The sequence below is a fragment of the Bos javanicus genome, chromosome 10 (assembly GCF_032452875.1).
Source record: "Bos javanicus breed banteng chromosome 10, ARS-OSU_banteng_1.0, whole genome shotgun sequence".
In the NCBI taxonomy this organism is placed as follows: Eukaryota; Metazoa; Chordata; class Mammalia; order Artiodactyla; family Bovidae; genus Bos; species Bos javanicus.
The window spans coordinates 5,452,828-5,523,660 of NC_083877.1; the positions used below are offsets into that span (position 1 = coordinate 5,452,828).

General features: G+C 50.2%; 1 protein-coding gene across 22 annotated transcripts; it reads right to left on the reverse strand.

The window, feature by feature from the left end:
• Positions 1–5,614: 5,614 nt before the first annotated feature.
• On the reverse strand, positions 5,615–55,319 carry HRH2 (histamine receptor H2). 22 transcript variants are annotated; one of them, XM_061429966.1, is made up of 5 exons: positions 36,048–45,598; positions 34,994–35,203; positions 31,351–31,521; positions 28,743–31,011; positions 26,503–27,469 (listed from the first exon to the last, which is right to left on the reverse strand). In XM_061429966.1, the coding sequence occupies exons 4-5, from the start codon at positions 29,816–29,818 to the stop codon at positions 26,815–26,817; spliced, it is 1,731 nt and encodes a 576-aa protein (XP_061285950.1). In that variant the 5' UTR covers positions 29,819–31,011; positions 31,351–31,521; positions 34,994–35,203; positions 36,048–45,598; the 3' UTR covers positions 26,503–26,814. The 22 variants fall into 22 exon arrangements, 19 of the variants coding, with proteins under 19 accessions (XP_061285961.1, XP_061285960.1, XP_061285959.1 ...); XR_009738973.1 differs by lacking the exons at positions 26,503–27,469; positions 34,994–35,203; positions 36,048–45,598 and adding exons at positions 8,182–8,272; positions 22,006–26,156 and having other exon boundaries at positions 31,351–32,020; XR_009738974.1 differs by lacking the exons at positions 26,503–27,469; positions 34,994–35,203; positions 36,048–45,598 and adding exons at positions 18,142–18,307; positions 22,006–26,156 and having other exon boundaries at positions 31,351–32,020.
• Between the last annotated feature and the right edge of the window lie 15,514 nt (positions 55,320–70,833).

Sequence of the window (70,833 nt, forward strand, 5' to 3'; positions counted from 1 at the left end):
CTAAGATGAGCCCCCGTAGCAGAGCCTGTCCTCCATTAGCCAGCCTACAGATTTCTGAGCTACATAAATGTTACTGTCGTCTGCTGAGCGTGTTTGTGGACATTTGTTATGCAGCACTACTGTGGCTCTTGTGAAATGATACAGTCTTTCACCAGTGATGTGACTTGGGCAAGTTTGCTGTCCTCAACAGAGAGCCCAAGGAGGAACATGAGGCTTGGGAAACCTCGTGGGAAACCCAGGGTGAGCCAAGGGAGCCTCTGCTTGCCCTGACTGGAGGTAAGGCATCTCTAGGACTATTGTGACTTCCTGGGGGTGAAGGATACCCCACAGGGTATGGTAGAAAAGGCACAAGTGGATGATGGAGCTGTGAGGAGTCAAGCCCTGCCTCGTGCTTCTGGTGGAGCTTGAATGAGCCATGCCTCTCTGGAGGACTACTTAGCAACACATATCCACAGTTATACTTGCAGGTGTGCTAAACACATGTGCACAGACACACACGGACACACACACAGACAGACAGACAGACAGACAGACAGACAAATCCACTTGCGGGTGTACACGAGGAAGCATTGTTTCGGATTATCAGCACATTGTTATTTTTTAAATTGAAGTATAGTTAACTTACAATAATGTGTTAGTTTCAGGTATATACCAAAGTGATTCAGAAGAGCTTATTTACAAGACAGAAACAGACTCATAGACATAGGAAACAAATTTATGATTACCAAAGGGGAACGGGTCAGGGGAGGGATGAATTAGGAGTTTGAGATGAACAGATACAAGCTACCATATAAACGACAGGGAAACAACAGGGGTCTACTGTATAGCACAGGGAGCTATATTCAATATGCTATAATAACCTTTAATGGAAAAGCGTGTTATTATTTAAACAGAAACTAGAAATGATTCAGATGTCCATGGCTAGGGGGAACAGCTAAATGAACTGTGTGTACCAATACCATGAGACAAAATAAATAAGGAGGCCCCTTTATGTGCTAATGTAGTTGAATCTTGAAGACAGATTATTGAGTTCAGTCCCTGAGGTGCAATATAACTTTTATGTTGAAAACCAAACAAAATTGACCCAAACACCATACGGCAAACTTTGTAGCAGTGGTTGCCTTGGAAATTGCTCAGGGCTGGGGAGAGGTGGTCCAAGCAACTCTGGCTTTTCCTGGAATGTCACAATTTTGAAAAGAGGCTATATCTGGTTATCACTTAATCCTTACGTATAAATTTCATAATATGAATGGTTAAAAAAAAAAAAAAGGTCTGGACTCAGGAGACAAGGGGGTCTGGGTTGGAAACCCAGCTATTTCACTCGGATTTGTAACTTGGGGGGCACCCTGTCTCTCTTCAGGCCCCAGGTGGTGGGGATGCTACCCTCCGCCTGTGTCCAGTGGAAAGACCGGCTCTGTGGAGGGGCTGACCTAATGTCTGGGTGCATGATAAGGCTTCTAAAAGTTCAGTTGAATGTGAAGGATGGTTGATTTGGGAAATGTGCAGCTCAAAAGGCATGTCCTCTGGGGCCCTATTTCCTTGGGAATCCTGCCAGGCCCACCAGATAGTCTTGGCAAAGCCCCAGGGAGTAAGGGCCGAGGGCCAGCCAGGCCAGTGCAATGGCTCACTCAGTGGCATCTCGGGGCCTGAGAAACACTCTGTTCTCCACGACCCTGAGTGGAGAGGCTGGGGCCCTGGCGTCAACATCTGCAAAATGCTGTTCACAATAACAAAATTATGAGCCCTGGAGGGCTGCTGGCGCACAGAGAGCGCCTTTCCCCAGTTGTCCTGCTGGCTACTGGTGACTGTTAAGGGCTCTTAAATTATCACTGGCATTCTTAGAATTCTGGTGGGATTTGGGAACCGTGGTGGGAGAAGGGTGTCCTAAGCTGTCATTCCCTGCTTGCGGGGCCTGGAAAGAGCCCCCTCAAATGGACAATGAAGATGATAAACTCTCCCCCAAACTCCAGCTGGAGCCTGAACAGCCAAGTGTCATCCGCTAGTGGCCTAGCTGAGGTGGGGTGCCAAAAGGGTGCCCTGCATCTGCCCTTCCCTGATGGCTCAGCGGGGAAAGAACCTGCTTGCAATGCAGGAGACACAGGAGAGGCGGGTTCGATCCCTGGGTTGGAAAGATCCCCTGCAGAAGGAAATGGCAACCCACTCTGGTATTCCTGCCTGGAAAACTCCATGGACTGAGGAGCCTGGCGGGCGTAGTCCAAAAGATTGCAAAGAGTCGGCCACGGCTAAGCACACAGGCAAGGGCTCTGAGCGGTCTACCGCCTACTGCGTGTCTAACCCAAGTTTAAACGCAGTTGCGTGTGCACCAGGAATGTTTCCCCTTAGAAGTTCACAGCTGCCTTGGTCCACATCTTTCCACACTATAGACACACACATTTTCCTCTCTGGGTGACCCCAGCCCTGGCCTTCATGTCCCATTCCTTCTCTGATTCCTGGCAATGTTTAGGCATCAGCCCATCTCTCTGGAGGGCGGGAAGGGTCTGGTTCCTTCGGGTACCCGGCCTGGAGCCTGAAGTCTGCTCTAGGGTCTGGGGTAGATCTGATATGACTGTCGACCCCTCCTCTCCCCACCCCCAAAGTGGGGCTGCCCTTGCTCACTCTGCCTTCACCCCTTCCCAAGCCGGACTCTGAAAGATCTCTTTTGTAACACAGATCTCATCAGCTCCCTCTCGATGCAGGCCTTTCGAAGCCTTCCCACTACTCACAGGATGAGGCAATGTTCCTGGATGCAGCTCCATCTGGAACCGCTCTGCTCCATGACCCGCAGCTGTGTTCAAGCCTTCCAGCGCCTCCTTCCTCTCCTCCTGTCCCTCCCTCCTTGGCCTGCTTAGCAACAGTGGTTTTGCTTCTCCTCCACTTCCTATTGGTGGAATCTGAACCTGTTGGGGTGAGATTCTGGAAACTGTGGTCCCCAGGCTTCTGGCCCTGGCTGGACTTCTATAAAGTGCCCCGATATTCAGCACACAGAGTTTTCCTTCAGCAGACACCTCCTCACTCTTTTTATACCGCCTACATAGAACTGTTTGACATTATCTAGTGACTGCCTCGGTCTGCTACTTTCATCTTCCCCAAGGACCCCTTAACACACTTTGTCTTCTCTGCTCTGAAATATATGAAAATCCATTTCAGGCAGATCAGCTCCTGTAAGCTTTGATTGTGATGACTCAAACGATTTCTTCTCTGCTTCCTGTGGGAATTCATCAAGGTATGTCTTGGTGTGTCTTTCTGCGAGGCCCCCGAGGTTCAGGATTTCACAGCCTCCTCCTTCCACCCCAGGGAACACTACTCAGTGCTGACACCGCTTTTCCAATGGTGACCTGGACTCTGGTCAGCTCCCTCCCTCCCTTTTCCAAGCCCTTTCATGAGTGCCTTTGGGAATCATTCCTTGCATAGAATCCTTTACCTGGTTTTTCGCTTGCACTTCACTTACTCTCCACTGCAGAAGACTTCTTTGATTGACAGGTTTTCCATTTTAAAGATGTCTTTCTCTCCCACCTAACAAAGGCATCACCGAATCTGACAATTTAGAAATATTCCCTTCTGCAAACACTTATCGAGTGCCTACCACGTACCTGGCTCACCAGGTGAGTCAGATGAAGATCTGAACTTCTGACCAGCCTATCCTTCAGAAAGCCTTCTTCAGCGATCAATGCAAAGAAATAGAGGAAAACAACAGAATGGGAAAGACTAGGGATCTCTTCAAGAAAATCAGAGATACCAAAGGAACATTTCATGCAAAGATGGGCTCGATAAAGGACAGAAATGGTATGGACCTAACAGAAGCAGAAGATATTAAGAAGAGATGGCAAGAATACGCAGAAGAACTGTACAAAAAAGATCTTCATGACCCAGATAATCACGATGGTGTGATCACTCACCTAGAGCCAGACATACTGGAATGTGAAGTCAAGTGGACCTTAGAAAGCATCACTACGAACAAAACTAGTGCAGGTGATGGAATTCCAGTTGAGCTATTCCAAGTCCTGAAAGATGATGCTGTGAAAGTGCTGCACTCAATATGCCAGCAAATTTGGAAAACTCAGCAGTGGCCAGGACTGGAGAAGGTCAGTTTTCATTCCAATCCCAAAGAAAAGCAATGCCAAAGAATGCTCAAACTACCACACAATTGCACTCATCTCACACACTAGTAAAGTAATGCTCAAAATTCTCCAAGCCAGGCTTCAGCAATATGTGAACCGTGAACTTCCTGATGTTCAAGCTGGTTTTAGAAAAGGCAGAGCAGCCAGAGATCAAATTGCCAACATCCGCTGGATCATGGAAAAAGCAAGAGAGTTCCAGAAAAGCATCTATTTCTGCTTTATTGACTATGCCAAAGCCTTTGATTGTGTGGATCACAATAAACTGTGGAAAATTCTGAAAGAGATGGGAATACCAGACCACCTGATCTGCCTCTTAAGAAATCTGTATGCAGGTCAGGAAGCAACAGTTAGAACTAGACATGGAACAACAGACTGGTTCCAAATAGGAAAAGGAGTATGTCAAGGCTGTATATTGTCACCCTGTTTATTTAACTTATATGCAGAGTACATCATGAGAAATGCTGGACTGGAAGAAACACAAGCTGGAATCAAGATTGCCGGGAGAAATATCAATAACCTCAGATATGCAGATGACACCACCCTTATGGCAGAAAGTGAAGAGGAACTCAAAAGCCTCTTGATGAAAGTGAAAGAGGAGAGTGAAAAAGTTGGCTTAAAGCTCAACATTCAGAAAATGAAGATTGTGGCGTCTGGTCCCATCACTTCATGGGAAATAGATGGGGAAACAGTGGAAACAGTGTCAGACTTTATTTTTCTGGGCTCCAAAATCACTGCAGATGGTGACTGCAGCCATGAAATTAAAAGATGCTTACTCCTTGGAAGGAAAGTTATGACCAACCTAGACAGTATATTCAAAAGCAGAGACATTACTTTGCCAACAAAGTTTCGTCTAGTCAAGGCTATGGTTTTTCCAGTGGTCATGTATGGATGTGAGAGTTGGACTGTGAAGAAGGCTGAGCGCCGAAGAATTGATGCTTTTGAACTGTGGTGTTGGAGAAGACTCTTGAGAGTCCCTGGGACTGCAAGGAGATCCAACCAGTCCATTCTGAAGGAGATCAGCCCTGGGATTTCTTTGGAAGGAATGATGCTAAAGCAGAAACTCCAATACTTTGGCCACCTCATGCGAAGAGTTGACTCATTGGAAAAGACTCTGATGCTGGGAGGGATTGGGGGCAAGAGGAGAAGGGGATGACAGAGGATGAGATGGCTGGATGGCATCACTGACTCGATGGATGTGAGTCTGAGTGAACTCCGGGAGCTGGTAATGGACAGGGAGGCCTGGATTCATGGGGTCGCAAAGAGTCGGACATGACTGAGCGACTGATCTGATCTGATCTGTCCTTCATTTCCAACACGATGTTTCAAGATAAGACCTCCTTTCCTGAGGACTCTTTTACCTTTCAAGGCAATTTCTCAGTTGGCTTCTACCCCAACATTTTATCATAATTCTTTTTCTAAATCAAGACACACTGTATGATGAAGTTTGGGGAGTATTTCCTCACCAGGAAGTTAAAAAATAAAACCACAAGGCAGCATCTGTTTTGATAGCTTTATTGGAACATCATGATAACACAAAATGTGGATTTGGGGGCGCAGTGCAGATGCTTCTCCTCTGGGCAGCACACGCCCCACTTCTGCAGCCAGCAGGGGATGCGGGGGTCTCCAGGAGGGTAGGGCAGCTCAGAGAAAGGTCTGCAGTGGCAGGTGGCACATAGGCACCCTGACATCAGCCCTGACCAGCTGAGTCTGTAATCAGCCAGACCCGTTTTATGCTCCATCTACCTGGGCCATAACATAGAAACCTACCTGTCTCAGATTCCTGGGAAAACTTCCAAAAGAGGGATTCTGAGATTTCCAAGGGAATCCAGCCAACAGATTGAGCATCTCTGGGGAACACTGGGGCAAATCATGCCTTCAGGTGTATTGGCAGATAAATTGCTTAAAGCTCCCACTAGGTGGGCCAAACAGTCTCCAAGGAGCTAGACACACAATGGTCAACAGACAGGCAGGAGTCACTGACAGACAAGGGTCAGGGGACCACACAGGCATGACAGACATGCCCATGGCTTCCGAGGACAGTTCCAGGGGTGTGGGTGGGAGGCAGACCCAATAGGGACAGTCAAGGAAGACTCCGGAAGACTCCCTGAAAAGTGACGTTTCAGCTGAGATCCCGTGGCTGAAAGGACAAGAGCAGCTTTTCAAGTGATGGAAACAGCTCTGTGCGAGGCGCAGCTGGAAGGAGCAGCGAGATAAATAAACCCAAAGGAGAAGGCCGGTGGGGCTGGGGTGAAGAGGTAGAAGCCAGGGTCGGGGAAGGAGGAGGCTGGAGGGCACATCAGGGCCCACCGCGCGGGGCCTGCGGGCTGGCTTTCTCCGCGCCGATGCGTTTTGCTCAGCCCTCTCTGGCTGGAGGACAGGGAGTGGTTGGGGAGGGGTGGGCCAGTGGGGAATGCGGGAAGCTTTCCCATTTTCCTGATGGAGGGGATGGCAGCGGGACCAAGTGAGGGCCGGGCAGGTGAGAGAATCAGGTGGAAACACGTGGGAGCTAAGTCCATCGAGAGCTGGAGCGTGAGGAGCCAAGAGGAGGGTGGGGCCAAGACGGACCTTTGAAATCAATGGTAGGGTTTCTGTCTAAGGAGGGGGACCCTGGGGCAGGAGCAGATGCAGGGCAAAGGTCAAGGTGCAGAGGCGGACATGCTCCAGGTGAGGCTGAGAAACAGCGAGAGCTTCCAGCAGGAACCTGGAGGAATTTTCGAGCTAAGCTTCCTGGTAGCTTCGGCAGTGCTGATGAGGCCACAGAGAGTGAGGAATGGCAGTGAGGGGCAAAGGCTCAGGACTGAGCCTTGGGCAATGGCCACGTGTGAAGACTGGGGAGGGGGACTGAAAAGGCATGAGTGGGTGGGGAGGGGTACTCCAGGAGGGGGTCTTGCAACCAGGGGAAGAGGGGGCTCGGGGAGGGGCAGTGGTCATGCGGGGAGCCCATGGACACCCTCATCTCCTCCACCTCCTTGGGTCTCTTCAACAACCCTGAAAGTAGGAAAGGGGAGCGGTGCCCCCCGGGGCAGAGTGAGTAAGGGGCTGGTCCAAGGAGGAGGCCGCCGCAGGTCCCCCCGCCTCCAGCAGAGGGCGCGCCGGGGCCAACTTCCTGACTCGAGCCTGTTGGGTCCCCCTCCCCCAACCTGACCCTCCTCGTTGCCCCTCACGTTTTCCCCAGCAAATCTGCTCCACGCCACTCCTTCTTGATGGAAAGCACCAGAGAGAGACAGAACTGCAGCATGAAGGGCGCCCCCCCAGGCTCCGGATCTGAGCCTGGCTTGCTGGAGGGTCGGCTGAGTCAAGGAAGTACCGAGGCCTCTCTGCAGAGGCAGGGTAGGGTCCCGTCGAAGAGCATGGGCTGGAGGCCTGGATTTCTATCCATCCTCCTGTTCGTCTGTTTGTTCCCTCCTTCCACAGCAATTCTCAAGTGTCCTGTGCGAGACGCACCTTCTAGCTGAGCGGCCCCACACTTCTCTGAGCCTGTCTCTACCCCAGATCCCTGCCGCGCGTACGAAGTGAGCCGACTCCGGGGAAGCACCGGGCACACAGAAGGTGTTCACTGAAGACCGACGCCATTCCCTTCCCTTCCCTTCCCTCCCTGCATCCTGCAGAGCGCTGGGATGGCAACACCCTCTGCGGTGCCCAGATGGTACCCGTGTTTCTGCACACACACAGGTCCTCAGAAGTCGCGCCATCTCTGCTGGTGACTCGGGGCCAGCACCAACGTGAGCTTTGTACCTGTGGCATTCGGCAGACCTGGACCCAGGGAAGTCCCAGTGTAGGGCGGGCCAGCTCCATTCCAGCCCAGAGGACCCCAGCACCCACCTGCCGGGTGCTCTGGGAGTCCCCAGACTGGAGCTGGGGTATGTCCTCTGTGGTTTGTGGGGCTTTGGGGTCCTTAGTGGCTCCGGGAGTCAAATCTTGGTGCTGGGGAGCAGTTATCGTCAGCATCCTGGGGCCGGGGCTACACCGTCTAGGAGGGCAGCGTCCTCACCGATTCCTGGGCGGGTGCTGTTGGCGGCTCCTCTGACAGTGGCGCCCCTGGCTGCTCCCCCCAGGGGCCTCCCTCGTGTCCCTGGAGGAACCTAAGCGCCCAAAGGCTCTTGCAGCAGCTGAGAAGGTTGCTGGAGCACGCCGTGCTGCACCGTGCTGGATTCCTAGAGGGATACAAGCACACGGTGGGCTGAGGTGAGTGCCACAGCAAGGCCAGTGGGCCAGACCCCGCCTCCGGCCTCTGCTTCTTCTCAGCTGGGCCCTGGGGAGGGGAGGGTGAGATGGGACAGAATTTGGGGGGGGGGAGCAGTGGGACCTCCCACGGCAACAGGGCTTCCAACACGGAGGAACATTCAGGAGACTGGCTTTCAACTCCCAAGTTGGCTTCTAAGATGCTGTGTACCCTTGGTCAAGTTACCTAAGCCCTGTAAGCAGAAGTAAAGATAACCACCTTTCCAATCCTTGCAAGGATGAAGTGTTATAAAATATGTCTATGAGTATCCCATACATTGCCTGGCTCATAGTTTGAACCCAGTGAATGTTTGCTATTTCTGTGTCTGAATAAAATGATTCCTGAACACCTACATCCTGTTTTGCATGAGTGGGGGGAGGCTGGGAGAAGACACAAAGAGTTGTTCAGCCTTGCATTAAAACCGGGTGTGAATACATCTGCCTCCCCATTAGAACGTGTGCTCCTTGAAGGACAGGCGCTTGCCTTTCAAACCCCTACTAAGCAGCCAGCACATAGTAGGCCCTCAGTTAATATCTGCTGAGTCAAGCTGATTGAAGGTCACTGAAGGAAAGTTAGCCAAACACTTGGGAGGAAAGGTTTTAACAAAGTGTTTGATGTACATTTTCAGAAAGGATGTCCCCCACCTCCAGGTATACAAAAGTCTTCTGCCTGTTGCGTGCTGCAGTGTGGACAGCTGACCTGCTTTTTCCTTCCACCACATTCAGTGAGTAAGAATTCCTTTATCGTTTTTATCTCGAGCCGTCTGAGGTCAAGAGAGAATGGCTCCACACGGCGGGCCTGTTTTTCAGCACCCAGCATGCAGGTCTACCTTTATAACCCGGAGCGAGGGCAGGCTCAGAGCTTTTATCAGGAAGTGAAATCTGGACAGACTTGGGGGGGCATTGTCTTGTGTCATTGTTTCTGTGTGCACAAGTACTTCCGTTTCCCACAAGTGATACTGCGTTTCCATCTGTGGTGATAATATAAAGTCCTATCAATCTATTTTGGTGAAAACAGCCAGGGGTGTGGAGATCTTAGGTGCACATAATACAGTTGGGAGAGGACCGTGGGCTGCACAGGGAAGGGGATCTGCCAGCAGCTGTGGTTCCGGCGGTGTCCTTGCAAGTCCTGGCCCACCCTGGCTCACCCATGGCCCCTGGAGACTCTGCCTGGGTCTCTGCAGCTCCAGGGCAGGCAAAATCTGGCTTCAGCTCTGTCTAAGGCAGCGGCTGCCACCTAGCTTCGTGCTTCCCTGCCTAGGCTGCTGGAGCAGTGGCTTTCCGCGTCCAGTGTCAAGCTGGGAGCTAGCCTTCGCTTGGTCCTGAGATCAGGTCCTCTCTGGATGTCTTACAGAAGCTTGTGCCTGGCCTCTGCTCTAGCCATGATCTGTTAAGGGATTCTGGCCACCAGAGGAATCATACTCACTGCCTTCCCCAGAGAGAGAAAGAAGAGCATCATTGCTCTTCTTACAGTCCTTCAGAGTGACGCTGTAGATACGGCTGTGACTCTGTAAGACGTTGTGGACAGGGACTCAGCCGACACCCGAGCCTCCCTCAGTGCCTGGTGTGTCCTGGCTTAGCCAGTGCTGGAGGCCTCACGTGACCCAGCCTCTCGCCACAGGTCTGGCCAGCCCCACTCTCACCTGGACGTCAAGGTCACATCCCTGGCATTTCAGAGGCTCCAGTTCTTCTCCATGCCAGCAGGGTACATATTTGACCAAGCAGGCAGGGATCTAACCTTGGATTAACATACCAGATGGAGCCTGAAGTGTGATAAAATGACTTTCACTGAGATTAGTGAAATTATGGAAGACAGGATAGCTCTAGGCTATGCAATTACCTCCCTTCTCCTAAAAGGCTTACAAATCCCTTAAAATAATGTGATTGTGAAGTATCACATGTTCATAGTAAAAGATTCAGAACATAGAGGCTAACAAAAAGAAGAAGACAAACATCTCAAATAACTCGTCTACTCAGCTAGATCTTTTTGCTACATGGTGATTCTGTCCTTAAATATTTTTAAATAAAATACATCAAAGAGATTATATAAAAAACACAGATGTGTGGCTTAAAATATTAAAATGCATGCCAGCGTAACCACCTCTCAGGTTAAGTAACAGAATTTACCAGCCTCTGACTTGTTTCAGCAAATATGTCTGTATTGGTAAATAATACTCTGTGTTGTTCTGCCAGTGTTTTACTTTTATACAAATGGAATCATGTTTTAGGGTATTTTTTTTATGTACTACCTTTTTTTTAAGTTGTTGTTTAACATTATATTTTTGAGATTGAGCTGTGTTGACACGTGGACCTGTAGTTCATTTTCACTGTCATAAGGTATTCCAGCATGGGAAGATACTCCAATTTATTTATCTGTTCACCTTTTGATGGACATCTGAGTTGTTTCTCATTTTTATGATCTTCCCTCACAGACTTGTTTTTCAGTTTACACTCTGCTGGTCTCATTAAATGAACAGGAGAGTTTCCTCTTTTCTCCCCTCTGAAGAGTCTGAGCAGCACCGGAATGGTCTGTTCCTCGAGTGTTTGGTGGAACTCCTTAGCAAAACCAAGAACTACTCATGTTTCATTCACTTTATTTTTAAAGGTTATAGGATCATTCATGTTCTCTATTTCTTTCCAAGTCAGTTCTGGCAAATTCTGTTTTGCTAGGAATTTGTTCACTGCATCTGAGTTTTCCCTTGTTTGGGGCATAAAATTAATCAGGGGTTCTTATTATCTTTCTTAGGCTTCCCTGGTGGCTCAGACAGTAAAGCATCTGCCTACAATGCGGGAGACCTGGGTTCGATCCCTGGGTTGGGAAGATCCTCTGGAGAAGGCAATGGCAACCCACTCCAGTACTCTTGCCTGGAAAATCCCATGGACGGAGGAGCCTGGTAGGCTACAGTCTATGGGGTCGCAAAGAGTCGGACATGACTGAGCGACTTCACTTCATTATCTTTCTTAATCTTTGCAAAATCTATAATGGTATCTCCCTTTCATTCTTAATATTGTTCATGTTAATGATTAATCTCTCTTTATAGTTCTGTCAATTTTGCCTTTTGAAGCAAATTTATTTGATATATACATGTCTAGAATTCTTATCCTTCTAGTGAACTGAATCTTTTTTCAAAAGGTGGTGACCATCTTTATGTTTAGTAACCCTTTTTGCTTACAGTTCACTTTGATATTAATACAGCTACCCAGATTTCTTTTGGTTACTATTTGCCTAGTATATCTTATATTTCCTTCCTTATATGTTCTACATTCTTGTTTCCTTAGGTCTATGTCTTGTAAAAATATTTGTTTGGATTTAAAAAATCATATCTGACAACCTTCACTTTTTAAAAATTGGCACAACTTACTCCACCTATATTACCTATGATGACTGATGGATTTTGACTAATTTATTCAATGAGATTTTGTGTTTTATATTTGTCCCATCTTTTCTAAAATTTCCTGTCCTTTTATTTATTTTTTGCCTGTTTTAAACAGCCTTTTTTTCTCCTTCTGTTTACTCCTCACCGTATAGAATTTCTATCCTCTTATAAAAGATTGTTGCCATGCATATTTAACTTCACAGTGTCTGGTGGTATGGAGCCCTTCCGCCTTTACTTAGCTTGCCATCCATGCCAGAGAAGTTGGATTCCCATCCTATGTAGACGTTCTTACATTACACATGTCTAGAGACCCTAGTAGGGTTAATATTCCTTCATGGCCCATTTTTGCCCTGACACTTGAAACTAGAAGACATTAATGGGGTTGGAGAAGGAAATGGCAACCCACTCCAGTGTTCTTGCCTGGAGAATCCCAGGGGCAGGAGAACCTGGTGGGCTGACGTCTATGGGGTCACACAGAGTCGGACACAACTGAAATGACTTAGCAGCAGCAGCAGCAGGAGAGCCCATAACAGAGTATCTGCCATTCAGTACCAGCTTATGGAAACATCTCATTTTTACTTTCCCCTCATCAATTCCCCTTCTTTTGGTAATGGTACCTGGATTCTTTATTGGGATCCAAACTTCCTGTACTCTATCCATGTGGGTGAGGTGAGATTTACCTCTTACGCATTGCCCTGGCTCCAGATCTGGGTATAGTGGTAGAGATATGACCCAAACCAGCCAATACAACTTAAGCCTAAAACTTTCCATTGGAACAGGAGGAAAGGGGCATATTTTGCATGGAGGGTGGGTACTAAGGTGGCAAGATGTAAAGTTGGAGCTTCTGGTGGCACCCCAGGGAGACTTTAACTGAAAATGAAGCAGGCTAGGATGAAACTAGTTGCAAGCTGGAGAAAGACAAATTTATGATGACATTTGAGTGACTGAGTCCAGCTTTAAGCTATTCTTGATCTCGTCAGTTCTAAGCCAGTTCCCAAGCTCCACCAATCCCAGCCTCTTATAACTGGATTTCTGCTAAAGGCATTTAAGTGTCCTAATAGCATTCCTAAGGAAAGTCCTTTGAATCTCCATCTTTTCTCATGAAGGCACTATAATATGTTCAGCCACTAGGGGTCAGGACTCAGTTTCAGTGAGAAGCCTTGCTCTGGCGTGCTCTGAGCCTTGGTTTCCTCATCTGAAATATGTTAATAGTAGCAAGCTCACAGGACTACTGTGAGGACTCCAGACAATGAGTGTCATTGCCCTTTCCCATTACCCTCTGCCTCTTAGAATACAAATTATCACACAGAACCACCATACCCATATGAGAATCCGCTATTTCTTATAAATACTTGCCCCTTTATACATGTCATTGTTTGAAATTCCTTTATCTTCCTTGCTGCGCACTTTGGAGTGATTCAAGTTTCCGTTCAGGCATAGCCTCCTCTGGGGAGTTGTCTCTGAGGTCTCCCAAGGTTACTGATTCCTTCCTGCCTCCTGGAGCCCCTTTGCTGAGACACTAACCTTGGGCTAACGATCAGTTTACCTACCTCCCAGACCACAGACAGGTGTAGGATCTGTCATCGTCGACCCCAGTGTCCAAGTTTATAGCAGGATTCAGTCGTGTGTGTGAACTAATGAACGAAAGGCCCATCACTCTCAGTTTAGACGGTGATGCTCCTGTCTTTCGACTTTCCGATTTCACAAATGGGCCGCAGCACTGCTCTGGCTGCGTGGCAGCCTGTAGCCCTCTGGGTGGTATCTTCTGCTGGTCTTGTTTCTACCTTCCCACCGCTACCAGCCCAGAAGAGCACTCTAAGGCAGGGCCTCAGGACCGAGAGGCAGCATTTCAGCCAATCCCTGCTGAACACCAGCCCTGTGCTGGGCTGACTGGGACCAAATGTGAGATCTGGAAGCTGGAGTCCTGCATTCTGGTTGAGGCTGCCTCACTCCCCTGCTGTCAGTCTCGGACAATTCCACCTCCTGCTGAAACTCATCTCATCTGTGAAATGGGCGTGGTCCCAGGGGAAGGCTGTGGAAGCCAGGAGAAGGGATGGGAGAAGGGAAAGGCTGAGGAGTTCTAGAAGATTCTTCTCCTCTCCCTCTTCTCTTTCCTGCGATGGGTATAGCCGTTAGCTGCTTTGCCCTGAGGGTCAGCAAGGACTGGTGACTGAGGGACTGTGTGCTGAAGGCTGGGCTGGCCCCAGAACCCAGACCCTTGCTTATCCCACACCCAAGCACCTGGGAGAGCCGGCACACCCAGGCGGGCTACCTACATCCTGGGAGTCGGCTCCCTGGGAAGTCCTATCTCGTTCTTGAGAAGAGGGAAGTAGAGGAGCTTACAAAGGGGAAGTGATCCCCTAGTACCCTGGGAATCAGCTACAAACCATGTGTCTGACTCCTTGCCCTGTGCTTTTACAAAAATCAGAGGTGACCCTCTTCTCCAAGGAGACCTAATTTCTGGTTGTCCTAAAATAAGCTTTGAGGCGGAAATTCCCAGATGCCAAGTTACCAGAGCCCACTCGCACGAGTGTTATCTTCATTGAACTGTTTACTATCACCAACCAGTATTACCCAATATTTGGCTGAAACGAACAAACTTCCGCCCTTCGCCCATGAAAGAACTGATTTTTTTTCAATGCATTCTCATAATTTTCTGCAAGTAAACACAGAGTCTGCTTTGAAGAGTGGAGGGCCAGGACAGGCTAGTGGGCACTCAAGACTAAGTCCACAGATGGAGCTTTCTGTCTGTCCTTCAAACATCAAGAGCAAGCTTGGCAAAGGCTTCCTGCAGGAGCTTGGCAAAAACAGTGTTCATTTTCATTATGGATAAGACACCCACAGAACTCCCTGGGACTAAGTTGAGATAATAAGCAACAGTCACAAACTATTATCCCTTTTTAGTTTTTTTCCTGTGACAACGGAAAGGATAGTGAGGGTCAGGGTACTTTAGTCTCCTGAAAGTGATCTTGAGTAGAGACCTCCCAGAACATACACCCCTAAATGCTGGTGGGCCACAGCCTGGGACCAGAATAGGAGCTCAAGGGAAGGGCTGGTAGTGACTCTAGCAACCCCGGCGGCCTGGTACATGGCCAGCATCCGTGAGTTGTACTGGTGAATGATTAGTAAGTAAGTGATTGACAAGCGAGCCTTTACTGAGTGTGCCTGTGCTAGGTCCTGATCGGGGTGCTTGGCATCCTTTTTCTAGTTAGTGCCACTCCAAGGTAAGTGCAGGTGTCCTGTTTCACAGACTAGGAAACTGGGGCTCCAGGCGAGTAAGTGATGCCCCCAGATTACTCAGGAGCAAAGCTCAAATGTGAACCAACAGGTGTGGACTCCCAACTCTGATCCCTTCCAGACCAAGTCAATATGATGGAGAGCTAATATGAGAGATGCGGAGATGGTCAGGGCAAGGTCACTGGTCTCGAGGTGCTCAAGGATGTGAGTGGGTATGTGTGTGTGAACATACACATGTGTGCACCCAAGAGCATGTATGCCAGTGCCTGAGTGTGCATGGCAGTGTATGCATCAGAGTGTGAGTAAGTGTGCGTGGGCAGGCGGTCTGGAACAGCAGCCATTTCTGGCCCTGGGGATCCGGGGAGGTGTTGTGGAGCAGGTGTCATTGGAATCGGGTCTGGGGCAATGAGTGGAAATTGAACAGGTGTGTTGGAAAGGTGGGTAGTTTTTCAAGGCCCAGGGAGGCAGCACAAGCCGTGCGTCGTACTCTGAGAACTTGGAATGGTCTAGGTCAGCTGAAGTTGCAGTGGAGGGGAGTGAAGGTTTTCAGGGGCCAGAACAGCTTGGCCTTGCTGGAGCTGACAGGCACCTGAGCACTGCTGAAGGCTTTCTGCCTGGAGAGTGTTTTGAACTGACCAAGGTATGGTCTCAGCTGTAGTGTGGCCTGGCTGGTCTCCAGGAGTTGCTGACTGCATGGGTTAGTGTGACTGTACCTGCCTGTGGGTGTAGGAGCCCCAGGGGGTGGTGGGGGAGTGCGCACCTCTGGTATGGAGCATGCACCTGCACTGGGGGAGCCGTGGCTCCGGGGCTGGGCTCCGCTGGTTTCTGTGGGGTCCTCTTTAAGGCCCTCAGCCAACAGTCACACTGAGTGCTTACTGTCAGTCTGGCGTGCCACGGGGGCCCCACAACCCACATCTTTACAGAGGAGGGGACTGGCTTTTTGTAGGGTTAAGCAATCAACCTAACCAAGGTCACACAGCCAGTGGGTGGAGGAACAGGGCTCTGTGCCACAGTGGCGAGGTCTGAAGCCTGTGCTCTGGGCCCTGAGAGCAGCCGGGTGACAGCTAGGCCCGGCTCTGAGCATTTTGTCAATAGTGGCTCAGTTTAATTCACACATCCACCTCTATGTGATGGAGGGGGAAACAAAGGCACAGAGAGGTTAGGAAACTCACGTGAGGTCACAGAGCTGGTAAGGAGCGCTGGGCATGTCACACAGCACACTGGGTTTGCTGCTTCGAGGACATGTAAAGGCGTGGCAAGCCCTACTTCCGCTCAACCCTTCCTCTGCCTCCGCTGATAAGTGAGGTGGCAGAATAAGAAAGGATGGGAGTGATCACAGGTCAGCCTTAACACTGAACTCTCATAGCATCCATGTGACATGTTTGATACTATGACACTATGACACTCTTATCTCCAGCAGTGGAGAGAGTTCCCAAAACCCTTCAGTCACTCGCACAGCAAGTAAGTGGAGGTGGCTCAAGAGAGCACTGCTTGGCCGCCCGCTGGAGTTCCCTGCCCTGGCTCCTCCCTGGCCAATGGGCCCTGCTCAGATCTCCCAGTCCTGGGGGGAGCTGGTGTTCACCTGGTCCAGGTGCTCCAACCCTCCAGTAACCTCCATGTGAGACTTCCCTGCTTGCTCAATCCTCAGCCTGAAACTGGCATTTCTTTTAAAAACTGAAGTAACCTCCCCCCACCTTCCCCCCACTCACGCCAGTGGATGCCATGGACAAAGAACCCACGGTACCCGAGGCAACTCTCAAAGTCATTTCCTATCATTCATTCCATTCCCATCCCACCCACCCTCCCCCACCACCCCCTTGCTGGGAGGCAGGCGAAGGGTCACACCCATTTCACAGATGTGAAACTGAGGCCCAGAGAGGCTGCCATTTGCTCCAGGCCAGTCGGGCACTATATCCCAGGCTTGGCTCCTGGCACCGTCATGTCAGTCCTTTAGATTTGAGATTTATCTGCTCCTGTCAACTACAAATCAGCACTTGCCATGAACCTCCTACAAGGATTAAAACATGGGCAGCCGCAGCTGCTGACTTTCAACAGCCCCTGAAGGAGTTCAGGGTGGAGAGCGCCAATGAGGCACTCTGCCCTGGGAAAAACTGGCAGAACTGGTCCTCAGATAGATCCTTTCAGGAGCTGATTCTACGATTCTACGAGCCTAATTCTTGCATCTCCTCACATCTAGAAAGCCCTGAAATCCTTCATGGCGACGAGTGCTCCTCGTGACTAGCAGAAACCTTCTGCAAAAAGAAATATGTGCTTGACTGCATGTAAACTCCCTTCACCAAAATCACATAGATACTGACCTTCCCCTCTGTCTCTTTGGAGAAGCTTCTCAGAGCTGTCTGAAATGCTGTTCTGCCAGCTACAGTCTTCATTTTGCCGGAATAAAACGTAACTTTCAACTCACACGCTGTACATTCTCTAGTCTCTGAAGGGCTCAAGCCCTGGATGTGGGCACCCTGATGGCTCCTCCTCAGCCCATTCTGCTCCCCTGTTCTCTCGCCCCTGTCCAGCCTAAATGGCAGAGCCCTCTCCTCCTTGTCCTCTGTCCTCGTCAGCACCCCTCACAGTGGCTCCAGGGCCCTCCCCGCTGCATGGTCAGAAGTGGCTGACAGCGACCCCCTCCCCCGCACAGCACAGCCAAGCTAGAAAACAAGTAAAGTGTAACAAGGCCGAAAACATCCCTCCCCTTTCACCAGTAATTCCTGTTCCAGAAATTCAGTTTCTAGGGAAATAATCTGAAACAAACAAAATGTTTTTTGCATGGAGATGTTCATCACAGGGTTGCTTATAATAGCAAAAATAATGCCTAGACAAGGGCAAAATGCAAACACAGGGGAACATTTCAGCCTGTCTCAGGCTCCGTGGGCAACCCCTCCCCCACCGGAACGGCCGTGGGTGACTCTCTTCTCAGGGCCTGTGGGTCTGTTCTCTCTGCGAACCCCTGCAACTCCCATTTGAAGTGGGCACCTGCCCCGTGCCCATTTGACACTTGACGAAACGGAGAGGTAGCCTGCCTGAGGTCAACCAGCTCCCAAGCAGTCAGGCGCTACCAGGTTCAGCCCCTGGCAGGGCAGCGGGGGTACTGGTCACCACCACCGGCAGCCTGTTGCAGGCCGGTGTGTCAGCTGGGCGCTGTGTCTCTGGCAGGGCGGAGGGACACTGTTTGGAGACGCACTGGCGTCTGGGCGCTGTGTCTCTGGCAGGGCAGGGGGGACGCTGTTTGGAGACGCACTGGCGTCTGGGCGCTGTGTCTCTGGCAGGGCAGGGGGGACGCTGTTTGGAAATGCATTGGGCTTGCTTGGGTTCTCACCTGGGCTGGTCGTCTCGCCATTTAGGCTACGATCCAGAAGGGAAACAGACTCATGTGGGAGGGTCGGAGGGCATCCAGCCTTCAGGAGCCTTGTTAAGAGCGGCTCCCCCGACCCAGAGAGGAGGCTGGGCGTCAGTTCCCTGCTAGAGTGGGCCCTGCCCCCAGCCCCTCCTTTGGGGTCAGAATGCTCATTGGGGGTGAGGTGAGGGGGGGTGGGTCCCCTGCAGACATGGCAGAGAGGAGGCTTCATGGAGCTCTGCACCCCAGTTCCTCTGCTCCCAAGGGGGTGCAGAAAGCCCCTAACCCCCCCCAAGACCTACAGTGAGTCTCAGTGTGTGGTTCGGCCTTGGGGCCTTCCTGCCGGGTGGTGTGGGAGCCTGCAGTAGAGGCCAAGGCCCGTGGGAGGATATGGCTGGTCCTCAGCAATGCCAGGGGGCCTGGAGCAGGCATGGCATGGGCGCCACAGATGAAGACGGACACTGTGGGGCCAGACAGCCCTGGGGAGCTTAGCTTACCCTGCAGGGAAGGAGCGGGCAGGGAAGGGACTCTTGCGTTGGTGGGGTTCCACTTCCAAAGTCACCATGGTTACAACTGGAAGTGACTGAGATCCCCTGACCTGGAAAATGTACGTTTCCCCACCATCTGTTAAGTGGTGGCCTATGCGCACACAGAGCAGAATGAAACAGTCTTACACCTCAGCACTGTGCTCTAAGCTTCTGTCCTAGGCCAGACATTAATGCCCTTGGTCTTTCTTCCAGCCCTGGAAAGGAGAGAGGGGCTGGGGTGATCAGTCCTGCTTTTCAAATGGGGGCAAATTTTAGAAAAGGAAGTACCTTTTCTATTCAAGCGCGTTGGTTGGCTTCCCAGACCCTGTGAATCTCAGTCCCTCTCTCCTCTCCTCCCCGACTTCCAGCCTCTATTGCCTAGAATGGCACCTCCAACCTCCGCCCTTCAGCTTAGAAAATTCCTGCCTGTCCTTCAGGAGCCCGCTGAGCCATCACCCCTTCCAGGAGGCTTTGTCCAATTGCTGGGCCCTCAGGGCCCTCTTGGCCCCCACCCGCCAGGTCCCAGCACTTAACCCCACATGTTTGCACCCCGACAGCTCTTCTGACAGCTCCATTAGTTGCACCCCCTCTAACCACCCCCCCACCGTATAGGGCAGGGGCTCTAAAGGGCAAGTGAATGAGTGAATCAGGAAGACTCAGCAGCCCCTGAGACAGACCTCTCTTAGAGAACTCCATGCATGGATCCTCTTGTCGCTGTGACCCTAGGACCACATCTGCTCACAGAGACAGAAAGGGAGTACAGAGCGTGACTTCAGGGCTTGTGGAAGATGGCCCCATGACGGGGTTTCTCTCTGACTTTTAATTTTTGTGTTCCATTTCAATGATGATGAAGTATTTATAAATATTCTGTGTCTCCCAAGTCAATGTGGAAAGGGGAAGTTCCTTGAAACCTCTGGGTGCTGGTTTCTTGAAACTGCTGCCCACGCAGAGTGCCCACCTCCAGAGGACAATGGCACGCCCCATCCCGGAATGAGGAAGGCCCGGGTCTCACCCGCCCGCTCACGAGTCCCAGCGCCTGCAGTCCCCACCGCAAGCTGCAGCCTTCCACACTAGCAGATGTAGGCAAGCAGAGCCACCTGCCAGTTTGGGGAGCTAGGACAACCCCCACCCCCATCTTTCTGCACAAAAACGGGCAGGAAAGGAAAGGCCCTCACATCCCAGGGGAGCCTCGGGGACTCTGGACTCCCTAAAATGCCTAGCGGGTCTCAGGCACACCCTGCCCCAGTCCCCTGACGCTGCCACAAACAGCTGCTGTGGGTTTAAGGAACACAGCATTGCCTGTGACCCACTGCTGTCTTGTCAGGAGCAGGGACAGCTGCTAGGAGCTATAGCCCTCTTTTGCAGATGAGCACACCGAGGCCCAGAGAGGGGTGCAATCTTCTCACACAGCTGTCCATGCCAGAGGCAGTGAGAAAGCCAGGCCCCCTGTCTGCCAGGCTGAGGCCCTCCCGGCAGCCCTGTCCACACCCCATCTTCACCCCTACCTGCGCATGCCCCTGCCCGCAAAGCTCAGGCTGCAACAAAGACACGTTTTACTGAATTTGCCTCTTCATCCTCAGACCAATTCATTAGTATGAAAAACAGCTTCCTCCCCGCCCTTGCCAGAAGATTCTTGACATAAACAATATTGGGGGTTTGGCATAATTTCTCTCTCTTGTTAAGCATTTATATATAATTAGTGTTGGAATGGTCCCTTGAGATGGATCCAAGCCCCCCATTTTCAGAGAAGGGACACGAGGCTCAGGATCAGGGTCCAAATTGAGTGCGTCAGTGGCGCAGCTGAGATACAAGTCCACGGAGCCTGTCTTGGACTTTGCAGCTGCTCATTTACAGGGGGGCCATAGGAGGGAAGGGAGGAGAGGGGGAAGGAGGGAGAGGAGGAAGGGAGAAAGAGCGAGCAAGAAAGAAAAACCAGCATTTACAAGCATCTACCCTGTGCCGGGCACTTTGCATCAACTGATGCTGAGCCTCATCAGAATCCTCACAGGGAGGTATCTTAATCCCCATTTTGCAGATGAGCAAGTTGAGGCTCAGAGAGGGCAAGCCACCTGCCCAAAGACACAAAGCCAGTAAATGCTAGCACCCTTTCCTTTCCCTCACCTCAGGGATTGGCGGGCTTCCCTGGTAGCTCAGCTGGTACAGAATCTGCCTGCAATGTAGGAGACCCTGGGTCTATTCAGGGGTCAGGAAGATCCCCCAGAGAAGGGACAGGCTACCCACTCCAGTATTCCTGGGCTTCCCTGGTGGCTCAGATGATAAAGAATCCACCTGTAATGTGGGAGACCTGGGTTCAATCCCTGGGTTGGGAAGATCCCCTGGAGGAGGGCATGGCAACCCACTCCAGTATTCTTCCCTGGAGAATCCCCATGGACAGAGGAGCCTGGCGAGCTGCAGTCCATGGGGTTGCAAAGAGTCGGACATGACTGAGGTACTAAATAGCACAGTATGCAGGGGTTGGCAGACACTAGCCTGAAATGGTTGACAGAAGTGAATAGAAGACTTATATTTTGTGACTAGTGAAAATGATACGAAATTCCTATTTTGGCGCCCATAAATAAAGTTTTATTGGAAGGCAGCCAGCACCGTTCATTTCTGTATTGTCAGGGGCTGCTTTCCTGCTATGCCAGCAGGGTTGAGCAGTGGTTACCACAGAACACAGGCACCGGAAAGCTAACTTACTTATCCTGTCTGCCCTTTGAAGAAGAGGCTTGCTGAGCCTTGCCCTCCACCCTGCCTTTTCCCAGGGGTCTGGAAGGCGTGCAGGACCTCTCTGTGACTCTGTTCTCTGCACGAGGGTATCAGGGCTGAAATCCAGACCTCCTTCTGCTCGCCAAGCCATGTACTTTCAAGCTGGGTGCCCTGGAGAAAAGGCCTTCTCCTAATTTGTTCACCCTTTCCTTGTCGGTGCAAAGCTGCTAGCGGTGGGCCCAATGGCACGGTTCCCCCTCCCTCCGCGTTGCAGCCCCCGAGAAGGAAGCCCCATAGCAGTCCTGTCAGACCTGCGACAGAAGGAGCCAGAAGGGAGGGTCAGGAAAGGGCAGGCGCCAGGGTCTGTGCCAAGCCAGCAGGAGGGAGGGAGGGTAGCCAGGCACCGCTGGGGCCTCCAGCCTGCTTCAAAGGCGCTGTCCCCAGAGGGCGGGAAATGAGCGGTTCTCTACCTTTCAAGTGACTCCTGGGGGGCCACGGTTTATTCTCCTTGACTTGTGAGGCTGTAAAAGGCTTCCCACCTCCTTTCCCTCTGCTCTCCTTCCCCTGACTCCAGGGCTGGGAGGGGGTCTCACTCCCCAAACTCTCTGAAGAGACAGAAGATGAAAAGGATTAATGCCTTGGTGTAGCCTGTGTGCTCCGCTGTGCAGCAGGACAGATCCCCCCAGGCCTGAGTAGGACCTTCCCAGCTCACCCAGGCAGGAGAGGGGACAAAGGCCTTCACGCGGTCCAGGAGGTAGCCTCACAGCTGGACCCCCACACCCAGGGCTGTGAACGACCCGGAGCGGCCAGGAAGCCCGAGCACTCGGTGAAAGAGAGATGGGACCTTGGACACAGAGGGAGTGGGGAATTGGAGGGAAAGACAACACAGAGAAGAATGGGAAAAGGAAAGGAAATAAGAAAAGACAGAAAATGCAGAAAGCACCTCAACAGCACACGCTAAGTGAGGCAGCCAGGCACGGAAGACCATAGATCATCTGAAATGCCCAGAACAGGCACGTCCATGGAGACAGGAAATGCATTTGTGGTTGGGTGGGAAACGCTGGGACTGGGAGGTTGATGGCTAAAGACTACAGGGTTTCTCTGGGGTCATGAAAATGTGCTAAAATTGCCTGTGGCGATGGCGGCATATCTCGGTGAATAGACTCAAAGCCAGTGAAGTGTGCTTGAAATGAGTGAATCCTACAGTATGTGAAGTTTATCTCAACAAAAGTGCAATATAAAAGAAAGCTAGAAAATGACAGAAAAGAGACGAAATGAGAAGAAAGGAAAAGCGATGGATGGCAAAAAAGGAAAACTCGTGTCTGTTAAAGCACCTGCCACATGCCAGGAACTGTGCTAAACGCTGGTATCCTTGATTCCATTTTACTCTCTCTCACAGTTCTGCAGAGTAGGTCTGATAACAGTTATCGTTTTACAGGTAAGGAAACTGCAGCTCAGACTGTCTGTGACTTGTCTCACATCACCCAACCCCTAACTAGGGGAAGACCAGGGCTCCTATCAGGTTCCCTAAGTTCCACCCCGAGGCAGGAAGACACCCCAGTAGCCTTGCGGTGTGACCGTCAGGCGCAGAGGGTGGGGTGACAAGGCAGCTGACATCAGGGCTCCAGTGCAGGGGGCAGGGAGGCCCCTTGGTATGGCAGGATGGGGGTTGGGAAGGGATAGGGAGCGGGGTGCAGGATACCAGCTGCTCTGGGCGCCTGTGCCCCTAAGGAAATACTGGAATCAACGTGTCAAAGGTTAGTCAATTTCAGAACCCAAATGATATGAGTGGACAAGTTTGGGGTAAATTATGCAATGCTTCCTTTCTGAGCAAAGCTCCTTCTTAAGAAGAAGCATGTATACATCAATCATGCAAACTTTTTACTGCTAAGGGGATCCCAGCGTCCTCTGCCAGACCAGACTGGACTTGGAGCAGAAGATAAAGCCAGCTCCGCCCTCCCCCGGCTCCCAACCTCAGGTCAAACTGGGTCATGGCAGCATGGAGACGCAATGGACCACATCCAGGTTGTCTGAACTCTGGATTCCCACCCCAATTCCCGGATCCTTTCACCACGCCTGGGGGGCGTGTGGGGTGACTCTGTGATTCACAGCAGGCTGTGGATCCCCCAGTCAGACCTGTTGCTGATGCTGCTAGTTGGAGGCAAGCCCTTTAGTGACGTCAGAGTTAGAAAAAGGAACCAGGAATTTCTGAGCTTCCACTAGGTTCCAGGAACTTCCCTCTGAGACTGGGTTCCCTGATCTCTTAAGCAGGGGTGGTGTTAGTCACCTCTCTGGGCTCCTATGGACCTGGGACAAGACATTTATGCATTCACTCATTCACTGATTCATTCAACAAACACTACTGAGCAGACTGTGCCAGGCCCAGTGCTAGGTGTTAGGCAGGAACAGACACAGATGTGGGCCTGCCCTCAGCGGGCTTATGGTCTAGGGGAGCAGATAGGTTGTGCCAGGGGCAGTGAGAAGCTGTCCTGGGCTGGGGGGAGGCATGGCCTGGGGACAGAACTGAGGGCTGCAGAGGAGGAGGCAAGGAGCGGGGAGAGCTGGAGGGCAGGGCCTCCTGGGTCAGGATGAGAACTCGGGGTCGCTTCCAAGAGCACCCAGGGGCAGAGCCGAAGGTCATCCTGTCTGAGGAAACGTTCTCGCCAGCAGCAGAAGGAAGGAGGGTGGATGGGAGGCAGAGGCCTGTGAGGGGAGCGGGCTGGCTGCAGGAGGCAACTGTGGCTCCCTGCCTCCCTCCGCGCCTCTTCTCCTCCCTGAGTTCTGACTCCCACCTCTGGGCCTCGGCGGGGAGGGCAGTGGGCACAGGGACCCTGCAAGGAGGTGGAAGACCCCGTCTCTAGAGAGATGCAGATACTCTGATGCTCAGAAAACTTATCTCCCCGCCTCGGGAGATAGCATAGGGCGGCTGAGTGTATGGGGAAGGACTCAAGAGCCCTAGGCAGGGATTCAGAGAAACAGGGTCTCCTTCTAGCCCCTCCCCTAAGTTGCTCTGGGCCTCAAGTTGCTTGCATCCCTGGGCCTTAGTTTTCCCACCTGCTATCTGTAGGACTAGCACCGAGTCTGGGCTGAACTCAAGTCCATTCAGCGTTTCATCATGAAAAGAGCCTGGCTTTGGGGTCAGATGGGTTTGGGCTGGAATCCTAGCTCCGCACAGATGAGGCAGTGTGGCCAATGTCAGCTACACTGCTCCTGGCCAAGGGCCCACATTCAGAGAACCACTGCCCTAGAATAACATCCCCCTGGGACAAGGGCCTCTTCCTGGCTCAATGTGACACCGTCAAACAGTGCTGGCATGTAGCAAATTCTCAGTTAGTGCATGTGAATGAACTCATAGAATGGTTTGTTCTGGTGAGGGCAGAAGGGGCTGGAGGGTGGCTGTGGGCCAGGGGATGGGGTCAGGAGGTGGACAGGGGTAAACCATGAAGGGCCTCTAATCTTCATGCTAAGTCAGGGAGCTGGGGCTTCTGACAGCTCCACATGGGCCCCCAGAGGTCTACATCCTCACGGTGGAACTTGAGAACATTATGTGGCAAAAAAGACTGTATATGTGATTAAGTTAAGGACATTAGGATGGGGAAGTTATCTTGGGTTACTGCAGTGGGCCCTAAATGTAATCACAAGTTCTTTTATTAAAGGAAGGAGGCAGACGGAGAACAGGAGAAGGAGATGTGGCCACGGAGGCAAGAGGTCAGAGTGATATGAAGAAGGGGCCACAAGCCAAGGAGCTCAACGGCCCCCAGAAGCCAGAAAAGGCAAGGAGAGGGGTTCTCCCCCGAAGCCTCCGGAAGAAACTTGCCCTACGCGCACCTTGGTCTCAGTCTCCTGGTCTCCTGAACTAGCAGAGAAGAAATCTGTGTTGCTTCCAGTCACCAAGTTCACGGTCATTTGTTACAGCAGCCCTACCTTGGGAGCTAACCCAGGCCTGTTTCCAGTAAAAGCAGTGGAGTTTACTGAGCAGGGTCAGTGGAGCAGAGGGGATGAGGCTGGGGACCTGGGGTCAAAGATGGGGCGAGGTGATGAGGGGCGAGCTGAAGGCGGCCACCTGGGGTCAGGAAAGGGCAGACAGAGCATCCTGCTGGGGAGGAGGCTTCAGGTCAGCCTCAGGGAGGGGAGGACCATCCAGCTCAGCCACTCGCTCCTGGAGTGTCCCCTTGGCTGACTGTGCCATGCCCCTGCCCCGTTCCCATCCCAACCTCCACCACCACCAATCAAGGGCACCCAGCCCTTTGGCAGTGATAAGGGTTCTCTGCCAGGTCAACGCTGGGTTTTGCACCCAAATGGGGAGCAGAAAGGATATACTATCGGTCATTAAGGAAGCTGGGAGCCAACCTTACGAAGGGTCACACAAGTCCCCGATCACCCTGGCAGCCTCCACTGGAAACGCAACCTCTGGCTGTCCCTGGCTTCCTGAACTCCCACCGCCACAGCCATAGACCAGGCCCTCCAGCTGGCTCACCACCTCCTCCGCCGGACCCCTCTGTTCCGCGGCTACTACATGTGACCCAGGCAGGCCTGGCCTCTCCGTTGGCCTTGGCGGCCAGGGTGGTGCTGACAATCAGAAGAGGAGGTGGACACCCACTGCCCGCCGCGTGCCGGGCACCTAGAGGACAATCAGTAACGGGGCTGCTATTTCTGCTTCTGCTCAGATCTTGGCTCTCTGGCTGCGTCACTAGCGGGAGTTCCTTGAACAAGTCACTTCTCCGAGTCTTGTTCCCCCCCCATCTGTAACGTGGAAGCTAAACATCTACTTCACAGGGCGGTACAGAGAACGAACTGTGGCCCTGAGTCTAACGGGGCCCCGGCACCACCGCCTGGAGGGTCGCTCCCATCTGCATGTAGGGCTCAGCTTGGAGGGCTGCTCCCAGGCTCTCTGGGCTGTCACCGCCTCCTCTGGGTGTGCTGCACACTGGATTTCAAGGCTTAGCACACGCAGAGCTGAACCATGGCATCTGTTCCTCAACCAGACCGTGAACAGTTACAGGTGGCAAGGGTGGTAGCATGCATGGGGGACCGGCTTTATCTCCCTTTGCAACCCAGCACCTAGGAGGGGTGGGGATAAGACGCTGTCACAGGTCAATATACAGAAATAACGGCCAAGGTAAAACTGGCACCTAACGGGTGTTGGATGAGGGCTGGTCACTGCTGGTGCAGTGCTTACTAGATGTCTCCCTGAGGATCTGGGGGTAAAGGCAGCCTGTTAACCCGGGTCTCACTGGTTAGCTCAAGAGCAAGTGGAATGATGACCAGACTGAACCGTGTCAACGGCTTTTTCCCGAGTGTACACTCCATGCTTTGTCCTTTGTTCTGTGAACTAAATTAGCTTTGTACTTAAGACGGCTTTTCCTGAATGAAGCAGTGTGGCAGGACAGGGTCATCTCATCCAGTGACAGACCTCTTGATCTGCACTTTGGAGAGATGTCTTTGGGCAGCTTGGAGGATGGATTGGACAGGGAGAATCTAGAGGCTGGGAGGCCTGGAGGAGGCTGGATGCAGGAGCAATGAAGCTCTTTCTGGAAGGATAGCAGGGGACAGGGGAGGGCCTGGGACCCACATCGAAGGGGGGGACACTCCACACCCAGCTGCTGCAAGGCCCAGGAGTCCCATTGGGCAATTTTGTCCCCAACAATACCAGCTCCCAGAGGGTGTAGGTGTGTAGTGGTCATCCAAGCTTTTTTCTCGAGTCCTGTGCTCAGAGCTCGAGAGCAGACAAGTATCCTGCCAGGGGGCTCACACAGCTTGTTCGCATCCCTTGGCTCCCGTGTGCTTTGGGTGATTCTGGGAGGTGAGCAGGGCAGGCTGCTTGAGGACAAACCCCATACTCCACGAGAGGAGGACGCTGAGGCCCAAGGGGGCAGAGGTGTGCTCAAGCCACAGAGCCGAGACAAGGCTGTGCAGCAGATTTTCCATACCTGTCTGTCAAAACAGACACCAAAACGTCACTTCTGCATCCCTGCTGCCCAGCACAGTTCCTGGCATGTGATGGGAAGTTGACACATGTTTGCAAATGAATGGATGGATGGGTGGGTGGATGGATGGATGGATGGATAGATGGATCACTCACACAGACCAGCATTCTGGGGGCAAAGGCATGGTCTGTGGGAAGAGAAAGGAGGGTGACTTTTCCTGAGCATTTGTATGTGTCAGGGATTCTACCAGCATCCTTCACTCCCCTCAACAGCTAGATGGAGCTCGCTAAGACCTGTGAAACTTCTCTCCAAATGTGAGCTTCCTCGAGCCACTCAAGTCTTTGGGGAGTTTTCCCTTAATACCTCTCAGGGGCTTTGTCACAAGTGAGTTTAATCTCAACCTCGTTCTGACCTTATCTTTCCAGCCAGGGTACCTCTCGAGGGTGGAGTCTTGGGGCCTCCTCTCTCTTGCATGCCCTGTGTCTCAGACATCCAGTGGTCTCCAAGCCCACTTTTTACTAGCCTCCTAGATTTTGCTCTATTCTCTTCCCTCTTATGGAGCAGCCCCGGATCCCTCTTCACCAATGTCCCCATCTCATTCTTCAGGTCCACGTCTGAAGGGACAACCAGAGTCCTCTCTCCAAAGCACAGAGGTGATTGGGTTACCCCCATCCTAACTTCTAATCCTTCTATCTTCCCCTAAGACCTACAATTACAATGCCCAACCCTGGCTTTCAAGGCTGCGTCTTCCTGATGCAGCCAAGCCTCTTTCTCCTTCCACTTGAGCACCCCACAAAGTAAGAGCTGGTGCATAACAGGTGCTCAAGACTGGGCTGAATGGGGTCTCTGATTCAAGCCCCGGGGCCGCAGCACTAGCGCATGGCTATATGAGGGCTGTTGGCGGATTTAAGTGAACACCTATGACCACTAACTAAGTGGGCAGAGTTGAGCACACTTAGGCCCCCCGATTGTAAGGATGAGGTAGCTAGAAGTGAGGGCCCACCAGTTCTGAGTCAGGGGCACTCTGTGCAGATGCCAGCTCTGTGAGGGGCCCTGGCAACCTTGTCTGGGATCTGACTTGCTCCTTTTGAAAACGGAGGTCAAAAGTTCTACCTGAGGGGACGTTCGGGAGGATGGAGCAACACAGGGCTTGCACAGTGCTCATGAAGGCTTCCCAGCACGCAGCATCCGAGGCAGCACCTGGGGAACGGCTGTTACCCTGAGGGAGACCCTCCCCCCCACCACGCTCCGTCCCGCACGCAAACTGCAGGGGGAGTTACCTGTCTGTGGCTCCCTGGGGGGCCGTGAGCTCAGTCCCACTCCACACCTGGAGCCTCAGGGGCCTCTCTTCCGGCCACCTGGGTCCCTGGCCCGGATGCCTCACCAGCTGAGAGCTGTTGGACCCCAGAGAAGTCCTGCGCGCGTCCTGGCCGGCGGGGCTGCAGCGGAAGAGCTGCTGGTAGGCCGTGCGGAAGTCTCTGTTGAGCGCGGCGTACAGCACGGGGTTCAGGGCCGAGTTGGCATAGCCCAGCCACAGGACCACGTCTTCCACGGTCTTGTCGACAGCGCTGTCCCCTCGCAGCCCCCGGTAAACGAACACGGTGAAGTAGGGGAGCCAGCAGACGATGAAGGCCCCCATGACGGCAGCCAGCGTCACCGTGGCTTTGTGCTCCCTGAGCGTGGCTGCCCTCCACGGGCCGACGTTGTGAATCCTCCTGGCCTGTTCCCGGGCGATCCTGAAGATGCGGTAGTACGTAATGCACATGACGAGCAGCGGCAGGTAGAAGGTGACCAGCCCGTCTACCAGACCGTACACCAAGTTGACCTGGACTTTGCACTTGGGGATGGTGTGACTGTCACTGTGGTTCTCAGGCCTGCTGTTCCATTCCAGGTGGATGGACAGGAAGGACAGGGTGATGGAAATGACCCAGATTAAGACCAGGGAGACGGCGACCCGGACTGGGGTGACCAGCACGGGGTAGCGCAGGGGGTCCGTGACGGCGCAGTACCTGTCAAGGCTGATCATGAAGAGGTTGAGGATGGAGGCCGTGCAGAGCATGACATCCAGGCTGGTATAGATGTTGCAGAAGACCTTGCCAAAGCTCCACTGGCAGGACAGCTGGTAGAAGGCAGAGAAGGGCAGCACCAGGAGGCCGAGGAGCAGGTCAGTAATGGCCAGGGACACAATGAAGCAGTTGGTCAGGCTGCGGAGCCGGCGGTTCAAGCCCACCGCCAGGCAGACGACCACATTGCCGGCGATGGTGATGAGGATGAGGAGGATGAGGACTACGGTGACGGTGACCTTGAACGCGGTGGGATCCAGACAAGAGGATGAGGCTGTGCCATTGGCCGCCATCCTGGGTCCCTACAGCTCCTTCCCCTGTGGCCCCCCCGCCCCCACCCCGGGCCTGCAGTTGTTCCTCTTCCAGCTCCCCAGCAGATCAATTATGTCCACCACTGGGCTTCAGGCTGCCCACCAGAGCCGAGAGAAGTATCCAAATGTGGGGAGGCTCCAGGGACCGAGCTAGTGCTGTTTTTTCTTGAATAAATAAAATGATCTCCAAGAAGGTGGGGGGGCATGAGTAGGAAGGAAGATGAGGGACGTCTAGTTCTCGAAGCGAGGTTCCTGGTTCAAACTGCAGTCCTCAAATCACCTCCAACAGAGCCAGCTTCCTCCCAGGACTGAACACATCTCCACTGGGCGTGAGTCTGGAGGTGGCTTTGGTTTTATTGGGGAGGTTTCATGTGGAGCTATGGCTGAAGCCTTCTCCATGACGGACAGCTGCCCCCATCCATGTGATGGGGTGGGGGGGGTGCTCCGGCACGGCTGCCTTGCCCTCGAGGGTCCACTGGAGAGCGTGAGCTAGAAACACAAAGATGGAGTTTTGAGCATGTTGAAACCAGACTGAGGGAATTCAAAATGAATACTTCTAGACCTTGACCTCACTTCAAGACGCCAGGAGGCCAGTCCGGCATCTCCCCTTAGAAGGGACCAGGGCAATCAGGATACACTGTGAGAGGAGGAAGGGATACAGGATGCCAGGGGCTGACCACCAAGTCACACAGGACATGCAGTAGGACGGTCTCACGTTTATACTCTTTATATTAGAGATTCTAGACACAGACTCTACGCTCTGAGAAAAGGGTGCTGCATCTGCTGGGTCACTGCTGGTTCCCAGGGCCTTACGCCTATGATGGATAAATGATAAAATGAATGAAAAAATAGCCAACGTTAATACACTGACTCTGCCAAGTGCTGAGAACAGTGTTCTACACTCTAGCTTTATAAAACGTCACCATACTCTAAACAAGAAGCCAACCAGCTTTTTCAGGAGAGGGCCAGCTAGTGAACATGTTCTGCTTTGTATCCGGCAAGCTCTCTGCTGCAATTTACTTAATTCTGTTTCGTGTGAAGGCACCTCCACAGACAATGTGCAGATGAGTGATCCTGGACGTTACTATGGACACTGAAATGTGAATGTCACATCGTTTTCATGTGTGGCAACATCTTCTTCTCTTGAATTTTTCTCAAACTCTTTAAAGCAATTTCTGGGCCAAAAAAAAAAAAAAGTAAAGTTGCTATTCTTCGTTCACGTGACACACAAAACCAAAGAGAGGACCAGATCTAGCCCGCTGTCCCAGTCTGCCAACTGCAGCCCCAGCCCTGCTCTGGCCATCTCTCTAAACCTCACTTTCCAGGTCAGCAGGTGCAGACCTCACTCAGTCTTTCAAACGGCTGTGTAACAGTCCGTGGGGTGGCTGGCTATGGTTTGTTTATCAGCACTCTAACACAGATGTTTTGGTGGTTTCTAGTTTCTTCCTTCCTCCCTCCATCCCTTCTTCCTTTCCGCCTCTGGCCCCACATCAAACATCACTCCAATGGAATACCTGCACATGCCATGCTTCTTTTGGTTAAGTATCAGGTTAAATTCCTTCTTAGTGGTGATATTCTGATTCTGATCCATGCAAAACAAGCTAAGGCCCTGCTTGATTCCTGGACGCTTTCTTTCAAGCGGATCCTGGTTTTCCAGAAAACAGCCAGCAGCAGTCTCCTGGGGTCTGGGAGTGTGGAGAAAATCAAGTTGACAGAGGACCTCCTCTCAGGGAGGAGCTCAACGCCATCTGACACAGATGAAGTCTCTCTCTGGCTCTTGGCCAGGAGTGGTTTTGCAATCTGAATAAGAGAGGCATCGTTTAATTGCAACCGCTGTGTCGGCACGGGGATCACGGCTCCTGGTCACCTTCTGCCACTCCACCTGGCTCAGCCACCTAGCCTAGCAGGCTGGGCCTCCAAGTATTATTTTTAGAAGAACTTTTCATTATATAAATAGCCCAAACAGTACGGCTGTTACTGTCACACTTAATTAACTTTGAAGGGGGTTTGGGTTTTTTTTTTTGAGAACCCCTATTTCTGATCAAAATTTCCTCTGAGTTTCCTTAATAGCCAGGTTTAAGTATTTTGAACTGATGTTTTAGTTAATGTTTGAAGACTTTCAAATCTGAATAAACCGGCCTCTCATATAATTAAAAATTAATTCTTCTTTCCCTCCCTCCCTCCTTCCTTCTGTCGCTTCCCCCTCTCTGCTCTTGTCAGCAAATATTTCCTGTAGAATCTACAACGTGCCCATTGTTGTTTGAGGTGCTGGGGCCATGGCCACAACCACCACAAAGAAAGCACTGGTTCCTTTCTTCATGGAGTTCCTGGAGTTTCAAAGAACAACCACTGCGGTTGTGTTTCTGTTTCCCAGAAGTTTCCAGTGACCTTTGTAAGGCATGAGCTTTCGTGTGGAGCTTTGTGGGCAGAATGATGGCCTTAGAGGATCATGGCCCTTGGGGTCACTACTCCAGGATCACTGTCTTCATGATCACTATCGTTGTTACCATCACAGCTAGTATAAAAAGCACTTTCTTGAACCTTCCTTTCAATAAGCGATGACATTGCTTATTGCAGTAAACCAAGGGCTCTGAGGTATACAGGAAGAGCCAACTGTTTGGATCATTGCATACCCAAGCCCTAACGCTGGGAAGGTGACCTTTGCTGACTGTTTGGTGTTACGTGGACCATCCATTCTTTCTCTGAGGCTCTGCCTGTACCAGACACATGTAGAACACTGTTCTGATACTTCCTTTCCTCATTTCTTTCAAAATCTCTACTATATAGTGGACACCCTTCTAGATCACTTAGATCTAACGCATTCTATTGGGAACCTAGGCTGTGGCAATAACCACCACCATCATGAGAAGAGCCATGAGCAAGGAGGTCTGCTTAAGCAGGCTTGCAAGTGGCAAATGATGGGAGATGATCTGAGTGTCTATCAGCAGGGGAATGGTTCAACCCATGATGGAGCATCTGCACTACAGCAGAGTCCTGGGCAAGGTGATTTCACGCATATTAAATGAAAGATCTCAGCTTCACAATGACTGCTCACGAGGGGAATCTGTTGCTATTTAACAGTTGAGGACAGCAAGGCTCAGAGAGGCCTAGTGATGTCACACCCCTAGTAAGTGGCCAGAGAGCCTGGATTCAGACTCAGCTTCTGTCCCTCCAGCTACCTTCACGCCCGCTCTTGCACAGACTTCAACTTGTCCTTCAAAGTGGATCTCAGCAGATAGTCCTGTAGTTGCCTCACTCACTCTGCCATTCGGGCACCCTGACTTTGGCCCAAATGCACCCAGTCTCTTCCCTCCCGACTTTCCCTTTGCTGTCTTCTTCACTTGGAGTCCTGTTCTTCCTTGTCTTCAGTCAACGATGCCTTTCTCAAGGCCTAGCTCAAACACAGGTCCCCACACCCTCCCTCACCATCTGAAAGCATGGTGTTGTTTTGAAACCTTTCAAAAGCCAACATGATATAAAGTGAAGAAGACGTTATCTTAGGACCCATCTTGCTAACGGACGCACAAAATAAATCAAGATAAAGCACAGATGCTCAGATACAGTTCACAGCTTGATACTGAGATGCTGAATGTGGCTCCCAGGGAAGGAACTTGAGGGGGGCGTGCATGCAGGTTGCCTCTGTAACAGCTCACCGCCAAACAAACCTGAACATGATTTTTGCTTTTCACCTTTTTTTTTTCCTAAAAGCAAAAATCCTCCTTGGATTTCTTCCAGTACAAAATAGGTACTAATGTAGGTCTTTCATGAAAGAGAAGTGAGGTAAAGCAAACTTTCAAAAAGTGGGGGGATCCCCGTACCTCTGTCTCCCTGAAGCCTGCAGGTGGGGGCACCCTCTCCTGTACTTTGTGCTGCGTTATAGTGGCTCAGATTGTAAAGAATCTGCCTGCAATGCAGGAGACCCAGTTCGATCCCTGGGTTGGGAAGATCTCTTGGAGAAGGGAATGGCACCCCACTCCAGGATTCTTGCTTGGAGAATTCCACAGACAGAGCCTGGAGGGCTATAGTCCATGGGGTTGAAAGAATCGGACTTAACTGAGCAACTACCACTTTTACTTTCACTTCATACTGTTGGTGCCTGGCTTTGTTAATATGGCTCAGTGTCTGTCTGCAAGCAGGGCCTGGATCTAGACCACCTGTCTCCAGCTTCCATCCACCTATCCATCTGTCCTTCCATCCTTCCAGCCAGCCAGCCAGCCAGCCAGCCAGCAAGCACGCATTTCTTGTTGTCTAAGGGAGAGGCCCAGGGCACACAGAGTGAGTGTGAAAACGATATGGCATTTTCATTAAAGCCGGCTTCCCCCACTTCCTGTCCCGGTCTTGCAGGCTGACCACAGGCATTGCCGTTGTACATGTCACACTGCTTCCTCTTATGTCATCTCAGTTTTGGCCTTAAGAGCCTCTGAGAAAAGCACTTTCTGAAGAATTTGCTCATGGGATGCTGTGCCTCTTACTGCCCCCTGGGAGGTTTCTGACCTTCATCTACAGTCGTCACCTGGCACATGCAGCCATAACAAAAAGCAGTGCCCTGCTCAGAGTCTGATTCATCACGTCAAGCACCTCTGGGAGGCCATGGTGGCCAGACAGACACTGAGCCATATTAACAAAGCCAGGTGCCAACAGTATGAAGTGAAAGTGAAAAAAATTAGCCTTCAAGAGCAGCCACAGCTGAGTGTGTTAAAGGCACTCAGTGAGCTCACAGATGTGTATTAAACCCACTGTGCTGGGCTCTGCACAGGGAAGTCTGCTTTGATCACCTCCTATGACCAGCCTCGGTCATCTCTAAGTACAGATAGATCTTTGACGTGACTTGCAAGGTTCTGCGTGACCTGGTTTTGTCTTTTCTCTTTAGCTTTAGCTCCTGCCTGCCCGGTGCCCTTTAGTTGGACAACACTTGGAGAAATATAGCTCTGGTAGCATTTGATTTCTCCTGATTTTAAAAGTCTTAGGCCCATATGACTCTGTGCCTTTGCACATGCTATTCCCACTGCCTGGAATGCCCTTCTTCCCTTCCATGCCTGGGGAACTCACACTCTTCCCTGAAGACCTGTCTCTGTCACCTCCTCCAGGAAGTCTTTCAGAATCTTCCAGAGGTACCTGCTCCATCTTCTCTCACTTCTGCTTCCCACTTATACCTACCTCTGGTAAAGGCTTGTGATTTCTGGGGTGCACAGGAGAGAGAGGTTCTTTAACTTTCCACTGGGTAGAAATCTGAGTTTCCAGGGCCCTTGGAAAATTCTCCTCTGGATGTGGTCCTTGGTGATTCCTCATCAAAGTGTGTCTCCCTAGGAATGCGCTGTGGTGGGTGGAATCTGGAATACCATGACCCTGCTCAATCCTCTCCTGTGACTGCAAAGAAAACGGGGGCTTGAAGTGTTGAAGGTCACCCCCCCAGCAGAGGTACAGCCCAAAGGCCCACCAGGTCTGCCTAATGCCCCAACTCCCCTCTCACTGCTGCCCACAAAATCCTGCAAGAGATGCCACTGACAGTTCTGTTTGCCAACAGAGGAGAGAAGCCATCTAGATTAACTAGTCTGGGGACTGGGGTCTTCTCCCATCAAATTTTATCAAACTGAGTCCAACACTTTTCTTTCCCTTTTCACTAAGAGGTGAAATGAAGCTCCCCTTTTGCAGCTTAAGTACCTAAACCCCCAGGCAAAGCCACTGGGGGAGTAACTAGCAATTTGGGGGAATTAGTTAAAGCTCCTTTGGGTTTCTCACTCAACCTGGAAGATGAATCCAATTCTCCAAGCGATCACTTACAATAGGAAAAGAAAATGATATTCAGCAGGCAACCACTGTGTGCTAGGGGAGCACACAATGGCTTCTGGGGGAGCCAGTGGGCAAGTCTGTGCAGTAGGTCATTTGATCCTTATTGTGCAAAAATTGACATGCCTACAAGTGAAGGGACACCCAGGGGCTCAAAGACAAGGACTCTGACACTGGATGAATCTGGATTTTAATCTCAGAACTGTCATTTAAGAGCTTGGTGACCCTGGGCATATGACTGCAACCTCTCTGAGCCTTAGTTTTCTCTTCTGTAAAACTGGGGTAATGATATGTCCTCCTTCACTTGGTGGTTGTGAAAATGCAGAGCAAAGGTATGTCAAACACTTTGTGCCTGGCATATGGCAGGTTACATTAAATATAATAATAGTATAAAAATAATATTTCATAATAATAAAAATATTACCTTTTATTATTGTCAAAAGCCCCATAGCCAGGAAACTGCATTCACACATGCTCTATATATGTAGGGAGTGGATCCGAGGGCAGACACTGTGCTGGGTGCCAGGGGACAGCGGTGGACATGGGAGACAAATCTTGGAGCTTCTGTGACAGCGTGGTGGTTGGAGGGGAGCAAACATGAAGTAACTCATAGCAGAGCTGCCAATTCAACTGCAGTATGTTGACAGTTCTATAAAGGGGGAGTGTAAGGAGCCACAGGCTTCTTTGGTAGCTCAGCTGGTAAAAAATCCGCCTGCAGTGCAGGAGACCCCGGTTCGATTCCTGGGTTGGGAAGATCTGCTGGAGAAGGGATAGGCTACCCACTCCAGTATTCTTGGGCTTCCCTGGTGGCTTAGACACCTGCAATGTGGGAGACCTGGGTTCGATCCCTGGGTTGGGAAGATCCCCTGGAGGAGGGCATGGCAACCCACTCCAGTATTCTTGCCTGGAGAATCCCCATGGACAGAGGAGCCTGGTGGCTCCAGCCCATGGGGTTGCAAAGAGTTGGACACGACTGAGTGACTAAGCACAGCCATCCTGGTCTGGAGGGTACGTGATTTGAGATCTGAACAGAAAGGAAAAGGGTCACTCAGTGAAAACAGGGGACGGGCGGGCTCCAGAGGACAGCTGCTCCAAACACTGGGAGGCAGAGAGTCGGGGATGTCCGCAGAGCTATAGGAGCCCTTGGGGGTGGGGGGGTGAGTGGAGATTGATGCAACTGGAAGGCCAGAGGTGGCTTTATGTCCAGCAGTCCTGCGGGGACATCAGGGGGCGGGGGGGGGTGGCTGCAGGGTGGCAGGGGGCCTTACTGGGTCCTGCTGGCTACTCCCAGCTATCACTGCCAGTAATGAGATGCAGGGGTCACTGGGTCCCTGGTAGGCAGTTCCTCGTCTTTATGAGCCATAATGCCCCAGAACATCGCCCCGTCACTTTGTCGTCCGAATGGTACTGGGTGCTGCGGGCATCAGAGGGTGGCCCCAGGGTCAGCTCCCTCAGGAGTGCCACCCACTCAGGAGTCCCAGAGGGGCCTGAGAAGTGGAAGCTTTGTCAGCAGGGTGACTCTCATTCTTGAAGGAGGGAAGACGGGCCTTCCAAGCCCCGCTGTGGCTGCACACAAAGGTGCTGAGCAGCGTGACTGGAGACCAGGTGGTGGGGGCCACGCCACTTCAGAAAGGCTGGTGGCACTCTGGGACTCCATCACTGGGAGCCCGGGATGCGGGGCAGGGCCCGGGGGCGCACCCAAAGGGTGAGGCGGGTCCAGCCCCCAGCAGTTCAGACACTGCCTAGCGATGGGGGCAGGGGCCATGGAGGGTGTGGGGAGCAGCAAGGGGCTATGGGAACTGGGAGGATGCTGTGGTGATGCTGTGGGTGGGGGCAGGTGACAGCGGTGTGTGTGTGCAGAAGGCAACATCTTATGGGGCCTGGAAAACCCCATGAATGCTAAAAAAACAAGCTGACCCAGCAGTTGCACTTTGAGGAATTCATCATATGACCTGGAAATGTTGTTCAAATCCCTGGGACAGCATGCAATGCAATCATCAAAAGGACAACTGCACCAGCTTCTCGCATTTCTCAGATTCCACATATAGGTGATATCATAGAGTATTTGTTTGTCTGTGTCTGACTTATTTCACTTCAGCATAATACCCTCCAAGTTCATCCATGTTGCTACAAATGGCAGTATTTCTTTCTTTGTTATGGCTGAATACTATTCCATGGTATATATATGTATCACATCTTCTTTCTCCGTTCATCTGTTGATAGACACTTAGCTTGCTTCCATACCTTGGCGACTGTAAATAACGCTGCTACGAACATTGGGGTACATGTTTCTTTTCAAATTAGTGGGGGTTTTTTTTCAGATATATATCCAAGAGTGAAATTGCTAGGTCATATGGTAGCTCTAATTTTAGTTTTTTGAGAAACTTCCTTGCTGTTTTCTAAAAAAGAAGCAGACTCACAGATACAGAGAACAAATTAGTGGTTACTAGCAGGGAGAAGGATGGGAGGGAGGGCCAGTATAAAGGTAGTGGATTAAGAAGTACAAACTACTATGGATAAATAAGCTACAAGGATATATTGTAAATGCTGTGATTCACTATATTTTATGCCTGTAACTTACATAATACCATATATCAACTGTACTTTAATAAAAAAATTAAAATTAAATAAAGGACCGTTGCAGGCTTTGGGGCTGATGTGGAATGTTCTCTGTATGTGTGGGGTGTGACATTCTAAAGGGGGAACGCGTGTGTGTTTTTGTGCTCTTGCACTGACACACAACTGGTCCAGGAAGGACACGTGTGAAAAGGGACTGACTGCTTCCATGGAGGTTTATGGGGGCTGAGCCAAGGGTGCAGGAAAGACTTCCTTCACCATATTTCCCTTGGGACCTTGGGAATCTCTTTACCTATAGTTAGTGCCATGGGTTTTCCAGTAGTTATGTACGGATGTGAGAGTTGGACCATGAAGAAGGCTGAGCACTGAAGAACTGATGATTTCAAATCGTGGTGCTGAAGAAATTCTTGAGAATCCCTTGGACAGCAAGAAGATCAAACCAGTCAATCTTAAAGGAAATCAACCTGGGATATTCATGGGTATTCATGCTGAAGCTGAAGCTCCAATACTTTGGCCACCTTTTGCAAAGAGCCAACTCACTGGACAAGACCCTGATGCTGGGAAGGATCAAGGGCAGGTGGATAAGGGGGCGACAGAGGATGAGATGGTTGGATGATATCACTGACTCAATGGGCATGAGTTTGACCAAACTCTGGGAGATTGTGAAGGATAGGGAAGCCTGGCATGCTGCAGTCTATGGGGTCACAAAGAGTTAGACATGACTGAGCGACTGAACAATGACAACTGTGGGTAGACATCACCTATGGCCAAACTAACAGCCAGGCCACAGGGCTTGACCAGCAGAGAAGGGCAGACAGAGGGCACCCAGGTGGAAGGAACAACAGCAAAGGAAAGGCGGCTGTGTGCTCGGGTGACACTTAAGAGCCGGACCTGGTGCGTCGGGGCTCCAGGCCAGGGCTGGCACTTGGTCTACTCAGTCAAGAGTAGAAGAATTGATGCTTTTGAACTGTGGTGTTGGAGAAGACTCTTGAGAGTCCCTTGGACTGCAAGGAGATCCAACCAGTCCATCCTAAAGGAAATCAGTCCTGAATATTCATTGGAAGGACTGATGCTGAAGCTGAAACTCCAATACTTTGCCCACTTGATGCGAAGAGCTGACTCATTAGAAAAGACCCTGATGCTGGGAAAGATTGAAGGCAGGAGGAGAAGGGGACGACAGAGGATGAGATGGTTAGATGGCATCACTGACTCTATGGACAAGAGTTTGAGCAAGCTCTGGGAGTTGGTGATGGACAGGGAAGCCTGGTGTGCTGCAGTCCATGGGGTCACAAAGAGTCAGACATGACTGACGTATGTTCATGGGTCAGAAGTGCCTCATTGATTGACGGCCGACTGGGATCAAGAGGGTAGTGTCCCACATGCCACTAGTTCTCAGAACTGACTGACTTCAGTCAAGAGCCCCTTACTAGTAAGTCCTCTGCTCCAAGCTCACCCTGAGGGACCCCTCTTCCCGCAGTTACTGATAGGACTGGTCAGGCCCAGCCCCTCTGATTGCTTCTCCTGTCATTTGCATAAAGATGACAATGGCTGCCAAGCCTTAGCCCTGCATGATCTGGTCTCTGCCAACCTTTCCAGCCAATTCTCAGGGTGGGGAGGGAAATGTAGCTGTGGGGGAAGTGCTGAGGAGTTTGCATTTAGTTCTAAGGGCAGCAGGCCAGCCCTGGAGGTTCCATCAACAGGTCCGAGGTTGCCTTGAGAGCTGTGGGGCACAACCCTCTTGATCCCAGTCAGCCGTCAATCAATGAGGCACTTCTGACCGATGAACATACGTCAGATGCTTGCTTCACGACACGCCTAGGGCTATGTGCTCTCTGAACATCCTCTCACTCACGCTTTACCACAACATCCTGTGGCAAGAAGTCTTTTCCTCATTTTAAAAATGCAGAAACCCAGGTTCAGGAAAGTGAGGTTGCCCAAAGTCTCAATATCACCAAGTCGAAAAGTCAGAATTTGAACCCCCGTCTGTCTGACTCCAGAATCCTGGTTCTCAGTTGCTATTATTTCAGTTTTCCTACAGAGAAAGAAACTATGCCCTTCAGGCTTTCCAAAGAGATGGTGTGAGTTCCCCGGGCATCCGCAGCAGAAGATACTTCCTCTTTTGCTGTCTTTGATCTTCGTGGTTATAGATTTCTAACTCCTTCCCCGTAATAGGCGAGACGTTTGGCAAAAAACCTCTTACGGCAGTATACAATTTCTGGTTGGGGTTGTTCATTAGAGAGAAAGGCCTTGGGCTCCTGATGGTCTGAGTTTTTGTTCCACCATTTCATGTCTTCTGAGCTGACAGGGATCTGAAGCTGGGATTGTTTTCACTTCTGCTCTCAAGCCCAAATTGTCCCAAACACTGCAGCCCACTTGGAGGAGTGTCCCCCTCTGCACAGGCTGAGAGGTGAAGGGACCCAAATATTATCTGGAATTTGGGGCAGGTTCTGTAACCGCTGCTGTTGGCACATCCAAAGAAGAGCCCCACCCATGTGTGTCTACCAGCCCAGAAAGGCAGGGTGCAGCAAAGCAGACCTTTTCCTGTGATGACTGTTATCACTTGGGCATCACAGTGCCAGGAAGATGACCTGGGCTGGAAGCCAGAACACCGACCTCTTCCATCTGCTGAGCACCCACAGGTAGCTTAGTATCTCTAGGCTGCTGTGCGGTGCTCAGTCATGTTCGACTCTTTGCGACTCCCTGGACTGTGAACTGTAGCCCACCAGGCTCCTCTATCCGTGGGATTCTCCAGGCAAGAACTCTGGAGTGGGTTGCCATTTCCTACTCCCAGGGATCTCCCCAACCCAGGGAGTAAACCTGCATCTCTAGCGTTTCCTGCCTTGGCAGGCAGATTCTTTACCACCGCATCACCTAGGAAGCCCCAAATATCTCTGTGAGGCAGAGATTATTATGAGTCCCATTTGACAGATTGTGAAACTCAGCTTCAGACGTTGTCACTTGTCCAAAGGTGCACAGCTGGTAAAGAGGCAGGCAAGGCTTTGAGCCAGATCTAACTCCACTGTCTCTGAGTGTCCATAGCCAACCACTATGCCGCCCCGCCCCCCGCCAACTAAGACATGCATATAATTTGGTTTATTTGCTGACTATTTGTGTGACCAGTTCTTGCTGAGGTGTTTTCTTTTCAGTGAGAGACCCCAGGCCATCTGCCTGGCCTCTGCCAACGGTTGATGTGGGCAGCTGAAGCCACATCGGATGACAACAAATTCCCTTGGTCATTGTTGTTTAGGAGCATCTCTATTTCCCCCTTTTTTTTTTCCATGTAGGTGAAGGGCACATAAGATCAAAGTGCGCAGTTCAATGGCACTCAGCCCATTCATAATGTTGTGTAACTACCAGTTCCACTTGGTTTTCAGACATGGTCATCACCCTGAAGGGAGCCGACACCCGTTAAGCAATCACTCCCTGTCTCTGGTTCCCGGCAACCACCGACATGCTTTCGGGCTCCATCGAGTTTTCCTGTTCTGGACACTGAGGACACTTAGGAAAGGAGGATCTCTGAGTCTCTTTTCTAGCCTCTGTTTCCCCTTCATCCACCTTGGGGCTCAGGCTACATATTCAAGCATCATCTTGGACCACTGTCTTTCCTTCATTCCCAACATTCAACCCATCAGCAAAGTTGATGGATTTTCCCTCTGAAATACATACCTCTTGGATGAGACTACTTTCTTTGGCTGCTGCCATCCTGCCCTAGTCCAGGCCAGCACCATCTCTTGTCTGGACTTCCGTGACAGTTGTCAGCAGGCATCTCTGCTGCTCCCTTTGGTCTCCAGCACTGCCCTCTTGCTCCTGTCTCATCCACACTGTGCCTCACACACGCTCCTTGGCTCACAAGACATTCTCCCCCCCGGGATCCATGCCCCATCTCTCTGACCTCCTTCCTGGGCCTCAGGACTCACTGGGTACCCGGCACTCTGACCCTGCCCCAGAGCCTTGGGCATTCACAGTCTCCTCCTCAGGCCTCTACTTTGATCTGCGGCTGATGTGGACACTGGCATCTTGGCTCAAAAATCAGTTCTGTGGAGGGCATCCTTCGTGACCCCTGGAGCAGCTCCTTGAACCCTCACCATATTTCACTCCACAGAGAGAGCCAATTTTTTTTGGCACTTTTTTCTTTTTTTCCCTATTTGTTCACTGTATCTCTCTCCTAAATAGAACACAGGCATCATGAAGGCCAGGATCAATTTTTTGTTCCCTAACAGGCACTTAATGGGGGCTCGATTAATATTTATTGGGTTGACTGATGCATACTGAAAACAACCATCATTGCAACATAATACCCCATTTGTGGGGTGCTTTGAAAGTGTAGGCAATGCTCTAAGAACTGATATTTACATACTTAATCCCATTTAATCTCTCTGCAACAGCCTTCCTACATGGACACCATTATTTACCTCCACTTTATAGATGAGGAACTTGAAGTTTATGGTGCTTTATAACCTGATCAAAGTCCATGACCAGACTCGAGGTAACAAGTGTGGGGAAGGTCTGGGTGGGGGTACTTTCCAAGACAGGCATTGGATGGGGCCAAATGAAAATTCTGCCTTGATTCTTCTGGGGGAGATGATACCCTGTATTGCCAGTGTTTGCAGGGGGACCCAAATCTCTGCCACCCAGGACAAAACTCCGTGGGGTGCAGAGGCTGGGTAGAGAGGGCACTGGGCAGGGAATTTGAAACCTGAGTCTGAGTCCCTGGTGTGACTCTGACTTGCTCTGTTACCTCCCACAGGTTTTATACCGCCAGTTTCCTCAGCAGAAAAGAGGGAAGATGGGCTTAGAATATCTTAAAAGTTTCTTGTAACAATTTGATGTGTGTGCGTGTCTGGAGGGGGTGGGAGGGAAAGAATCACAAACTCCCAGACTAATTAAAATAAGAGGGTTCTGGGTAGAAACAACACTCAGTGGTCATCTGGTGCTCAGGAACCCCTCCTATAGCATCCCAGAGAGGCAATCATCCCCGATGGCCCTGCATACCTCCAGGGATGGCGGCTTACTAGCTTATAAATTATTTGCCAATTGTGGCCATTTAAAAAACCTTATAGAATCCTACCTACTCTTTCATTTGGAAGCACACCCCCACATTGCATACCGAATGCATTAGAATACTCCTAGAACACATTCCATAGAAAATAGGATTTATATTTAGCTGTTTAGTATAAGGAGCTGCCACTGACTAGCTGTCGTAAATTGTCAATTAAACAAATATTTGTAATTTGGTGGGTTTTTTTTTTTTTTTTTTGCATTTTAGATCTGGTATTTGTGTGTGTGTGTATGTGTGTGTGTACCTGTGTGTGTATGTATGTGTGTGTGTGTATGCATGTGTATGTGTGTATGTATGTGTGTGTGTATATGCATGTGTATGTGTGTGTGTGTACGTGTGTGTATCTGTGTGTGTGTTTGCAGACATTTTTGTAGGCTACTGAAAGGCTATGAAGCCCCAGAGGACAAATCTAAGTCCCTTTTTCTGGACAGCCTCACAGAGCCCCTGACTTGTTGCTTCTCGGTGATACAAAAGTCCTCAGGCCCTCCACTGAACACCTCACAGTCCTTGTCACTGCCAGTACTGCCCTCACCAGAATCACCACCACCACCATCACATCACCACGACGGGCATCACCATCAGCGGTGACAGTAGAGCTGGGCACCAGAACCACCGCCCAATATGCATGTTCCTTCCTCTCTGTTCTTCCCCCCAGCCTCACTTCAGCAAGGTGTTGCCCTCCCAGCAGGGCACATAGCTTGCTCTTACAAGGCGAAAGTCCTGCAGCTCACTGGGTCACCTTAAAGATATCCACAGCAAACAGCGAAGGCTTGCCAGGAACATTCACACACTGGTTATCTTAGGTAATCCTCTCTGCCCTCCCCCACTTTCCACACCCTCCAGTCTTGCAGGAGAACTCCCTGCGGGGCTGCCAGGGCAGTCACTATTACTACACTTTGCAAAGACGGCTCGGACATGCCGAATGCCTGGGCTGAGGTCACACAGCTGGCCAGAGGAGGGAAGGACCCTCTCAGTTTCCAATTGCAAACAGCATACCCTGTCTGAAGCCTCCTATATTTCCAAACTTCATGCATTCATGGACCAACTCCATGATTTTGCCAAACCCACAAAATACACCAGTTCTATTTTGTACTTAACATTTTTCTTTAAAGTGATGGAATGAATTGCAAAAGGAATTTTGTCTTATTATTACAATAACCACCAGGATCACTTTCCCTCAAATAGGCTACCCTGAAAACAAAGGCAGTGGAAACAGAGCTGATGTTATTAAATTCCATGTAGCTGCTGCTGCCTGAAAAGCCAGCCTAACCCTCTCCTGGTTAGAAAGGCTGTGCTACAAAGGTGTTAAAGACACATTAGCACCTAACTGATAACTTTCTTTAAATAAAGGACAAAGTCTGAAGGAGAACTAAAAAGCCAATCTATTCACCGTGTGATGGGATGGTTGTTATCTGAGACAACTGACCATCCAAGTCCACCCCAGGGCACTCAGGGCCACTTGCCACGCTTGAGTATTTCATTCAACCCAGGAAGCTAACACGGTGTAGTGGAGAGGAACCAGGAACCTGTCGGAGGCTCAGTTTTCCCATCTGTAACGAGCATAAAACCACAGCATGCGATGCTGGCAAGATGAAATGTGAAGGCAGCGGGATGCTAGAGACGTGGTGGCCCCTTGGTAAATATCTCTCCCTGCCCCCTGGCCATTCTCTGGTCTTCTTGCCCGCCCTCCTGCAAGAGAAGGCACCCAGGTAAACACGTCTTCGTCTGGAAGGTCTGAGCACAGGGGCAGTTCCTGGGCAGCCCTGCACAGTCTCCACGGCTGGCTGGGACCATGTGCGGGTCAGAGGGCTTCTCCTCCCAGCCTGCCTCTCACCTCTCCCCAGCTCAGCCCTGATACAAATAAGGTCTTTCCCAGCAGCTGCCACAGGTTTGGATCCCAGCTCTGCTACTTGCCAGGGAGGCACTGTTAGCCAGGCAGCTCTGCCTTGAGCCTCAGTTTCCCTTTCTGCAAAAGGGGGATGCTAGTCCCAAACACACAAGGGTGGCTGGTGGGGGGTTAAGAGCAAGGCGCCTCCAGGACCAGTGACCTGGGCCACGTTCTGCACCACTGCTTCTTTATGCGGCCATAGGGAGCAGGGACTTGGATTCTCCCACCTCAGATTCCTCACCTGGCACAATGGAAATACAAGGAATCTTTCCGTTATCTGACTGTTGTGAGGAGTAGCTGGGCAAACGTGTGTGACGCTCCAGAGACCACTAAGTGCTGAGCGCAAGTGAGTGCTCTACAGATGCACAAACACTCGCACAATTGGGACAAGAGCCTGCCTCCCTCCAGCTGCCCGCTGGCCTCCGGGTCCCTTCAACCCCCCAAGGCCCCGCCCACAGCCCCTCCCTCAGCTACATGCTCCCAGCCCCCAGCCCTGGGGGACCAAATGACTGCTGCCTGGCTTCTACTCCGGATGCAGGCTTTCTGAAGATGCTCACTCAACACAATTCCAAATACACACAAACTGTAGGCTTAACTGTATTATTTATGACAGGTGATGCTGCAGATGACTTTTATATGTTCAAAACTGGAAGAACAGAGGCGTAAATTATGTCCTAATGGAATTACTAGAGCTGTTGCTATCACATTTTGGAAACTATGAAATAAGGGGAAATGCTTATATTTAAGTAGTAAAACAGTAGGATTCAGATTGTATACAGAGGATGACTGTAACTGTGAACTTCTACTCTGTTAACCGGCTGGGGAGAAACACAACAAATAAAGTTTATGTCTAGAAGGGAAGGCTGGATGGTAATAGTGGCTTTCTTCAGATGGTGATACAATTTTTTGTTACTGTTTTCTTCTGTATCTCCTTATTCAAAATCTTCTACACTTGAGAATTAATCCTACTGAGACTAAAAAGCAACAGGAAGATGCAGAAGTGTATCTAATATATTCTCCTTATATCAAAGGTGAGAATACACCATATATATGTAAACATGTGTTTATATATGGTGCTTCCCAGGCGGTGATAGCGGTAAAGAACCCACCAGCCAATGCAAGAGATGGAAGAAACATGGGTTCGACCCCTGGGTCGGGAAGATCCCCTGGAGGAGGGCATGACAACCTACTCCAGTATTCTTGCCTGGAGAATTCCATGGACAGAAGAGCCTGGCAGGCTACAGTCCATAGCGTCGCAAAGAGTCAGACACGACTGAGGTGACTTAGTACGCATGCTTGTGTTTATATATGAAGTGTATGCATTTTTGCATGAAGAAAATCTGAAAAGATACATTGCAACAAAATAAAATTGACCCCCTCTTTTGGGCAAGGTAGACGGAGCCTTTGTATATTATATCATGTACCTTTGTATGGGCTTCCCTGGTGTCTTAGCTGGTAAAGAATCTGCCTGCAATGCAGGAGACCTGGGTTCAATCCCTGGGTTGGGAAGATCCCCTGGACTAGAGCATGGCAACCCACTCCAGTATTCTTCCCTGGAGAATCCCCACAGACAGAGGAACCTAGCGGGTTGCAGTCCATGGGGTCGCAAAGAGTTAGACATGACTGAGTGACTAAGCATGCACACACCTTTGTATATTGTACTTCTGAGCCATATCAGTGTTTAATGAAAAAGTGAGAAGAAAAAGTCTTAGCTATCTAATAAACCTTTAGCAAAAGGCGGTATTTCCCCAAATAGGGGCAGGGTACTGCTTAAACAAAGGAGTCTGTACTGGGAATGACTCAGGGGTGAATCAAGTCAGCTGGGGTCTTGCTGGAACGAGTCCACCAGCATGTCTGTGACTGACAGGCCCTGTGGATTGCAGGGCTTTCCAAAAAGCCAAATCAGATCCCAGACCCACCCTCTTTCCACCAGCCCTACTTTTACCATGGAGCCTCGCCTGACAATGATGCTCCCAGGACCTGTCAGGGAATGCAGGGCAAGGGAAGGTACTAGGGCAGAGAAAACTAGGAGGCTGTTCAGACCTCCTAGGTCCGAGGGCCTCCTGACCCAGGCAGGCTGTGTATGAACAGTCTACATCCTCTGGGACTGTGGGGTGTGCAAGCGTGTTGACTCAGAGAGCAGATCGGGACGTGGGCCAGAGGGAAGGACCCTGTGGTCAGTAAGGGCCCAGTGCCATGGGATCACCACAGTCTTCAGGAGAAACGGGAAATATGATGTTTAAGTGAGTAAGTGAGAGTCGCTCAGTCGTGTCCGACTCCCTGTGACCCCATAGACTATAGAGTCCATGTAATTCTCCAGGCCAGAATACTGGAGTGGGTAGCCTTTCCCTTCTCCAGGGTGTCTTCCCAACCCAGGGATCAAACCCAGGTCTCCCCCATTGCAGGCGGATTCTTTACCAACTGAGCTACCAGGGAAGCCCTTAAGTGAGTACTTCTGGCTTTAAAATAAAACATCTAGGGGACTTCCCTGGTGGGTCAATGCTAAGACTCCATGCTCCTAAGGCAAGGGTGTGTGCATGCTAAGTCGCTTCAGCGTCCAACTCTTTGCAGCCCCATGGACTGTAGCCCACCAGGCTCCTCTGTCCATGGGGATCTTCAGGTGAGAATACTGGAGTGGGTTGCCATGCCCTCCTCCAGGGGATCTTCCCCACCCTGGGGTTGAACCTGTGTCTCTTACATCTCCTGCTTTGGCAAACGGGTTCTTTACCACTAAATGCAGGGGGGCTGGGTTCAGTCCTTGCCCAGGGAACTAGACCCTGCAGTCCTAGAAGCAAAGATTGAAGATCCTGTGCCTGCAACTAAGATCTGGAGTAGCCAAATAAATATTTAAAAAGAAAGAAAGGAAGGAAGGAAGATCTGAAAATATATACAGTCTTTGAAAAAAATAAATAGAAGACCCAAACTTTTCAATGAAATCTCATTTTAAAATAATGGCTTAAAAAAAAAATCTTACAGTTTTCTGCAAAAGTCCTCCACCAGCAGGCGTCTAGGACCTTGGCACATTCCTGGCGCTCTCGGAGAGCAAGGTCAGCCCCCAGGATCTGGTTGCTTTTCTAACCACCCTCCCGCCTTTCATACAGCTTTGCAAATTCTGCCCTAGACCAAATCCATCGGTCAGTTGTTCAGGGTTGCGGGGGCGGGGGGATCTGACATTTACCCACCTCTGCCCTGGGAGTGTGGTCCAGAAGAGGGGTGATTGAATCTAGCAATGGGCTTTCTCCGGGGTAGTGAGTGCTCTGCGTCTGGAAGGGACGGGCAGAGGCGCCATAGCTGGGACTCCTACAGCCTTCAGAGGCCAGAGTGTCTGCCCCTTCTGCCCTCCCCAGCCTGTTTCCCCTCCCCTCTTATCACACCCTGTGCTTCAACCACCCAGAAAGCTTCAGCCTTCCTTTCACTCTCCACAGTCTCACACCTCTGTGCCTTTGCACAACCCAACCCCTCGGTCTGGACACCCTCTACCTCTGCCTCTGTGGTCGTGTCTCAGCCACCAGGAAAACGCCACCCTCACAGGCCAGCTCGCACAGCTCCCATGCCTCCCCATCACAGCAGCCTGGGAGGCTGGCCTTGGCATTTCCCGTGTCGTTCATTATTTAGACTCCCCGATCTCCTTCGGGGGCTTCTGTCTGCCAAACGGCTTTAGGCTCTGCCCCTTCCCTCCAGCGGCAGTGCTCCAGCCTTCATTTCTGCTCATCTGGAAAGAGCGAGGGTATCCAGACGGGGTGCCTGGTCTCCCCTTCGCTCCCCAGCACCCTGGCCTCTGTGCTGTTTAGGGAAAGGGCACTTTGCAAAAGTGCAACCTGATGGCCTCTATCCTCAGCCTCCGATCTCTTCCTGGCTCCTGCAGCCTCCAGGGCTAAGTCCACACTCTTCTGCTCGGCACTGCAGGCTTTCCATGATCAGGATCTCGGCAAATCGAATCCTCTGTTACCTCCTTCCACTGTCCCCGGAGCCTCAGGCAAAACCTAATTGCTCTGAATGCCCTGAGCACACCTGGAGGCTTTGCAGCCATGTCTCCACACCTCTTTCTATGCCTTTAATACACAGACACTCTGCCTACCTGCTGCACTCCCGTTCACCCCCACACCCAGCTCTGAGAATCCTCCTGCTTCCCCGCCAGGGCAGTGGGTATTCCAGTCTCTAAGGTCTACTCGCAACTTCAGGGCTGCTTTTGTCCTGCTGTTGGCTACAAGCCTGCCTCCCCCACGACACCTGAGTCTTTGGGCAGGGGTGGCACTCATCTGTCTCTATGTCTTCGGGGCAGCGCCCAGGACTAGGCACAAGCAGACCACCAGGAAGTGTTTGTTAAGTGACTGAGTGAGGGGGCCAGATGGCTCTTATGCTCAGAGAGGGTTTGGAGGTTAGAAGGTTACTCTCCTGGGGAAAGCGGGTGACTCTAGAGCTGAAAGTGGCCAAGGTAGAGACCTGGGCAGACCTGCTGACAATTCTTCCTACTGTTCCTGGCTGCCACATGCTCCTGGAGACTGTCCCCACGGGGCTGGTGATAATCAGCCACGCTGCCTGCTACGATCCGTGACTAACTTGGCTCTAGCCACCTTTCTCTCACTGCCATGGCGCCAGGCCGACGCCTCCTGGCAGAGCTACCACAGGGAAGCTGGCATCAATGAAGGGCAGAGTTAGAAAGGCCCTATGAGGTCAGCCAGCTCATATACCTGTGTCTGTTTTCAGATGGCGCAGCGGGGACCCAGAGAGGGGCAGCCACTTGCCCAGGGTCACACAGGAGGCCAGTTCTTCTGGATTTTATAAGATACTAAAAAGGATACTCAAAAGAAACCTTGAGAGGGGATAGAAAAAGCCTGGGGCGGGGGGTGTCAGGGAAGGCCCTTGAGACCAAGAGAACAGGGAAGCTCTTTCTGAGGCTGACCCCAGACCTGCTCCCCATGCAAAGGAGGATGGGGTGGCAGTGGGGGGTAGGGGAAACCCCCTGCAAAGGACTTGCACAGCAACGGGCTTGCTGCTTTGAGGTCGGCTTGGCCATAGCAGAGTGAGGGCAGATGCACTCAAAGACGGGCACAAGGCCCTGTTGTGCAGGCCTGGTACTGTGCTGTGGGGTTTGTCATTTGGTCTAAGCAAGGGAAGCATGCAACCAACTTTTAAAGCTGATCTGAAAAGACAGTGCTGCAAACAAGATGCACAAATGGCCAAGAAGCACCCCAAAAAGCTGTTCAAATTCATTAGCCATCAGGGGAATGCAAATCAAACCCACGATGATATCACTTCACACCCACTAGCATGGCTAGGATCCAAAAGTCAGATCATAAGCACTGGTGAGGATGGGAAGAAACTGGAAACCTCAAACAGGGCTGGTGGGAAGGTAAGATGGTGCCACTGCCTTGGAAAACATTCTGGCGCTTCTTCAAAGGGTTAAACCTAGTGTTATCATATGACCTGATAATTCTACTTCTAGGTATATACCTCAGAGAAGTGAAAATTTATGTCCTGACAGAACCTGTACACAACTGTTCAGAGCAGTGTTGCTCATGATAGCCAAAAAGGTAGAAAAGACCCAATTACCCATCAACCATTAACTGATGATCGGATAAACAAAATTTGGTCTATCCATGGAATGGAAAATTATTTGAGCCATGAAAAGCGGTGAAGTACTGACACATGCTACAATATAGATGGGCCTTGAGGACACTATGCTAATCGAAATACACCAGACCCAAAAGGTCATATGTTGCATGATGCCACTGACACAAAATCTCCAGAATAAGCACAGCCACAGAGACATGAAGTAGATCAGTGATTTGTGGGGGTGGGGGTGGGGGATAGGGAGTCACAGCCAATGTGTACAAAGTTTCTCTTTGGGGTGATGAAAATGCTCTGGAATCAGATAGCAGTCATGGCTGCACAGCTCTATGAATATACTCAAAGCAACTGGCTTGTATATTTGAATGTTATGGCAGGTGAATTATATCTCTATAAAGCTTTCATGTTTTTTTTTTTTTTTAAAGACCACTCTGGCTGGTGGTGGGGGCAGAGTGGCAGCAGGGAGGCCAGGAGTGCCATCACGGGCTCCAAGGTGGCACTTGCTAAATATCCGTGGACGCCCTGAATGGGCCAACCCTATTCAGGAAGGCCCTTCTCTTCCGTTCCAGGGTTTCTGTACCCTGGTACTCAGTACCGCTGACATTTTGGACAGGTGAATTCTCTGTTGTGGGGGCCATCCTGTGCGTTGTGGGATGTTTGGCAGCATCCTCACCCTCTACCCACTAGATACCAGTACACCTCCTCACCCCCAGCTGTGATAATAAAACTATCTCCATATGTTGATAAATGTCCCTGGGCGGCCAAACTGTGCCCAGTTGAGAACCACTGTTCTAGCCTGTCTTGCTCACCTGGTGGGGTCTTGCTAATCCTTCCAGAACCATTTCAGATACCATGTTGTCTGAGAGCCTCCGTTCTTCCTCCTCTGAGGCCCCACGGTGCCTAAAACAATTCTCCACACCCACTAGGAAAGCCCCACGGACACAGTTCACACACCGCTCTCCCCACGTCTGTGTGGGGATGACACCTTATGTGCCTTTGGGTCCGTAGCACAAGGCCTAGCACTTCAGAGGTCACTGCGGAGCCATTTCTTTTCTTTTAAAAAGGAACTTGATTTAATTTTGGGGGGCATGCCCCACAGCTTGCAGGATCTTCGTTCTCCGAAGAGGGACTGACCCTGGGCCCCCACGTGAGAGACTGAGTCATCACCACCGAACCGCCAGGGAATTTCTCAAGTCATTTCTTCCCCTGGAAAGTGCAGAGGAGCACTGCCTCCCCCAGGGTTTCTGTGATAAGTACTAAGATGCCAACCGATGGCATCTGTTGACCCTTCCTGACTGCAGCTAGGAGTGCAGACTCTGAGTTTGGGTGGCCTGGGTTTGGACCCTGTGTGACTGGGGAAGTGGCTGAAGGTATCTCATTCTTGGTGTCTTCTCTGAAAAATGGGGCTCTCGCTAGCACCTGCCTCGCAGCTTTACCACGAGCACACAGTAAAAACGTAACTAATGCCAGATGTTGGCGGTATTAAAAATTTAGTATTCCTTCTTCCTTCTAAGATGCCTGCCAGGCCTCAATACAGAGGTGTCTCTATTGCTGACAGGCCTCCATACCCCAGCCGTGTCCTGGGTGCTGGCCAGGAAGAGGTGGGAGTGGGTGGGGTAGATGGTCCTTAAAAGTCAGACAGTTCCCTGTCCACTAATTATTATAGTATATGTTCCCTGCATAAAATCTGGAAAGTTCATAAATTATAAAGGGGGAATAAATCTCCCATGGGCAAACACTGTTAATGCCGTTTGACTTACATCCTTCCAGTCTTTTTTCTAAGTACTTGCCACCAATTTGTGACGCCACATATTATACATATGCATGTCCCCATCCATGAAAGGGAAGTCGAAGAGTCGTGTCCGACTCTTCGCGACCCCATGGACTGCAGCCTACCAGACTCCTCCGTCCATGGGATTTTCCAGGCAAGAGTACTGGAGTGGGGTGCCATTGCCTTCTCTGTCCCATCCATGAAGAGCTGTCCATTTCTCATAGAGGACAGGCTGGTGATTGTCCAGAGGAAGCGGCTGAGGTGGGGAGCAGTGGGAGGATGGGATTAGCAGGTGTAAGCTGTTACATATAGAATGGGTAAACAAGGTCCTACTGCACAGCACAGGGAACCGTATTCAGGAGCCTATGATAAACCGTGATGGAAAAGAATATTTGAAAAAAGAATGTCTCTCTCTCTCTCTAAAAAAAAAAAAAAATATATATATATATATATATACGTATAACTGAATTACTTTGCTATAACAGCAGAAATTAATACTATGTTGTAAATCAACTATAATTTCAAGTGTTTTTATACTGTGGTAAAATACAGATAACATAAAATTTATCATAAAAAAAAAAACTGTCCATTTTTATTAGCCACCTGACTGTTCCATAGTTTCCTCAGTTGATTTCCTACTTTCAAACATTCAGGTCCTCTCTGTTGATGAATCTCTTTCCAGCTGAGCCTTGGCTTATATTCCCATCATCTTGTTTGGATGTCCTCCTCTTCTCTTAGAGCATTTTTGGCAAAGGAACCTCTCCAGCCGGCCACAACACCCATTTTCCCAGAGCAGGGTGTCCATTTTCCCATCATCATAGACATTCTCCAGAAGCTGAGCTAAATCCTTGAGATTTTGACCCAATCCTGTTTCTGATTCTCTGGGGCCCTGGCGGAGGTGGACCACAGCTGGATTTGTTTTCCCCTCAGACAACTCAGCCCGGACGGTCGGTTCCATTAGTCATCATGAGAGGATGCAGAAGGAAGATTGCTCTTGTGACCTGGAGAGGCAGCCGAGGTTGAGGGGAACGGAGGTGAGGTGAACTGGGATGAGGTGGCAGGAGAAGGAAAAGAAGTTGGCGGGATAGAGTGAGTCAGCCTGGTGTCTGCTTCCCGTGTGGAGTTGGGTCGTGACCTTCCTTCCTTCCAGACTTCTGGAGAAATCGCCTGGCAAAGGCACCCCCCAACACACACCACAGCCAGAGTTCAGACTCACTTTCTCCAGCGATTAACATAATCACCTCTTCCTAACACGTGTGTCACAAGAAACCAGGCAACAAGCACGCAACTAACCAGGTACCAGGAACGTCATCCACCACCAGATTTGGGGCGCAGTTTGATGCTCTGAGAAGCACTCTACGATCAGGCAGGACTGGGGCCAACCCCAGGGCAGGCACTTCCCACCAGTGTGACGCTGTGGAAATCACAGACGCTGTGAACCTTGGTTTTCTGTAAACTGGAATTTAATGGCACTGGCTTCCCGATTATTGCAATGACTATAGCCAATACCATATACATCACTCACTGAGTTACCAGGCCTGGCAGGTGCAAAAGAAATGTTCTTTTTTCATTCTATTCAATTCTCCTCATAACTCAGGGTCAGAGGTGTCAATAAATATCATTTACTAATTGCTTTACATAACCTCCAACAACAGGAATCTCACGAACAGGGAGGAATTCATGACTTTCTATTACAAATAAGGAAACTGAGGCTCTGAGAGCGTCCCTCAGAAGTCTTTACTGGATATAAGCTGTCACCTTAAAGGCTGCACGTTTAAAATAACCACCAGGATGTTGTATCTGGGTTGGGGAGGGGTCTCCTGACACCCCCCCTCCTCATTCCCTGGGCACTGCTTCATGCCCAGCTGGACCACTAACCAGCTCTGGCAAAGGAGACCAGGACGGATCTGGCACATACAAATGAGTATTCAGGAGGCAACCAGAGCCAGGACTCTGGGCTCCCGAGTTAGGATATGACAGCTGCCGCTGGGAATACCACGACCCGCAGGTACCTGCCTGCCCCACCTTCTTATCCTTGAGTCTGGCCCTATTCATGGGGGAAGAAATTGAGGTTCCCATGCTCAAGGTCAGCTGCACGCCTTAGGCGGCAGAACTGCGTTTCCAAGCCTCCAAGCCGAGGCCACCTGCCCGGCTGCATCCTGGAGGCTCGCTGTCCAGAAGCTCCCGGTTCCAGGTCCTCGCTCCCGGGCATCGGGGTGACAGTCCAGGAGGGCGAAGGCTCTCTAAGGAGCTGGGACCCTCCTCCCTGCCCACCCCCTGCCCTCTACCGGCTTTCCTTAAGCAGAAAGTCGTGCCTTGCGCCCACAGACAACGCTCTGAGAAAACGCCAGCGCCCAGACATAGGGACAAAACACGGGCTGTTTCTGCGAAAGTGGGTTTTCCAAATCCATCCCCACGGGGGCAGCGGGGACTTCCGCGCGATCCCGCGCCCAGAGCACCACCGCAGACCCACCGGGGCTGCATCCCGCGCTTGCCACGTTCCCAGGGCGCCACCCCCGCGAGTCACACAAGGAAACTGAGTCTCGCCGGCAAAGGGACTGGTCCAAGGTCAGTCACAGCCCGCACGCGGACGGGCCGGGGCTCGAACCTGGGGTCAGGGTCAAGCCGGCGACGGGGAGCCGGGGGCAGCCGTCAGGGGCGCGCCTCCTCTCCTCCAGGGCCTGCCCGGGGACCCCGCCCCGCGCCCAGGCCCGGCGGGGAGACGGCGGCCGCGTTACCTGGAGGTGTTGCCGCCAAGGTGGCTCCGCTCGGGCTCGCCTCCGTCCTGCGCCCGCGCCGGCTGCGCTCCGGGCAGGGATGGAGCGGGCGGCGCTCCCCGCCCGCCCGCGCCCTGCGCCTCGCACCCACTTCCTCGTCTCCGCCCCCAGCTCGCTGCTCCTGGCTCCCGCTCTCTCCTTCCCTTCCTTCCCTCTCCAAGCCTCCTTCTCTCCCTCTCTCTCGTCTCTTTCCTCCACGGCGCACGCACACACTCACGTCCTCTCCTCCTTGGCTTTCCTGCCTCTCCCACACTCTCCCACGCTGTCTTTTGCTTTCTCCTGGACCTTCTTTCCTTCTCTCTCTGCCTCTGACACTTTCCCTTTTGTCTTTTTTTTGGTCACGCTCCCCCCTCTTTCCCTCACTTTCCCCCCTCCCTCCCGCCCGCTCCCCCCACTGCCTGGCCTGGGACCCAGATTCCAGCTGTGCCTTCCCTGGCTAAGAGGAAGGGGACTCCTGACTGTGGTCCAGCGCTGGTTTCTGCCCACAGCTGGACAGCCTGCCCTGGGAGGGCTAGACCCATGGGATCAGGTGGCACCCGCTACCCTTGGGTGTCCAGCTCTCAGCCACCCTGGAATCAAGCTAGAAGAGAGAGGAAGAACTAGTTTCAGGGGCAAAGTCTGGACAATTCTGGGATCTGGACTGGAAACAACGAGGGCCTGAGGCTTAAGGGCACAGAGAAATCTGTTAAGGGGTTATTAATTAAAAAAAAAAAAATCAGTGGAGTTTCAGAAATCCCCAGAGTGGACTTGTTCTAGTTGAAGGGAGAGATGGAGAGAGAGAAAAGGTAGGAAGGAGAGTCTTGGGGAAAGGGGCTCTTGGAGTAGGGAAAATAACACCCGCCTTTCAGATGAAAACACAGAGGCCCGATGGGAGAAAGCCTCTATTACAGATCCAAGTATCAAGGCTGCTATGCTAACCCAGCAGACCTTGGTAGAGTGGAGCCTGGGTGGGCAGGGTGGTGAGGGTTGTGCCAGGCCTGGGTTGCTAACCCAGTGTAAGTGAGGCAGGCAGTCAGAGGGGCTGCCCCATCTGATACGTGGAGGGGAGTTTCTGCAGAAGCTTGACAAAGCAGGGGGAAAGGGAGCTGGTTCTGCTGAGTCTAAGTTTCAGGTATGTGCTGCTGCTGACTGACACACCACCCCAAGTCATTCTGTCGCTGTGGACCCCCACCCCCCACCCCCGCCCCAAGGCTATATGTGTGCTGAGATGCAGAGACTAAGGTTATAGTTCCCTGGAGCTCAGAGGTCACAGCTTTTGGGGGAGGCTGTTGTAGATGGTGTATCCAAGTCAACAGTGTCTTGGAATGACAGAAAAAGCCGCCAAGCTGGTCTCACAGACTTTACTCCTGCTCACCAACAATTCACAAAGTAATGTGTGTGTGTGTGTGTGTGTGTGTGTGTGTGTTGAGTCTCTTCAGTCATGTGTGACTCTTTTGCAACTCTGGACCGTAGCCCGCCAGGCTCCTCTGTCCATGGGGTTCTCCAGACAGGAATACTGGAGTGGGTTGCCATGTCCTCCTCCAGGGGATCTTCCCGACCCAGGGGTTGAACCCACATCTCTTATGGTTCCTGCACTGGCAGGCAGGTTCTTTACCACTGGCGCCTCCTGGGAAGCCTCACAAAGCAATATAGGTTATCTCAAAAAAGTATAAATTAGGTCACGCCTTTCTACTTCCCTGAAGAAAACTCTTCCAGGGCTTTGTGTTGCAGTTAGAATAAAATCCAAGCTCCTTATTGCCATCCACATGATCTGGCCATGACCCACCTCTCTGAGGGCATGTCTCACCATTCTCTGCCTCTCTCTCTATTCCTCATCCATAGGACCTTTCTCCTTGTGCTCACAACAACCCAGCTGGATCACACCACAGACCATTTGAACTGGCTGTTTTCTCTACTTCCCCTACATCATTTTGCAGCTGCCCCAAAGTCAGTGAGACCACAAAGCCTGATCATCCTACTTACAACAGTCACTTCCCTGCTACTAGTTTTTTCTATCACCCCTTTCTTATTGTAATGAAAACATTTATCACTATGTCAAATTATTTTGTTATTCATTTGTTTATGTGCTTATTGCCTGCTCTAGCGTGCCAGAATGTAACCAGTGAAGGAGTTGGAAACTTGTTTGTATAATTCCCTGTGTCTCCCCAGAGCCTGGAACAATAACAAATGCTTTAAAAGTATAGGTTGAAGAAGTGAATGAACAGATGCTATAATGAAGAGGTTTAGAAAATGGAAAAGTTGGTTGACCCTGCCAAAGAAAACAAAAATTGTCTATAGAGAGGCATGGTTTTTAAGGCAGATCTTAAAAGGAAAACAACACTTCCCAAGGTGGAGAACAGCAGAAGGGCCACAGAGGCGGAGGAAACAGCTCGATGAGCTGCACAAGCCGTCAAACAGCCTGGAGCATTCAGGCCGGCAGGAATCAAAATGTGGGGATGCTTAAGAGGATGCCCGTGGGATCTTAGACTCGATCATGTGAGCCATGGAGGCAGGTTTTCACACTGGGTGGCTCCCAGAGAAGAGATGGTTCCAACGACCTTTGTCTCTCTGCTCTGTGGGCAGAGGAAGCAGATGAGACAACAGCTCTTGGACCAACAGTAGAATTAAAATGAGACAGATTTTGGCTCTGTTGAAGGATTATTATTTTTTTTTTAAAGGACTCGAAGAGGAAAATGGGCTCCACGTGGGTGAGATTATTGTCCATTCACATTCAGTGTCCCTCCCAGGAGAGGAGGAACTGTCTGTGACCTGACTGGCCACTGATGTAACTGTGGATGTGATTTGTGTCACTTCTACGCAGAAGCTCTGGGCCAGTGAGTCCTTGTCGATTCCCTTTTCTGTCTGTCATGAGACTGTTCGGGAGATATGCCATGCAGAGGTTGCTCCCTTACTTTGAGTCCCAGAGTGAGGTCTCAGAAGCCCAGCCAGCCATGTGGTGGACACATAATGTCATTGAGAGACAAATGTGATTTAGGCCATTTAGATTTCTGGAGTCACAGATAACAACTTGGTCCTTGGTTTTCCTTGCTGAGTCAGAGGTTCAGTCAAGCTGGTTCCAGCACTTACTATCTGTGACAGCCACCATATGGCCCTCTGCCCCTTTGCAGTGTGACAGCTCCTCCCATTTAGAGTGGAGTCTACGTCCCTTCACCTAGTCTGGGCCTGTCTTATGGCTTGCTTGGATGGACAGAACCCAGAAGAAGTGATGCGGGGTCGTTTCTGAGGCTAAGCCTTAAGAGGCCTTGATCCCCCAGCTTTTACTCTCTTGGGATCATCCCTGAGGCCACCAGGCTGTGGAGACATCTGAAGGACCACACGGTAGGCGAGAGCCGGCTGTCCCAACTCTTACAGCCATATATGTAAGCACTGGTGAGCCCAGCAGAAGAACAACCCAGGCATGCACTGAACTGAGAGAAATGATGTATTCTTGTTGATTCAAGTTGGTGAGCTCTGGGGTGGCTTGTTACAAAACAGTGAATTACCAGATAAAGGGCCATGGGAATCAGTTCCCATCTCGAAGCCCATTTGGGCTTCCCAGGGGGCACTGGTGGTAAGGAACCCACCTGCCAATGCAGGCTAGGGGTAAGAGATGCTGGCTTGATCCCTGGGTCAGGAAGATCCCCTGGAGAAGAGAATGGCAATCCACTCCAGTATTCTTGCCTGGAGAATCCCATGGACAGAGGAGCCTGATGGGCTACAGGACAGAGAGGCCTGGTGGGCACAGAGTCAGACATGACGGAAGCAACTTAGCATGGCATAAGCCCATTTAGAATATGGGCTTTTCTTTTTTAAAGAAAATATACATTAAGAACCATTGTTTTATTAATTGACACATATTAAGTTCACACATAATCTAAATAAAGCCTTTCAAAATCTACTGTAGGATCCTTAATCAAAATACAGATTACAAGCATTCAGAAACATTCTCATTCTTCTGATACTATGGTTTGAGAGTTACAATTTTTATGATTTACAAAACTGAAGCTCATTATTTAGTAACATGGACAGACATTAATCTTATGACCTTTTACTGAAAGGTTACCTATACTTTTCTTGAATATCAGTGTAAGAGGTCTTTATTTCAGACGAGATCGGGCGCGTTCAGGGTGGTATGGCCGTAGAGAGGTCTTTATTTCAACAACGTCAACTCACCATTAAATAAGCAAAACAGTAAGGTCTGCCTCAAAAGGCTCACATGGAAGAAATGAATATTAAATGCATTCATTCTTTCAGCACATGATACTGGACCTACTACGTGTCTGGCACTGAGTTGACTGTGGGATACAGTAATGAACAAGATAGACAAAGATCTGACATGCTAGAAGGTGTAGAAAGACATTGAATAAGAATAAGCCAGGTAATTTTAACTAAAGAGAATTGCTATGAGAAAGCAAAGTAGGGTAATGTAATTGAGTATGACGTGGGGAGGCACTTTCTTGAAGACAGTCGGAGAAAGTTTTTCTGAGCACGTGACATTTGAGCTGAGCCAGGAATAGGAAAATAAGGGGCAACAGTGTCCCATGTAGGAGCAGTAGGGGCAAATGCAAGTTGGTAGGCACAGACTTGAACTTGGCAAGGATCACAAAGTTCATCATGACTGAGTGTAGGAGGGAGAGGGGGCATGGTTTGAGATAGTATTGGTACAAGGTCATAGTGAGGCGTGAGGATTTCATCCTAAATGAAACAAAGTCATTGGAGGGTTTTCATAGGCAGCCAATACCCTTCATGCATTGTAAAGTAAGGCAACTCATGGTTGGCCACCCAGCAGATTGGGATGACATTTGCAACCCCTTCCAGCTCTAAAAGTCTCCAGTTCTGTAATAAAGATCTGAAGCCCTTTGGTAACTAAGCACTTTGCTCATTGAAGTCACCATTATTACAAATAGGCTCCCCACCTCGCTAGAGGGCTTCGGGATCTGATGGCCTCAAAGTCCTCCTGGCTCTGAACATGTAAGAACTGTCTTTCAAAGGAAGCCGGAAGAACCTTCTTGTTCTGAGGAAACCCAAACCACTATTTGACCAAAATAGATTAAAAAAAAAAAGAGCCTTCTTTGGATGAGTAATCTCTGACGAGTCTGACAGCTTAAAATTGGAAAAAAGAAAGATCGTAACAATTAAGATGACGAATGGGATAGTGATAACATTTATCGAAGTGGTCTGCGGAAAATTCCAGGGAAACCCCACCGGTTTTTGTCATGAGTCGTTTCTTGTCTCTATCCTGAGCTCTGAGGTGGCTCTGGGTTTGTGGTAGGACACCTGAGACTGTGATTGGGGTGTGAGGTGCAGTATTTCCTGGTCGTCATGTGCTCTGGGTCTTGAGAGAGGTGTTGGAAGGGTCTCAGGGCTGGAGTCCTCAGACAGATGCAACACATTCCCACCCCACTGGGCAACTCCAAGGAGCCTGAACTTGGCTATTTTCACTGGTGACTTTAAGACTGCATTAAGTGCCCACTCTTACTCACAAGATAGGAAGGAACATAATTTGCAGAGCAGGTACCATCTTCTGTATCTATGCTGTGTTCTTTATATAACACATCAACTCAAATAATTGTTATCAAAGCCCTGGAAGGCAAATGCTATTATTTCTCCCAGATTGCAGATGAGGAAACTGAGGCTCTGAAAGTCAGAGTTTTCTCCAAGTTCTTGCAGCTAGCTGCGGGATTCATGTGACTACCTACCTCCAAAGCTCCTGCTTTTAACTAATTGGCTCTCCCGGCCCACTCCAGTAGAAAATAGACTGTTTCGTGGGAATCCAAAGTAGATGATGCATTCATCCTGGGTCTCTAGCCAGCCAGCCCACCCTGTGGATTTTGGACTTGTCAGCCTCCTTAATGGCATGAGCCAGTTCCTTAAAATAATTCTCTTTCTCTCTCTATCCGCATTCTATTGGTTCTGTTCTTTGGAGAGCCCTGACTAATGCACAGAAGAGGAGCTATTAGCCATGTCCTAAAGCAAGGGTGGGACAGAATATTTAGAGCAGATGGACACAGGCAGGCCAGAACTGGGGACTCCTGGAATAAAGAAAAAGTTAGTCCAGGACCCATGCTAGGATGATCCTCTGGGAGCCTGGCTGCGTCATTAATCAGAGTGTTGGGAGGCAAGGAGTTCGGAGGTGAGCCTGGGCCCAGCTCAAGAAATCATGGGGAGCTTGTTCCAGGTCTAGGCAGGGGCCGCATGGGCAGAGCTGTTGTCTGCCACAGTGATTTCCACCACGCTTTGTCCTTGCTTTACCCACTGTCAAGGCTGGAAAGTTAGAGACTTGCTTTGCCAGCCTCCATTTTGGATAGAGACTCTCATGTGACTCAGTCTGGCTAATGGGACAAAGGGTCGGTCTTTGGGGGCAGGGATGGGGAATTTCCTGTCTGTAACAGGAACGAGGGGCAGAAGGCATGCCTTCTCCTGCTGCCAGGCCTGCTTGTTCTGCCACTTCCTTCTTTGGATCTTGCAGCTGAGGCAACCATGTTGTGCCCGTGACGGAAAAACTATGGAAGAAATGGACTCAGAACCCAAACACAGTAGGGCTCCCGCATCAACCTTCGAAACACCGACTTGCCAACTTTTTCCCTTGTGAAGTAACGAAACGCCCAAATGAGGTAACCAAATGAGTCCAGGTTTTCACAATTTATAGCTGAACACATCTTACTTTAAGGAGGAAATATTCACATGTGCAGAAAATATGATCCTATCCTTAATTTGCTGCTCTTTGAGGACAAGGTGACTGAATTTTCCTCTGTTGGGGCATGCTCCCTTTCTCTCTCCACCTGCTCCCCTGCCAAGTCTAGGTATCAACTTTCTCTGAAAGTTCCCAGGCTAGATCACATGCCCTTCCTTGAAGCCTTCTTCATCTGACTGATGCCCCTTCGCTATCATAGCAGATGTCACATGGGGTTCCAATGGCCTCTTTCCACCAGAGTGTGCTTCGTGAGGCAGGAAGAAAGGGAAATGGGAGGGAGCTGGGAATATTTCCCCCCTTTTGGACTTCTGCTTATGGCTCACTTGCCCAGACCTGTTGTAGCCATCCCTAGCCACAGGGAGACTTGCCAGGTGGCAGGGTGCCCTTCTAACCTCTGCGTGGATGCAGGGAAAGGAGAGGAGGACTGGGGTGGAAGTATCAGGTTGGTCACTAAGCAGTATCTGCCACACACAACAAAACATACTTTTCAAAGTTCTTTGATGTTTTAACCCAGGTATTATTATTGTTTCTTCTAAATGGAAATACTTGCATTATTATTATTATTTTGATTCTCAAAGCAATAAAGTTTGTTGTAAAAAAAAAATTCAAATCATATGGCTTTAATGAGTTTCCTGAAATCTTATTCCCCCAGAGATAAGCTTATGGATAATTTGATCTATATCTCATTCTAGATTTTTATTTATTCATACAAATGTTTTTAGACATTTATTTGCAAAAATGGGATCTTATATATTACTCTGCCACTTACTTTTTTTAACATAAGAGTAGCATGGATAGTTCCCCATATTTATGCAAATATATCTAATATAACTCTTCTGAAAAGTGACATAGTTTCTGTGCTCTATTGATGCGAAAAAAAGGACTGCAAGCCTAGTGGCTCAAAGCAACACACATTTATTATCTCACTGTTTTTGTGAGTCAGGACTCTAGGTGCAACTTAGACGAGTCCTCTGTTCAGAGTCTTTTCCTAGACTGTAACCAAGATGTCAGCTGGGTTAGGTTCTCTTCTGAAGGCTCGAGTGGGGAAGGATCTGCTTTTAAATTTACTGAGAGAGTTGTTAAGAGGATTCGGTTCCTTTTGGATTGACGGCCCGAGTTCCTCAGTGACTGTTGGCTTGAAGCCATCCTCAGTCCCTTGCCCTATGACCCTCCCCACCATGGCAACCTGTTTCATCAAAGCCAGAGAGGCAGAGACTCTGCTAGCCGGACAGAAGTCGGGATCTTTTGTAATCTGTCACAGAGTGATATGCAGTCAACGCTGAGGTGTTCTGGTGGTTAGAAGTAAGTTATGGATCCTTCCACACTCAAGGGGAAGGGATTAGACAATGATGTGAAGAGCAGGAGCCAGGGTTCGCTGGGTAGCCGTCTGACATGCTGACCCACTTGTCTAATGACTCTTCTGTTGACGACAATTCTCTTCAGTTCTCCCAGGCTGTTTCTAGTTTTCTCACCAATGCAAACAATGTCATCATCTGTGAACGTGAATCTTCCTTAACTGGTCCGAGATGTTCTTTAGAAAATTCTCCCAGGCGGAATGTCTAAATCTGACAGCAAACAGATTCATGGGTAAGTGCTCTCCCAGAGGTTGACCAAATATATACTTTCAGCAGCAGCTGTGTGTGTGAGTGTGTTGACTCTTCCCACCTCCCTCACCAACACTGAGCTTTTAACAATCTGTTAAATGTTTCTCAATACGATAGGCGAAAATGGGTATCTCAGCGTTCTAGTTTGCAATTCTTTGTTTCTCAGTAAGGTTGAGTGTATTTTCTTATGTTATCAGCTACATGTTTTGGTCAGAAATTTTTGGTTACCAGGAGCAAAAAGCTATTTGAACTAGCTTAAGTTTAAAACGAAAAGAAAAAAAAAAAGGAAGAGGTTGTTTGTTTTGTAAGAGCACAGAGCAATTATATAAACAAATCACTGCCTTGCCTTATGGGAAGCTGAACATCACCCACCCCTACTCCCTACGGCCACTTCCTTCACTGCTCACCCTCTGGGGACCAGGAGGGATCTGCGTCTCTCCATTCTTTGGCTCCACTCTCTCCTCCTCCTTTACTGAAGCTCCTCCACTTAGAGGAGAAAGCGCCCTCTTTGCTTTTATTTTCAAAGAAAACATACTTAAATGTAATAGTGTCATCCCCATCCCAATCCCTTCCCTCACAGGCAAACGGATTTTTCGTATCCTTTTAGTTTTTTGGATTTTTTTGCTCTGTGAATGATGATGATGATGATGGTAGCTCCCGGTAACTGAGCATTTAGTATGTTCCTACGGCTTCCAGGTGGCGCAATGGTAAAGAATCTGTCTGCCAATGTAGGAGATGCAAGAGACCGTGTTCAGTCCTGGGTTGGGAAGACCATGCCCCCCGCCAACCCTGGAGCAGGAAATGGCAAGCCACCCCAGTATTCTTGCCAGGAAAATTCCAGGGATAGAACAGCCTGGCAAGATATAGTCCATACGGTGGCAAAGAGTCAGACATGACTAAGCAACTGAGCTCATATACACAGCATTGTTCCAAAATATCACATGTTTTAATACTTGTAAGACAGCCAGTTGAAGATAATAGTTATTCCTCAGTTTTATAGATGAGGAAACTGAGGTTAAATAATTTGTCCAAAGCCATACAGCTAATAATGTCAGAGCCAGGATTTCAATCCAGGCAATTTGAATCTGAAACACACACACACACCCCAATTAAAAAAAAAAGTTTTTAGTATAGTTTAAAATATCACAGTTCATTTCCTGCATTTTTTCATGTGTATGTATGTATAGATTGAATCCCATTCTTATTAATTGCAAATCCTACTTCATTATACAGAACGGGCAGTGTGTCCAGCAAGCCACCTGCCTGATGCTCTCTGAGTCTTTCTCCTTCCATTGTTGCCTGCTTTTGTGTCTTTTGCCTGTTTTTCTATGAGGTGCTTTTCTTTTCCTCATGGACTTCCATGAGCTCCTTGAATAGCAACTGTTGTGAATGTATTTTCTCATTTTGTTCTTTGTCTCCGTGCCTTGTACTGCAAAGGAGTTTTAAATCACAATGTGATTATATCTACTGATCCTTTCTTTTATCATTACTGACTTTCATGTCATGCTGTGAAACCCCTTTCTCAACTCAATTATACAGCCTTTCTCTCCTTTGTATTGTCTTCTCTTACCATTACTGACCCTCATATCGTGCTGGGAAACACCTTTTAAAAGTCAACTCAAAATTATAAACCCTTCCTCTCCTCGCACCCACCTTTATATTCTCTATTTCTTTCATGGCTTTTGTCCTGCGTTGAAATATCTGATCCATTTCATTTTGTTTTCTCTATTGCTTTTATAGTTTTTGCCTTGTCTTTAAATATATAATCCTTGTCAAATTTGTTTTTAAAATCAAAATAATCATCTCTCAAATAATTATCCCAAAAACAGTTGACTAAGCCACTTTCACGCTGACCTGTGTCCTGATGTCCGTGGCATTACTGTCTGTAGAGCTCCAGAGTAGGGGCCTTGGAGTTGGGCAGACTTGAATTCTGGGCCTTCCTCCGCTACTCGCTGGCTGTGTGACTTTGAGCAGGTTGAGTTCTCTGGGCTTATGTTTCCTGCTGTGTAAAGTGCAGATCATCAGGATTCCTGAGTCACAGGACTTCTGGGGGATGCGGTGATGCCACACATTCAGAGCACTTAACAAACACCGTCAGGATTATTATTCCCTAAGTCCCCACCTCCTGCTTTGCAAGCCTATGTCTGGGCCCCCACTGTTTCTGTCCACTTCTGCTCCATAGTCACACCATTTACATGCCCCTGGTTACAGCATCCACTGGACTGTAAGCTTCTTGAGGACAAAGATGATCTTTTTATCTTCAGGCCTGTAGAACAGGTGTTCAGTAAATACCCACTGGAAGAGGAATGAGTAGCATGAGCTCCCCTCCTTCTTTCATTTCTTGCACATTTTATTGGCTTCTCTTGAGTATATTTTTCTTCAAATTAATTTTAATTAATTTGCAAAGGTCTTCTCCTAGGCACTAATGGGATTTTTATTGGCATTACAACAAGTGAACAGGGTAATTTGAGGAGCATCAACCTTACAACCTAGGAAACTTGATGATCTGTGTTGCTGTATCCCAGATCTCCTTTGTTGAGTTTTGCTAAGCTGTGTTGGCCTTGCCTGCTTGCCTGTAACTTCATTCCTGGGTATTTTTGCCATTTGCTTTGCTCTTTTGAAGCCATATGGTCTGTGATAGTGACTGAACACCAAGAATCTTGGGTTAGATTCCTTCCTGCTGGCATCAGTGGTTCAGACCACTGGCTCTGGTGTTCAGGAGATCTGAGTGTGAATCCACTTAAAAAGTGTGTGCCCTTGAGAAATCACCCGCCACCCTTAGTCTCAGTTTCCTAGTCTGCTCCACAGGCTCACTGTGAAGATTAAATAAGACATTATAGGTACAGCTTTTAGGATGCTGCTAAGTAATGTGCAAATATGCAATAAATATCTGCTATTATGATTACTTAGTAATTTTAATGACATAAATATTTCATAACTCTAAGCAATGTACTATCATGCTGGGTGTTTTACTATTACTATACACAAAAAAATATTTCTAATTCCTCTCCCCACCTTATCTCTTTGGTTGCTGGGAGATCTTTCTTTTCAATAAGCCCATGTGTCAAGTAGTCAGTCAAATGACTTTCCAGATTCTTAAAGATGATGCTGATGTGGAGATGTTGTAAGAGTGAAATTGCTTTGCCCGAGATCAGATGGAGACTAGGGCTGGGGGACAGGAAATCTTGAGAGGGATGAGGAGGGTTTAGGAGAAAGATTCTGGGGAGTGAGAGAGACCAGAGAGAGAAGGGCAGAGCAGGAATATCAAATGTCAAGAGGATTTGGGAGGGAAATCCACACCCTCTCTTATCTCCTCCACTCCTACTCATCTTCATGGCTACCATGAGTGGGTTTTTGTTTTTTTTTTTCCAACACCAGCAAGTGTTTCTCTGAAACCAATTCAACTGATTCTGACACTGTCTATCTGGAAGTGGCATCAGATCCCACACCCGTCCTATGAGACTGTCCCCCTGCCCCATTTCAGATACTAATCACAAGTCCAAGTTGTCATCCCTGTATCTGGCTGAATGGGTAGAGATTAGAGGCACCGATAATGCCCTCCTACATTCAGTGAATTTCCTAGAGTGGCTCACAGAACTCAGAGAAACCTTTTACTTTCTAGATCCCCAGTTAATTACAAAAGGATGTAACTCAGAAATAGCCAGATAGAAGCGACGCACAGGGCAAGGTACCAGGAAAAGGTGCGGCGCTTATGTGCCCCCCAGGAGTGCACCTCACTGCCCAGATCTCCACGCATGTGCCATCCCAGGAGCTCTACAAATCCTGTCCTTTTGGGTTTTTATGAAGCCCTCATTACATAGGCAAGATTGATTAAATCTTGGCCGTTGGCGATCGATTCAACTTCTCAGCCATCTTCCCTTCCGGGAGGTGGGCAGAACCAGAAGTTTCAACCTTTAATCATGTTGGTTTCCCTGGCAACCAGCCCCCATCCTTAGGGGCTTTCCATAAGTCACCTCATTAGCATAAATTCAGGTGTGGTTGAAAGAGGTTTGTTATGAAGTACAAGACACTTTGGTTACTTTTAATGCCTAGGAAATTCCAAGGATTTTAGGGCTCTGTACCAGAAACTGGGGACAAAGACCAAACATATATTTCTTATTATAAATCATAATGGAAAAGCAGAAAGTTTTGAGCCTCCTCCTCCCTGGCCCAGATATCTGTCTGGGTCTTTGCATGGGGCCCTTTTGTCTCCAGACAGAGCAACTGACCTACCTCTGAGCTTTACCTGCTTACAATAGGTCCATGAGGCTGCAGGTCTCTTGCAGGCCTCCCAGGCCCTCTGGCCCTGCAGAGACCTAAGCCCACCAGGAAGCCATGCAGGTCCCTAGTGGCATGGGGGCAGGGATGGGAGGCTGGAGGGGCTGGGGTGTGGGAGTACTGTGCGCAGCAGGAGTGGGGACTTTGCTCACTGGTCCTGGGCCCGGCCTGGCCAGAGTCCCTGCCTGGGGGTGGGGGTTGGTGGGGAGACGTGCAGCCCTGTCGGCCTGAGTGTGGGGACAGAGCCCAGACGCTGGTTCCCTGCCTGGAGCCCTCCCCACTGGCTGCTCCTGCCAGCTGGGCACCATTTCCGCAGTTCAGCAAGTTTACCAGCAGTGGAAGAATTTAACTACCACCATCACCCTCTCCCCACTCTATTGACCCAACCCATCCCCACCCCCCAGCAATTTGCAGCCCTGCCCCCACCCTTGTGTCCACCCACTCTGAAATTCAGCATCAAGTCCCTCTGATGCCACAGCTTATTTCTTATCAACACCATGTGTGAATAAGTATATTCTGTTATTGCTGGGCCCCAAGTGAGTTTCCTGACAGAGCTCCCACAGGGCGCATGCACGAGGAAGTGAGGAAGTGTCCTGGCAGGAAGCAGATGGCACACTCTGATTGGGTAATTTGAAGAATGAGGCAAAGGAACTTTTTACAAAGAAGAAAATCGGGTGCAGGGAAGCCCCCAAAAGATGGTACGGCACCCTCAACTGGCTGCTACTGGGCACCTTTCTCTCTAGGGCTGAAGGGACAAGAGAGCTAGTAGGTTCCAACACCAGGACACAAGCAGGGGTCAGGGGAGAGGGGAGAACGGCCTAGAAGGAGCTGCATCCTTGAGCAGAGGGCAGCAGTCATGCCCTCGGGGCCCTGCAGTGGGAAGTAGGGGGTACAAGCCCAACTGCACTCTCCCTGCCTTCCTGCAGCTCTGCTCCTTGGCTGTGCACAGTGAGGAGCCAGGGGGCAATGGAGCTCTTTGAAACAGTGGGTGTTGTGGCTGGAGAGGTGTGGATCGCCAGGGTGAGATTGGCCACCCCAGCCAAGAGTCACACATCAGTCCCCAGGGAAGTAATGGCAAACACACCACAAGGCCCGAGAGCCAGACTCTTGTAAGTTACATTTGTATTAACGTATCTAATCCCTACTACAGTCCTCTGAGGTAGATGCTATTATTGTCAGCATTTCTCAGGGAAAGTAGGCTCAGAGAGGTAAGATCCTTTTCCAGGGTCACCCAGCTACCAAGAGGCAGAGCTGGAAGCCAGATCCAGGCAGCCCAGCCAGAGTCTGAGGTCCAGGACACAGCTATGTGCTGTCCCCCAACTCCCACACCAGGGTCCCCAGGAGAGCTGCCTTCCCATGGCTCTGCACTGTGAAATGCACTCCGGACCCTAATCAGAAGGCAGGACCCCTAGTAAGGTAAGAGATACTCAAGAACTTCACTCAGGGGGAGCCCACGGCAAGAGATCGAGCTGGCAGCAGATGAAAAGAACAATCAGGTTGGCTGCATCAGCTGATGGGCTGCATCAGCTGATGGCCTGCAGCCCTGTGTGTGTTAAAATCAGCGTTTCAGCTCCCCAGTCCCAGTGAGAACCCTGGACCCAAGCCCTCAGCCGTGAATTTGCCCTGTATCTCTGGGCCAGGTGGGTGACCAGATGCCCTATGTGAGTCCCAGCAACATTGCTTATCAGCTGGGTCTCGGCTGCCATAACAAAATATCAAAGACTGGATGGCTGATATTACAAATGTTTATTTCCCACAGTTCGGGAGCCAGAAGTCAGGTATCGCAATGCACTGGTGGGCTTGGTTCCTTCGAGCCTTGTGAAGGAGAATCTGTTCATGCCACTGTCCTGTTCCTCTGCTTGTAAATGCTGTTCTCCCTTGTCTTCTTCCCTCTGTATAGATTTCTCTGTGTCCAAATCATTCCCCGCCTCCCGTCATCCCACACACACACTGCGTTTTTTGGCTGCACCTCTCGGCCAGTGGGATCCCAGTTCCCCAACCAGGGGTTGAACCTGTGGCTTCTGCAGTGGAAGTATGAGGTCCTAACCACTGGACCACCAGGGTGTTCCCCCAATCTCCCCCCTTTTATAGGGACAACAGTCACACTGGGTTAGGTGCCATCCTAGATGATCTGTGGATCCTATTTCCAAATAAGTGCCCATTCCCAGGTTAACAGCATCTTTTGGCAGGACACAATTCAGCTGATAACATTGTCACTCCAGCCAACTTAAGAGCTGAGACATTTATTCAGTCCTTCATTTGCTCCCTTCATGCCTGTAATGTGTACTATGCCCTGGATGTTTTGAGACGCAAAGACATTGAGGACTGGTTCCCTGAGGTCAAGATGCTCATAGCCCAAGGAGGCAAACCCATAAACAGCTAACAGGAGGGAAAAGATAGAAGGGGTAAGTGGTCAGGGAGAGAGTTAGGGGTGACGCCGAGAATCGCTCTGGCTGTTCTCAGGGCTCTGTTCTAAGTCCTGTGTAAACCAACCTTCCATGAATCCACTTGCATTTATTGTCCAAGTCACTGGTTTCACGTTTGTCGAGCATTTGATGGGGTGGGGGTACATGAGGGGGTGGGGTGGGGCGCAGAGGAGGGCTTCCTTTTTCCTTATTGAACAAGAAATTTTTTTTTTTAAAGTAAGTCTTCCAAACATATTCCAAACTGATTCTCTCAATAAATTCTTGAAAAAAAAAAAATTCTCTCAAAACCTGAATCTGGTGCCTGGGTTTTTTACAGTCTGTTTCCCCAAGTTCTAATCCTGGCTCAGGTCTTACTGAGGAAAGCATGAGCTTCCCTGATTCTACTCCTGCCCAGCTCCAAAGAGAGGGGTCCTCCCTTCCAACCGTCAGCCAGCATTCTCCAGTACAAAGAACTGTGTTTCCCCAGGGAGCCCGTACTTTGAGATGGAGTCTTCAGAATGACACTAGGATAAAAAAAAATGTCCTGTTTTGAGTATTTACTGTCTGCCCAACATTGAGCTAAGTACACATACCCATATAAGTTCGT

What these genes read in the sequence shown, in the direction of transcription:
- HRH2 (XM_061429972.1), bottom strand. Translation starts at nt 29,818, where the DNA reads ATGGCGGCCAATGGCACAGCCTCATCCTCTTGTCTGGATCCCACCGCG. An exon ending in CCCCAGGGAGCCACAGACAG is followed by an intron (nt 27,470 to 28,742) that starts GTAACTCCCCCT and finishes CTGTTTTGACAG; the next exon opens with ACAGGTATGGAAAATCTGCT.